The 70,664-nt window shown below is 41.3% G+C and overlaps 1 protein-coding gene and 2 pseudogenes across 2 annotated transcripts; 1 reads left to right on the top strand and 2 right to left on the bottom strand.

The window, feature by feature from the left end:
• Window positions 1-36,622: 36,622 nt before the first annotated feature.
• Window positions 36,623-41,898, top strand: CIMAP3 (ciliary microtubule associated protein 3). 2 transcript variants are annotated; one of them, XM_004420681.3, is made up of 6 exons: window positions 36,623-36,775; window positions 37,021-37,163; window positions 37,810-37,908; window positions 38,657-38,787; window positions 40,475-40,592; window positions 41,416-41,898. In XM_004420681.3, the coding sequence occupies exons 1-6, from the start codon at window positions 36,757-36,759 to the stop codon at window positions 41,482-41,484; spliced, it is 579 nt and encodes a 192-aa protein (XP_004420738.1). In that variant the 5' UTR covers window positions 36,623-36,756; the 3' UTR covers window positions 41,485-41,898. The 2 variants fall into 2 exon arrangements, with proteins under 2 accessions (XP_004420738.1, XP_087275923.1); XM_087419797.1 differs by lacking the exon at window positions 37,810-37,908.
• A 1,916-nt stretch (window positions 41,899-43,814) lies between these two features.
• On the bottom strand, window positions 43,815-53,325 carry LOC101405992 (acidic mammalian chitinase-like; annotated as a pseudogene).
• On the bottom strand, window positions 55,344-69,141 carry PGBP (pepsinogen B, pseudogene; annotated as a pseudogene).

The following is a 70,664-nucleotide window of genomic DNA, read 5'->3' as shown; positions in this document are numbered from 1 at the left end:
TTTGTATTACTCCTTTTTTTGTCAGACATTGCATATTGAGCTAGTTCTTTCCTCATGGCTTTTTCATTTACTTTTTGTTATTGTTATTGTTAGCTGACTGCAGTTGAATAGTTTTTTTCAAGGAGTGCTGTGGCTGCTAGAGTCCATTCATATTTGAGAACATCTGCCTCTTCCCTTTATACTTGAAAAATTCCTTGGCAGAGTACAATATGACAGGCTAATACTCTTTTTTCTTCAGAACTCTGTAGGTGTAGAGGAAACCTCTTAGTGCTATTTCAGATCATCTCTGCCTTACCCTTGGATTTCAGCCACAACTGCAGCAACCAGCTCTGCATAAGCTTCAACCATCTTCATGGAGTCATAGTACCTTGCCTCAGACCTGTGCCATGCACTTCTTGCTTCCCATTCTGGAGCTTCTCAGACACAGGCTTCCACTAAAGCAGGGGAGAACATAGACATACGGAGGAGTTAATGTTAGCTCATCCTTGGGAGTCAGGAGACCATGGTGTTTGCACTTTTCTTCCCTAGATGGTCTAGAAACACATTTGTAAAACTTCTAAGACAGTCTCAAGGGATTGAGCATCCAGTTGCCCCTAGCAGCGGCCAACTTGATAATGTATTTTTGTATTGGCCCTCCCTTCTTCCCTGTTTCATTCCTCCATCTTTTACTCTTGCTCCCTGAATTCCTCTCCCAAATAAATTACTCTTATACGAGCTACTTCCAGGTAAACTTAGCCTTAGGTAGCAGGAATTTCTCCATTGTGTTCTTGCACTGAATAATGTTGTGGTGATGTTTGAGGCCAGTGTGTACTCACTACCCCTTCATCAACCCATATTTTTTAAGTTATATGATATTTTTTTCCATCTGGTGCCTGAAGAATTCATTAGTTATTCTTGAAGTTCAATAACTTAACCAGAATTTGCCTTGGTTATGATGGTTCTTTATCAATTTCTCCTGGAAGGCAGTTGAGAGGTAAGGGTTAACTTAAATGATGCCTTGCAGGATGGCTTCCTGGAGAGGAAGTTTGCCTGCTGCCTCTGGAAACCAACTATAGCCTATAGTCTAGGGTTTAATGCAATCCATCCTCGCAGAGAGCTGACATGGTGGATCAGGACCTCAGCCAACTTTCCACCAAGTAGTGATGCTGTAATCACAAAGGTTGGATCACACCAGGGGAAGGCCGAGTGTTGTCTCAATCTATGAATGCTGAGATAGTGGACAGAGCTGAAAGCCAAGATTCTGCTACACCATACTGCTGTTAGATCCTATTCCCTAATCTACTAGGAGGAGTTTGGTTCTTTAATAATTAAGAAGTGTAAAAACCCCGACATCCATGGCCCAGGGTCTCTCTCTCAGACCTAGATTTGCACTCTGCTAGATTGTTGTGTGCTACCTGAGAATAAGATGGTTGTGGGCAGATCGTTCACCTGGTATTGCTTCAATCTCTGTATTTTCCTCCAACAAACATAGTTCCAGAAAGCCTAGTTTGCATGCTGTTTGACCAGTCACCCTTAATTGCTTGACAGTTGGTGCAGAGAGCTTGATGTCAGACTTGGGGCATCCACCGTGGCCTTCTAAGTGACTTGGGATTAGAAAAGTCTGCCTGGAGTATTGTGACCCATTACCTTTGAAGATTGTTGTGGCAGTCACAGAAACTAGTCCTCCAAATTCCTGAAGATCCAGTGTGATGAACAGAGAATGGATGGTTAAGATCACCCAGCCCAATATTCCAGAGTTTTTATTAATGACCTTGAAGGAAGTTGCTCAAAGGATAATTGAGAGGAGCCTGAATCAGCATCTTTGATGAAATTACAATTCGAAAACTTCAACTGGTTGAATGTGAAGTGATTTTTTTATACAGCCTTGTGCAAGCAGGATCAAAAAAATAAGCCACTTCTCTGACTCTCTTCCTTTGACTGGTAAGGTCAGTTCAAAATGGCATGGGTTATTGGGACATTAGTGTGCTACATGGCCCAGTTAAATGGGGGCAGAAAAGGGGAAAGATGATGTACGTGACTTATGTGATTAGTTCCCCACAACAGGTGAAGAAGATGATCCCAAGATCTTCTGGGCTTGGGCTGATTGAAGCAACAGAACTGCTGGGTAGACTACTACTGATGTTCCATCTCAGAAGTCTATGTAATTATGGCTTTTAGATAAAGAGTTCAAAGACAACAAAATTGATGATGGTTCCTATCCTCATTTATGGAAAAAAAAAAAATACCAGCTTGTAGGTACCCTCTTAGTGACTGCCAAAGGGATGGGTGCAACTAGACTGATCACTTAGTGAGTTAGACAGAGGGAAGATTAGGGGACAGCATATCCAAAACACATGATGGCGAGGAACTCAAAATCATACCCTATTTCTACAAGATTGATGGTAAAGCAGTTGGCCAAATGGGGTGGCACTGGGGGGTTGTCATAGTCAACCATTCCCTGGCACCTCCTGACTTGACGAGTTGGAGGCACTAACTTTCTAACTGGAGATAACCTCCACACATTGTCAAGCATTGAAGAGATAATTCTATTTACTATTGTAATGTCTGCTATGGACAGAATTGTGTCCCCAAAAATTCATATGTTGACGCCCTTACCCCCCATGTGACTGTATTGGAGATTGGGCCTTTAAGGAGGTAATTAAGGTTAAATGAGGTGGAGCCCTGATCCTATAGAACTGGTGCCCTTATAAAAGAGGAAAAGACACAGAGATCTCTCTTTCTCTGCCATGTGAGAATATAGCTAGAAGGCAGCTGTCTATGAGCCAAGAAGAGAGCTCTCACCAGAAACTGAACCCTGTCAGAACCTTGGTCTTGGACTTTCCAGCCTCCAGAACTGTGAAAAAATAAAGTTGTGTTGTTTAAGTCACTCAGTCTATGGTATTTTTCTTATGGCACCCTGAACAGACTAAGACAATGTCCAAACATAATCTGATGGCTATTTCATGTCTCTTTTTACCCACAGAAGATTGAGCAAGAGAACGTGAAGTCAACTCAAAGACAAATTGCTTAAGCCTTGTGTTCACTTCCAACTGGTAGACTAACTGGATTTCTTGCCAAATGCTATAAATGTCCTAAATAGAGCCGTTCCCAGCAACAGTCCATCTGTTCTCAGCCATATGTTAGGAACCTAGGAATCTGAGGACAGGAAGCTTCCTGGTGCTGAAAACTGTGATTCAGGGACCCAATCCAAGTATTCCTTCCCATACTTTTCTCTTTTTATTCCCGCAACCCTGACTCTCTTGGCAACAGTGAAATCAGGACTGCACCCTGTGCTAAGGGATGGGTGGAGACTAACCTGGGTCACTGCTATCTCTACCTAGCTATTGATGTTCTACCCAACTGCAGCTGTGCCCATTAACTTTGCCCTGATCTGGGCCCCAAACTCTGCCATGTGGGCACTGAGCAGCCATTCTTACCCTGGTGCTGGTGCAAATGAAGTGCTCCAACTATCACCACGACCGTGGGAATGGGAAAGTGTTGGTGCAGGATTCCCACCAAAGTGATGGCCCCAGGTATGGACAAAATGCTGTGGATATTTATGGAAGAAGAAAAATTCCCTTGCTGGGTAGGAAGGAAACATCTGAAACCATGTGAGGTCGGTTGGTGATGCATTCTTACCATCTTACACTAGATCTTCCCAAGAGAATTATTACTCAGTTTGCCCCAAGTTCTTAGATGCAACTCTCACAGGTGGTGGACTCCTCTGCTAATCTTCATGATACTGAATCTACCATCCAGAATTGGGTGCAGTCAGGGAGAGCCGGTGACCATTCTGGTGTCTCTTAATGTCACTATCCTTTTAGAATATTCTACCGAGTTACACCACCTAGTGTCTGCCAATGTAACTGACTGTCAGTGAAGGATCCTAGGTTCTAGGCCTAGTAGGCCACGCAGGAGAAATTGTCTTCCCTCTGGGATGGTACTGGCTCCATGGTCATTGGAGCTGACTTGGGACCAATGTTGTAGTCATTAGTCAGTTATTTCTTGACCTTTGTACTGCATCTCCCGATGAATGCCTTGTTCAACTCCATATAATGCTTATGCCCATTAGTAAGGAGAAGATCCAATGACTGGTTGACCCTGGCTATACATGACACTTTCTGGTCTGTATAATGTGCCCATCAGGGGTTCTTCCTTGTGAATGAGCATCATCCTTGGTTGGCCTCAGGTGAATGAGACCTGCACCCTGCAGAAGTTTCATCCAACCATTCTTAGCTTTCCAGGATTCTGTGGTCATTATTCTGAATACAAAGAAGTCACTGTTTTGTGGGGTAGAAGTCAAAGTACTTCTCAACTTCACTTACGGTCTCATCTTTGGATGATAGAAAGCAGATGAGTTTACTTAATGTGATGGATGACAGTAGCAATTCTAAAAGATATTGAGATGGAACAATAGTCCAAGAGAGAAGACAAAATTAAATAGATAATCATCAGCTCCTGTATTTCATTTAAATTAAATTTAAATCATTACACATTACACATTTGTTGATCAATTTCTTGAAACGCCAAGAACTGTGCTAGTCACTGGAGATATGAAGATGAATAAAAAATAATACCTGCGGAGAGAAGTGAAGATGACAGCGTAGGCAGACTCTGAACTCACCTCCTCCCGCAGACACAGCCAATTTACAACTACTCGTGGAAAAATTACCCCTGAGACAGAACTGAAAACTGGATAAGAGGAACTCCTGCAACAAAGGACAATCCTAATTGAGGTGGAAGAGACAGAAACTCTCTTCTGGAGAGAAAAAACACCACCTTCACAAGCCGCCAGCTTCACGGCCGCCGGGGAGCAGCCCAAAGCTACGCAGCCTCCCTAGAGGTGTGGGGCCCAGAGCGGGGAGCGCCCCCGCTGTAGGCATTTTGTGGACCCAGCACAATCGAGACCAGTGGCATACTATCTGACTTTGCCTGCTACTAAAATATTGGGGAGTATCCCCAGAAAACCTAGTTCACAAAGAAATTAAAACCGGCTCTTAAAGGGCCCACGCACAAACTCACCCATTTCAGAAAGCATCCTAAAATCACCAGAAAGAAAGGTGTATAGTGCTTTGGTGAAGAGACTCACCTGATAGGCCCTGAGTGCATCTCGGTGAGAGGTGAGACCTCTCCAGGGACTGGGACGTTGGTGGCAGCCATTGTTGTGGCCTCATGTGGGCGTGCTGACTCAGACGCCATTGGAGTTCTCCCTGAGGCCTGCTAGCCCAGGTCTGCCCCACCCACTAGAGCACTGATTTAATCCAGCTCAGCCAGGGCAGGCAGCCCACCCTAGAGACTGGCCCTACCCAACAACAAGCCCTCAAGCAACTTGTGGGCCTGCATAGATTGGTGACTGGATTCTCTGCAGCATGGCAACTGAGCCAACTTCAGTGGGGCAGGGCGTGCACAAGGAGCAGGTGGAGAGTGTGGGGCAGTGGTGGAGTGTGTGGGGCTTCTGCCGTGGGGAGACTGGGTCCACTTCAGGAGGTCGGGGCGCACACACGGGGCAGGACTGTGTTGACTGTGGGTGTGGACCTGTGGGCGGCAGGGCTTGTCAGCTGCAGAAGACTTGTGCTTCTCAAAGACCCACATAGGGGGTTTGCCCCACCTTCCAAAGTCTGAAACAATTGGGTGCTCCTGTGCCTGAGGCCAGCCCCACCCAGCTGCAATCCTCAGAGAGCTGACAAGAGACCTAAAGGCTGGAGACTTATAGCAATTGTAAGCCCCTGAGCCGAACAACCTACCACGCTGGGGGCCTACTCACTTAAAAGAAATACTGCAACACAAATATGTTATTAGAACTTGCAGCCAACTGAGCTGGGGCTCCCCACACCTGATAAAGAGACTGAAGGGCCCACAACAACTACAAACAGCTGAGCATTACAGCAGCTGACCAGGAGCATAACTCAGCCTACCTGGACACATACAGGGAGAGCAAACAGGCCACAACAGAAGGACACACGTAGCCCACATAGGGGTCACCCCTGGAACACTGAGAACTGAGGGAAGCACACTGCAGGACTCCTAAGGCATCACTTGTATAAGGTCACCTACCCAAGAGCAGGAGACGTAGCTGACCTACCTAATATGTAGACACAAGCACAGGGAAAGAGGCAAAATGAGGAGGCAAAGGAATACATTCCAAGTAAAGGAACAGGACAAAACTCCAGAAAAGGAACTAAGTGAAACAGAAATGAGCAACCTACCCGACAGGGAGTTCAAACTAAGAGTGTTAAGGATGCTCACTGATGTGGCGAGAAGAATAGATGAACTCAGTGAGAATGTCAACAAAGAAATGGAAGATATAAAAAAGAACCAATCAGAAATGAAGAATACAATACTGGAAATGAAAAATTCACTAGAGGGACTCAAAAGCAGAGTAGAGGATACAGAAGAACAGATCTGCGAGCTGGAGGAAAGACTAGAAGAAATTACCCAAGCTGAACAGGTAAAAGAGAAAAGAATTAAAAAGAGTGAGGACAGTCTAAGGGACCTCTGGGACAACATCAAGTGCACTAACATCCATGTTATAGGTGTCCCGGAAGAAGAAGAGCGAGACAAAGGGGCAGAGAATCTATTTCAAGAAATAATAGATGAAAACTTCCCTAACCTAAGGAAGGAAGCAGAAATCCAGGTACAGGAAGCACAGAGAGCCCCAAACAAGATAAACCCAAAGAGGCCCACACCAAGACACATCATAATCAAAATGTCTAGAATTAAAGATAAAGAGAGAATCCTAAAAGCTGCCAGAGAAAGACAAGTTACATACAAAGGAAACCCCATAAGGCTATCAGCAGACTTCTCAGCAGAAACCTTACAAGCTAGAAGAGAGTGGCACGATATATTTAAGTGCTAAAAGGAAAAAACTTACAGCCAAGAATACTCTACCCAGCAAGATTATCATTCAAAATGGAAGGAGAGATCAAAAATTTCCCAGACAAGAAAAAATTAAAGGAGTTTGTCACCAAGAAACCAGTGCTACAAGAAATGTGAAAGGGACTCATTTAAGGGGAGAAGAGAAGACCACAAATAGGAAAAATTATCTATTTCCATGATAAGAGGGTAATGGATACAAATGCACAAAAAAGAGGTTAGATATGATATCAAAAACATAAAATGAGGAAGGAGGGGAGTTAAAGAGTAGAGCTTTCAGACAGAGGTCAAACTAAAGAGACCATCAATTCTGTACAGAAGGAGAAAGGAACAGAGAAGGACTACTAAAACACTGAGAAAAAAAGTTAAAAAATGGCAGTAAGTACAAACTTATCAATAGCTACTTTAAACGTCAATGGACTAAATGCCCCAATTAAAAGGCATAGGGTGGCTGATTGGATAAAACACCAAGACCCATATATATGCTGCATACAAGAGACACACTTCAGACCTAAAGACACTCACAAACTGAAAGTGAAGGGATGGAAAAAGATACTCCATGCAAATGGCAATGAAAAGAAAGCTGGGGTAGCAGTACTCGTATCAGACAAAATAGACTTTAAAACAAAAACGGTAAAAAGAGACAAAGAAGGGCATTACACAATGATCCAGGGAACAATCCAACAAGAGGTTATAACACTTGTAAATATCTACACACCCAATGTAGGGGCACCTAAATATATAAAGCAATTATTAACAGACATAAAAAGAGAAATAGATAGTAACACAGTAATAGTAGGGGACTTTAACACTCCACTTACACCAATGGATAAATCATCCAAACAGAAGATCAATGAGGAAACATTGGCCTTAAATGACACACTAGAACAGATGGACCTAGTAGATATATACAGAGCAATCCATCCAAAAACCAAAGAATACACGTTCTTTTCAAATGCACATGGAACATTCTCCAGGGTTGATCACATATTAGGCCACAAAACAAGTCTCCATAAATTTAAGAAGATTGCAATAACACCAAGCATCTTTTCTGACCACAACAGTATGAAACTAGAAATCAACTAGAGGAAGAAAATCAGAAAAGCCACAAATACGTGGAGATTAAACAAAATGCTACTAAACAATGACTGGGTCAACGAAGAAATCAAAGAAGAAATCAAAAAAATACCTGGAGACAAATGAAAATGAAAATACAACATGCCAGAATTTATGGGATACAGCAAAAGCGATTCTAAGAGGGAAGTTTATAGCAATACTGGCCTATCTCTACAAACAAGAAAAATCTCAAATAAACATTCTAACAATGCACCTAAAGGAACTGGAAAAAGAAGAGCAAACAAAGCCCCAAATCAGTAGAAGAAGGGAAATAATAAAAATCAAAGCAGAAATAAATGAAATAGAGACTAAAAAAACAATAGAAAAAATTAATAAAACCAAGAGCTCGTTCTTTGAAAAGATCAACAAAATTGACAAACCTTTAGCTAGACTCACCAAGAAAAAAAGAGAGAAGGCACAAATAAGTAAAATCAGAAATGAAAGAGGAGAAATTACAACAGACACCTCAGAAATACAAAAGATTATAAGAGACTACTATGAAAAGCTATATGCCAACCAATTCGACAATCTGGAAGAAATGGATAAATTCTTAGAATCATACAACCTTCCAAAACTGGATCAAGAAGAAGTAGAGAATTTGAATAGACCAATCACCAGTAAGGAGATCGAAACTGTAATCACAAACCTCCCCCAAAATAAAAGTCCAGGCCCAGACGGCTTCCCTGGTGAATTCTACCAAACATTCAAAGAAGACTTAATACCTATCCTTCTCAAACTCTTCCAAAAAATTGAGGAGAGGGGGAAGCTCCCTAACTCATTCTACGAAGCCGACATTACCCTGATACCAAAACCAGACAAGGACAACACAAAAAAAGAAAATTATAGGCCAATATCACTGATGAACATCGATGCAAAAATCCTCAACAAAATACTAGCAAATCGCATACAACAATACGTTAAAAAGATTATACACCATGATCAAGTGAGATTTATTCCAGGTATGCAAGGATGGGTCAACATTCGCAAATCAATCAACGTAATACACCACATTAATAAAATGAAGAATAAAAATCACATCATTATCTCAATAGATGGAGAGAAAGCATTTGACAAGATACAGCATCCATTTATGATAAAAACTCTGAATAAAATGGGGATAGAAGGAAAGTACTTCAACATAATAAAGGCCATATATGAGAAACCTACAGCTAATATCATCCTCAATGGCGAAAAACTGAAAGCTATCCCTCTAAGAACAGGAACCAGACAAGGATGTCCACTGTCACCACTCCTATTTAACATAGTACTGGAAGTCCTAGCCAGAGCAATCAAGCAAGAGAAAGAAATAAAAGGGATCCAAATCGGAAAGGAAGAAGTGAAACTGTCACTATTTGCAGATGACATGATTTTATATATAGAAAACCCTAAAGAATCCACCAGAAAACTTTTAGAAGTAATAAACGAATATGGTAAAGTTGCAGGATACAAAATCAACATACAAAAATCAGTTGCATTTCTATACACTAACAACGAAGTAGCAGAAAGAGAAATTAAGAATACAATCCCATTTACAATTGCAACAAAAAGAATAAAATACCTAGGAACAAACTTAACCAAAGAGGTGAAAGATCTGTACACCGAAAACTATAAAACATTGCTGAAAGAAATTGAAGAAGACACAAAGAAGTGGAAAGATATTCCGTGCTCTTGGATTGGAAGAATTAACATAGTTAAGATGTCCATACTTCCTAAAGCAATCTATAGATTCAATGCAATCCCTATGAAAGTTCCAACAACATTTTTCACAGAAATAGAACAAAGAATCCTAAAATTTATATGGAACAACAAAAGACCCCAAATAGCTAAAGGAATCCTGAGAAAAAAGAACAAAGCTGGAGGTATCACACTCCCTGATTTCAAAATATACTACAAAGCTATAGTAACCAAAACAGCATGGTACTGGCACAAAAACAGACACACAGATCAATGGAATAGAATCGAAAGCCCAGAAATAAACCCACACATCTATGGACAGCTAATCTTTGGCAAAGGAGCCAAGAACATACAATGGAGAAAAGAAAGTCTCTTCAACAAATGGTGTTGGGAAAACTGGATAGCCATATGCAAAAAAATGAAAGTAGACCCTTACCTTACACCATACACAAAAATTAACTCCAAATGGATTAAAGACTTGAATGTAAGACCTGAAACTATGAAACTTCTAGAAGAAAACATAGGCAGTACGCTCTTCGACATCAGTCTTAGCAACATATTTTCAAGCACCATGTCTGACCGGGCAAGAGAAACAATAGAAAAAATAAACAAATGGGACTACATCAAACTAAAAACCTTCTGCACAGCAAAGGAAACCATCAACAAAATGAAAAGACAACCTAAGAACTGGGAGAAGATATTTTCAAACCATACATCTGATAAGGGGTTAATCTCTAAAATATATAAAGAACTCATGCATCTCAACAACAAAAAAACTAACAACCCAATTAAAAAATGGGCAAAAGACCTGAACAGATATTTCTCCAAAGAAGATATACAGATGACCAACAGGCACATGAAAAGATGTTCAAAATCATTAACTATCAGGGAAATGCAAATCAAAACTACTATGAGATATCACCTCACGCCCGTCAGAATGGCTATAATTAACAAGACAGGAAACAACATGTGTTGGAGATGATGTGGAGAGAAGGGAACTCTCATACACTGCTGGTGGGAGTGCAAACTGGTGCAGCCACTATGGAAAACAGTATGGAGATTCCTCAAAAAATCAAGGATAGAACTACCATATGATCCAGCTATTCCATGGCTGGGTATTTATCCAAAGAACTTGAAAACACCAATGCGTAAAGATACATGCACCCCTGTGTTCATTGCAGCGTTATTCACAATAGCCAAAACTTGGAAGCAACCTAAGTGCCCATCAAGGGAAGAATGGATAAAGAAGCTGTGGTATATATACACAATGGAATACTACTCAGCCATAAGAAACGATGAAATCCAGCCATTTGTGACAACATGGATGGACATTGAGGGTATTATGCAAAGTGAAATAAGTCAGAGGGAGAAGGTCAAATACCGTATGATTTCCTTTATTAAGTAGTAGATAATAACAACAATAAACAAACATATAGAGACAGAGATTGGATTGGTGGTTACCAGAGGGGAAGGGGGGAGGGAGGAGAGTGAAAGGGATAATTCGGTACGTGTGTGGTGATGGGTTGTAATTAGTATTTGGGTGGTGAACATGATGTAATCTATGCAGAAATAGAAGTGTAATGATGTACACCTGAAATTTACACAATGTTATAAACCAATGTTACTACAATAAACAAAAAATTAAAAAAAATAATAATAATACCTGGTTCCAAGGAGCTTACCTATTAGTAGGAGACATAGACTGTAAACAAATGACCCAAACACAATGCTGTGTATAATAAAACTATGCTAGGTTATAAAAAATTAATTTCCTAAGCACACATGAGTGAGTTTTGACTTGAATCTATTTCGTGTGAGAGGCTCCATATGAAACAACAACGTGATAAAGTGGCTGCAAGAGATGATACTGTCTTAGGCTGCATTAGTATAAATATAGAATTCAGCAAAAAGAAAGCTAAATAAATAAATAGATAAACTACTGGACTAAAGTCAGAAGCTCTGAGCTTGAGTTCAGGCTACACATCCTACTGTGTAACTTTGTCAAACTCGCATTCTCAGCTTCCTAATCTGTATATGGGAACAACAGAGGGGCAACAAAGTCTACACTCCCGGTTGGGGGTGTAGTAAGAAATCAAATGGGTTAGAAGAGGCTTTAACAGTCAGCAAGTCTGTCATCTGTTGACCATCGAAGTCCTTTTCAAGGTGATCTCAGATATCTTTCAGCCTATGCTAGAACATCTCCAGGGCAGGAAATACACCACTTCCGAAAAATCTGTTCCTTCTCTGCCAAATTCTAATTGTAGATTATTTCAAGTATGAGCATTTTTCTAAAATAAAAAAAATAATAATTTATAGACTCCTCACTACAAACACACAGAGGATAGTGGTGATAATTTTCCTTCTCTGCCAACTAAGGAAATATATAGCAAAAAACAACTAGAGTTTTCAAATGAATTCATATTTTATTTAAAAATCTGTATTTAAAAATTACTGTAGTAAACTCATATTTGAAACATGTCAGTCATTTAATCCATACACAAAGTTTAGTATGCAAACTACCCCTGCACTCACATTTGCTCCTCAGCTACTCAAGGATTTGAGATCCTTGGTTTGGGAATACAGTCATGCATCGCTTAACGATGGGGATAAGTTCTGGAAAAATGCCTCGTTAGGCACTTTCATCATTGTGTGAACATCATAGAATGAATTTACACAAACCTAGGTGATATAGCCTACTACACACCTAGGCTATATGGTACTCATCTTATGGGACCACTGTCATACCTGTGGTCTATCGTTGACTGAAATGTCATTATGCGGTGCATGACTGTAATAATAATAGCTACATTTTATTAAATACCTAATATGTGCTAGGTGTCTTACATAGATTATCTCATTTAATCCTCACAACAACCCTATGAGATAAGAACTATTATTATCCGAAGGTTATAAGCGAGGAAATTGAGGCTAACAGGTGGAATAACTTGTCTAATGTACCTATCTGGTAAGGAGGTGAACCAGAATTGGAATCTAAATCTGTGATTCTAGAGTTCATTCTGATACTCTGTTCTGTTACATGGGAACCATTATGTCAGGCAGGTATGGGAGAATGCTCTATGCAATTGACTGGTATTGACTATTCTGCCAGTGGTGCCCCTCTTTGTATGTGAATAAACTGGCATTCTTACTTAGATTGACTGCATGGGTCAGTCTCTCATTGTCCTTTTATGTGGTGGTCCTTTAGCTATCCACGTTAGAAATGAAGAAATAAAAATGCCATTATTCTCAGATGATATGATTAACTACACAGGAAACCAAATACGTGAGCAGAAAATTATTTAAACTAATAAGCATGTTTAATAATGTTACTAGAATTAAGTTTTTATATAAAATTAGTTGCATTTATATAGAACAGCAATAAACAGAAAATGCAGTTTAAATGATACCTTTTATAATAGACACAAAATATGTCATACCTTGGAATACTTTTTTTCAAAAGATGTGAAAGACCATTATGGAGAAATTTATATAACTTTAATAACAGACATTTTAAAAGATGTAAATAATTTGAGATGCAACCCATATTCATGGATAGAAAGACTTACTTTCACAAAGATCTCAATTTTCTCCAATTTTATTCCATATAATTCCAATCAAAATTTCAAGAGGGTTTCTTATGAAATTTAACAAGTAAATCATAAAATTAAAATGAAAGCATACAGGGCCACAATGACTAAGACATTCCTGAGGATGAAGAGCAGTGTGTGTGTTGGGGGCTGGGGATGGTGGGGTGAGATTTGACCAGATACCAATACGTGTGACAGGTGTGAGATATGACAGGAGTGGTATTTCAGATTAGCATAGAAAAGATGGATTACTCATAAATGATGTTGGGATAACTAGTTACTTATATGGAAAAAAAATGAAATTATTCTGTACACTATACGCAAAAACAAATTTGATGGATTAAGGATTTGAATTTAAAGGCAACATTTAGAAGTTTAGGGGAAAATATAAAAGAATATTCATGTTCTCAGGGTAGGAAGGGATTTTTTTTCAATTAGGATACAAAAAAAAGCAAACTATAAGTAAAAAGTTGTATATATTTGACTACATTAAAATTAAGAACTTCTTTTCATCATAAGACACCAGAAAGAAAGTGAAAAGACAAGCTGTAGCACAGGAGAAGATATCATTACAATTCAGAATATATAAAGTACTCCTCTAAAGGATTAATAAATTTGTGGACAACCCAATAGAAAAATGGGCAAAAGAATGAGCAGATATTTCACAGAAAAGGAAACAAAAGTGGCCAATAAATGTTTAAAAATGTTCAACCCTATCAGTAACCTGAGAGATATAAACTAAAACTACCCACCACAATGACACAAATTTTGAAGTCTGATGATACCAAGTTTTGGTAAGGATGTGGAGTTGTAGGAATTCTCATACATTGCTGCTGGTAATACAAAATGGTACAAATGGATGGATCTCAAAAACTTAATGCCGAGGGCCGGCCCCGTGGCTTAGCGGTTAAGTGCATGCACTCTGCTGCTGGTGGCCCAGGTTTGGATCCCGGGCGCGCACCGACGCACCACTTCTCCTGCCATACTGAGGCCGCGTCCCACATACAGCAACTAGAAGGATGTGCAGCTATGACATACAACTATCTACTGGGGCTTTGGGGGAAAATAAATAAATAAGTCCTGTTAAAAAAAAAGAAAAGTATTAAAAACAAAAAAACAATGCTGAGCTACAAAAGCAAGAAATAGGAGTATTATGGTATGATTTCACTTATATATATATGAAGTAAAAACTAATGAGTATATTAAAACTAATATTATAAACTAATTATAATAAACTATTATAAAACTAATGAATGTATTATTTAGGGATACAGACATATGTGATAAAATTATAAATAAAGCAAGGAAATGGTTAGCACAAAATTCAGGATAGTTGCTTACTCCAGGGGAGTAAGGGGCATGTAAGTGGGGAAGGACACATAGGGTAATATCCAAAGATAATATTATCTTATTTAAGCTGCGTGGTGGGACAGAGGTTTTCATTTTAATATTTTTCTTTAAATGTATATCTAAACTCACGTGGATGGTACATTGTACCATAGAATTGAGAGAGACTAAAAATAATACAGGCTTACTGAAAAAAATTAAACAAAATGAAAGGATACTCAATGCCAACACTTTTAAACCTTTATGCATTCTACAAATCTTAAGATGATGGTAATTCTTTTCAAAAATCAAGTGCTCAGATAGGAGGCAAGTTTGATGGGGATTCAAGTGGAGCTCTTAAGGAGCTATTAAGAAGGGCCGTTTTATCTGCAGATCATTTATATAGGATCAAGGGCGCCAAATTCAATAGAAAATATCTCACTAAATCTAAACAGCAGCCAGAACTGATGGTGCCGAATAGGATAAACCTGGGCTACTGGCTGTGCTGCTTGGTTTTGCAAACCCTTGCCTTGACCTTGATTTGACACAGTTCTGGCTCTTTGTCCCAATCACATTCCTCTGGGTACCTCAGGGAAATGCCTTGCCCAGTCCAACCTGGACCACCAAGTAGTCTACTGAATATAAGGAGGCAGTGCAGTGGGAATATTAGGAGATTTCCATTCTGGAGGCAGCTAGTCTTGGCGCGGAATCCTGGATCTGGTGCTTATGATTTGTTTGATCAATTTTCTCAACTTCAAAATTGTGGGAGATAGTAATGAAGTAGAGCACCCGGATGAACAGTCACTGTTTTTCAATCACTCAGTATTCATCCTTGTTTCTTTTAGAATTTCATTTCGTGACCAGTCTTGATGGAAATTTAAGGCCACATGACCCATCCTTTCCCTAATCAGGGGTCTGGTGCAAGCTTAATCAGACTATTTCTCCCAGGACTATGATTCTTGTGTGGAATGATGCATGGATGAAAAATAAAATTGGAATTTGTTCATCCTAAGCCCTCCCCCGACTCCACTCCCCCAAGAAATGCTTGATTTCTGTCTTCTCGGAGGCAGGTCCTAAATTTTTATCTTTGATTCTGTGAGCTTCCTCATATTTTCCCAAAATACTGATTTGTACTTGTTAGAGTTGGTTTTAGTCACTTACAAAAATAAATTCTTAGTGATAGACAATCTCTGGCACATAGTAGGTGCTTGTAGTATTTGTACATATTGTTATTTTCACAATTGAAATCCTCCCTGGCACCACTTCTACCAGAATTTCTCTGGTCCTGTGAGTGGGAACCAAACACTCAGCACCCAATTGTCGTCAGATGAATGGGTACAGTTTAATTTCTAAATGTGATAAATAGAGAAATCCGTATGGATTCACAATAAGTCTGCTAAGGTGCCAACATCCCACGATGAGCACCCATATGCCCACCAACTGCATTCCAGGTTTTGTCACAAGAGAGTGCCATATAAGCAGTACAGACAATGTGTACTAGAGTACATGAAGTATTTCAGAGGAAGGAGAGATCACTGAGCTTCAAAAAGAGGATCTGAGTTGGGCTTTGAAGAATTGTAAGAATGGAGCAGGCAGTGAGGGGAAGGAGAAGATGTTACAGGCAAAGGATGGAGAGAGAGTATGAGCAAAGACCTGCAAGACATGTTTGGGGACAATGAATGGACAATTATGGCTGAAGCAGAAATTTGCTATAGGATAGTGGTAATAGATAATGTTTGGAAAGGTGGGTTGGAATTAATTTTAAACATAAAATTTTGGAAATGGTCAAATTGCCAATATTTCTATTAAAAGAGACTCTTTTAAATATCATTACAATCATCTCTATTTATCAGCAACACGAAATATCTTTTAACATCTTCTGGATGTAATTTGGAACTATGCGACACTAGAGAATTCTTGTTGACCTTCAGAGGGGACATTTTGGGAACCATACAATCTTAAATAAAATTATCATATAATCATGACTTAAGGTCATTCCAAAGAACAGGTGCAGGTAGAATGTTCAGAAAGTAACACCTAAAGACGAAAAGTTCCTTACGCACTGACTGTACAAATTATATATGAATAAGTCCACGAAGAAAAAAAGGTTTAAGAACAACTAAAAACTTCCAAGGGTTTTTATTATTTACTTTCCAAGAAAGATGTGCTCTAATGCCAGGCACAAAATGTCCACAACATAAAAACCTAACTACAATGTTTAAACAGATGCTTATCAGCCCTGGGAACTGCCAAAAAAGCTATTAAGCTGGTGCTTTCCATGGTGATGGTCTCCACCACCCTGTTGGGAGACATGGCATTGTTTTGTCCTTACTGAGCAGAGAAGGCAGTGGTGGTGGGAGAGTGTAGGTTGGAGGTCCACAGAATGCTGTTTGCAGGGGAGAAGATCTGTTGAGTTAACTGATTAGCTACATACACATCTGGGTTAAACACTCTCCACTTGGAAGGCCTTGTGATAACCTGGGACTCAGATGGTATAAGAAGCAAATCCAGGCTCTGTTTGACCAGTACTGACAGCAACCACGGCAAAGCTTGTTCTCCTCACAGGTGAGTTTGTAGTCAGAGACAGAACCTTCCTCTTACCTGAGTTCTTTTTCTCTGAACCTGACAGCCGTGAAATAGTCTTCAAGTTATACCTCTATGCTTTTCCATTCTTCTTTCATCATTTCAAATTTCCAAGAGAATCCTGACAAATACAAACCAGTCTACCTCTTATTCTCTTAATCTCAATTGACTCTGGTAACATTTCTACCTTCATTGTTCCCATGGCATGGCCCTAAAGGAAAGGCTTGTTTTCTTCCAATGCTTGTCTTCCTCTCTCATCTCTTGCTAAGTTGTTGCTTTTTCTCCATTCATTTTCCTGCACCACCTCATTTTAATTGGCATTATTTTTATTTACATGCTTGTGTCCTTGGTCTAGCTTTTTCAGGGATGAAAATCAGTAGGAACTGAGGTAGAGTTATGCAAACTGTCTTTGTTCTACTGTTTTCAGAATTATTTCTCTTTTATCCCCTACTGTCCTCCTGAGTTGCTGATGTATCACAAAAATGTCAGTTAGAAATTCAATCATTTAAAGAAGAAATTCAATCGTTCAGTAAATTGTTTACAGCCAAGTTGCATCCACAGTTTATTAGTTGCTCTAGAGCTATGATTTACAAAGTTTTTACAGCTTTAGAACCTTTTCCAAATGAAACCTCTAGCTCTTTTTGTAAAACATTTTGTAAAACAATCAGATCAGAAGTGCTCTGGTAGAAGCCAGGGAGAGGCATCTAGAGTCTGGCCTCACAGTTCCTAGTTCTTCTCTTCTACTGTAAGGGCTTCTAAAAGGTGGTTCCAAAACAAAAATTCCAAGGCTCTAGGAGATGCTGAATTCACTGCTTTAGAGGATGCCTTGTCTGTGGAATGCTGTACTCATCCCAGTTCAGGAAGGTGAAGCATGGATGGATGTGTAGTCATTGAGTAGAGTAAATTTTAGGTAACTTCAGTATGTAGATCTTCCATAGATAGTAGACTTTGAACTCTGCATTCAGTAACATTTATTACTGACATGGAAGGTGGAAGAAAAGAGAGCCATGGCCATTTTTGACTAAGAGAAGAGAAGTGTAAATCTATTTGTGCCTTCACTGAAAAGCCTATTCTTTGGTATAACCTCTAAGTGCCCCTTGGGCTGTAACAACCCATGACAAATAGGATGGCACCCAAGGCCTTAGAATTATATTCTATAGGATATAGACAATTGATTCAGAGCACATGTTTTTTCTTTCTCTCTAGCATTCATACCTGCTGAAGCTAGGTAAGTCATGGACTTTGTGTTTTATCTTTGACATAATCTTTTTCTACCATAAATCTCAAATGTCTACAAATTATTCATAATGCAATTGTCTGCTTAATGTATTACATGTGAGTTTTTAATATTCTAATATGACTTTTTTTAAGAAGTATATCAAGAGATAAGCCATACTAGGGAAAGAGAGCTACCTTCTACTTCACAGACAGAGAGTTTTGACATTGGGAGAATCTATTGTTTTGGATTGGCTGTCACTGCCATCCTCTCTAGCATGACTACCTGAGACTTATAAATTGGTATTCCTTGGGCTTCTTAGGACTGGGCATCTTTTCTTAAATGGTTCCTAGGTTTCTCCAAGATCCCAAAATGAATCTGCCAAAGTTAAAAATAACCAGCCTCAAGTCAGTGGATAGTCCCCAAGTTAGAATCTTTGAACTTGTCTTCAAGAGTGTTCAAGGAGGACTGGCATGGATGTTAGCTCAGGGCTGATCTTCCTCACACACACACACAAACACACACAAAAAAGAGTGTTCATATTAACCATCCCCACACAGAAATCAGGCATCTGAGGCAAAGGGAGGGAAATGCTGTTCAGTAGCACCTAAATCAGGCCATTGTTCATACTTCTAAATACCCTCAGTTTCTGCCTACCATCTGACATGCTACTTCACCAGCTGGGCCCAGTACTGGCCAGGCCTGGGACACTTCAAGCCTGACAACATCAACCCCTGCGTCTATACTCTCCAGATCTATTCCTTTGCTGGAATGCAGAAGAATGAGATCACTACCGTCGAATGGAATGATGTGACTCTACCAACATTTCAATGGCCTGGAAGACAAGTAAGAGAAGGGGGAAATACCTAATTTGGTATATCTTAGGTCAATACTTTCCAAACATTAATGTGCAAACAAATAAACTGGGCTCTTCTTAAAATGCAGTACAGATTCAGCGAGTCTGAGGTGGAGACCAAGACCCTGCATTTCTAACAAGCTCCCAGATGATGATGATGCTTCTGGTCCAGGAGCTACACTTTAAGAAGCAAGGATATAAATAACAGAGCACATTGCTTGCTGTAGCAGGTATTCAAAAAATATTAGTTCTGTTTCTTCTTTTCTCTGTCAGTATCTTTTTTTATGACCCAGGAAACTGCAAGCCATCTTAGCTACTTGCATCAGAGAGCAGGAGACAGAGGATACCGAAGATTAGACATAACTGAGCCCAAGAAATCAAAAGAGTTTACTGTATTTTTAAAAAGCTGTACTTTGTGCAAAAATGAAACAAAATAAACAAAAATTCTGCTATCTTTTAATTTCTGATTTGTTCACTTTAGTTACATCTAGAAAATGTGAGACTACAGGCCATTGCTACCATCAGTAGTGGCACCATCTTGAATGCAACTACTAGACTTTAAGTTCTGATACCTAGGAGAAAATAAACCCCTTTAGAGTGGTATTTCTTAAAGTGTGATCCATTGACTACACATCAAAATTACACGAGGCACTTGATAAAAATGTCAATCTCTACCCCAGTCCAACTGAATCAGAATCCCTGAGAGAGGGGTTTATAAACCTGGAATTTTAATGTTGTTCTCCTACTCCAACCCTTGCACTTCATTCTTGTATAAACTGATGTTTTAGAACCACTATTCCAGAAAATATGCATAATTCTAAGCCATTGATTTATATTCATTATCATAGAGGCTGAGAAAGTAATTATGCTCAAGCAACATTTACCATTTCATCTCATGGAATAGAATATAAGATAATTATGCTTTTAAGTTTTATATATATAAAAAATATTGCCAGTACATTCCTATTTTTTAAAAACCCATAATTTAGATTTGGGTTTTTAAACCCAAGTCCCATAATTTAGATTTCCCTAAAGAACTCTGAGTAAGTTTATGATGATAACAGCACAAATAATTTTCATAAAGAAAGTTTTCAGTAGTGAAGGAAAATTCTCCTACAGAATACCTTATCAAGACAACATTAAAATATATGACCAGGCTTTATACCAAAGCAACATTATTTTAAATAGAGTGACTCATGGATTTTGAAGTTTCTCGTTTCTGTCCTTTGCTTTACAGAAACAGCTAGCTGAAAACTCTCCTGGCCATGGGAGGCTGGAACTTTGGAACTGCCCTGTAAGTCCTCTGTGGGAGACCCTGGTGTTTATTTGCTATTGAAGACAAGTTAGCAGAATGTGACCTATGTCCTTTTAGACTTCACAATCTAAGACAGTGTATTAAGGATGAAAATTAAACAAATATGCTGTTTAAATAAATTACTACACCAGAACCTCAATATTAAGTAGAACACAATTATTTTACACACTTACAATTAAATCAATATTCTGGGACCCCCTTCATAGAGGTTTAGGTTAAATTAGATTAGAGATTTCAAAACCTCCTCTAAAGTATCTCAAAAGCACCCCCTGAGGAGAGTGTTACAGCACTTATCTCTATTTCCCTTCTGGGAGAAGGGATGAGAAAGTCTCCCAAATAAACAGGAAGACTTCTTGGAGGGTAGATGAACTTGGGGGCTGTTTGGAGAGAGAACACAGTGAGCAGAGGGAGCCAGGTGTTCAAAGCAACAAGTGCAGCTTGGGAGGAAGGTCAGAGGTGGGTGGATAACAAAATAAATGGAACATTGAGGTACCTGGCTGGGCAGAATAGTGATTACCGAGCAAGGACAGGAAAAAACTAGGAACATACTCTTAGCTGGGCTGTAGGTCCTGGTGAAGAGCTCTGAGGTAGAAATATGGGAGTTTGATTTTACTGCAAGTTGTTGGGACCACTGAGGCATTCCCTCACCCTGCCTTCTTTGGGTCTCCCTTAGCTTCACTGCTGTGGTTTCCGCTCCTGAGAACCGCCAGACTTTCATTGCCTCAGTCATCAAATTCCTACACCAGTATGAGTTTGACGGCTGGACTTAGATTGGGAGTACCCTCGCTCTTGTGGGAGCCCTCCTCAGGGCAAGCATCTCCTCACTGTCCTGGTGCAGGTGAGGAGGGAAGTAGTAGGCTTTAGCCCAAGAAAATTCAACGCCTATACTTTCCAAGGAAAATCTGGCAGTTCCAGAGTGAAAGTAAATTGGAAACTAGAATTATGGAATCTTTGCATTGCGAAAATTCTCAGATATCATGCTTTCATTCAACAGCATTTAATAATAACAAGAACAACACGTGTGCTATGTGCCAAACACTATTCTATATGCTGTTTTAAAAATCATAGCTTATTTCATCTTCACATCTACTCTATGATATAGGTACTATAAGTATTATACTCTTTATTCTACAGATGAGGAAACTAAGGTATAGAGGGTTTAAGTAACTTATGTAATATCACACAACTAGTAGGTGTCATAACTACCCATGCAGTCTGGCTACAGAACCCACTGCTTCTAACCATTACCATAGACTGCCTATTAGTACTGAGCACTTACTCTGACCCAGACACTGAGATAGGTGTCAGGCTAGAGATAAGAATAAGACACAATCCTTGACTTTAAGGAACACACATTCTGAGGTGGAAGACTGAAAAATAACCAACAATTATAGTACACTTTGATAAATCCATGATAGAGGTATGCAGAGTGCAAAAGCAACCCAGAGAGAGTCCTAAGCCTGCTCTGGGGCAAAATCAGGAAGAGCTTCCTATAGAAAGTGACACTTTAGCTCAGTCTTGAAAGAAACTGGTGTTAACCAATTGAGGATGGGAACTACACACAAATAGAGACGTGTAGATATGTGTGAGCAAGTGGGTGAGTGATGAATTGTGAGGCTGCACAGGTGGCAAGAATCAGATCATGTGGGACTTGAATATTATGTTAAGCAATTTGGATTTTACTCTCAAGGCCACGGGGCAGCTTTGAAGGATTTTTAATAGTGGAGAGATATGACAAAACTTGTGTTTTAGAAAGATCACTCTGGCTTTAACCATGGAGAGTGAATTAGAAGGAGGTAGGGAGGCATGGATAGAGTTAGGAGACTACTACAATAAATCAGGCAAGAGATGCTGAGGGCCCAAAAACAAGCTCTAACAGTAAGGACAGAAAGGGGAAGTATACAAGGGATACTTGAAGGGTGGAATCGATAGGATTTGGAGACCAATAGGAAGTGGAAAAGAGAGAGGACTTCTAGTTTTCTGACTTTGAGGACTGGTTTGATTGCAATCCTATTAACTAGGATGGTAAATACAGAAAGAGGAGTAGATTTGCATCAAGAATGACTCATTAATTTGCTTTTGAACGTGATGAGTGAGAGGAATCTGTTAGACATCCTATAGGAATGCCCAGTAGACATTGGATGAATATGAATCTGGAGTTGAGGACAAAAAATTTGACTTGATATACTGTATTGAAGTCATCAGCAAGGGTAGATGATTAAGAAATCACCAAGGAAAAGTGAATGGAGTGAGAAAAGCCAAGGATGGTTTTCAGATTTACCCTCTCCCAAGACAGAGATTCTTTCTATACCATCCCATATGCCAGATTGTCAGCCAGCCTCCAAATAGTTTCAATACTAAGTAACTCACTAGTTGAAAACTCAATCTACTTATTTGTTGAACAGCTCCAATGATCAGCTCCATTCTTAGCCAGAACATGCCCCCAGTCAGAATTTATAACTTCCAGTCATTGGTTCTGGCTCTGCCCACTGAAGTAACAAAGAACAAAACTGCACCTTTTGCAACGTATCAATATTTGAAGACAGCTATAATATCCTGCTTCTTCTTCCAGTTAAATATCCTAATTCCTTTAACAAGTACCCTAATGACAATTTTCAGACCCACTCGTCACTGGAACACACTCTGGCACACCCTAATAATGCGATTATAAAAACTGAACCCAGTGCTCCAAATGAGATCAGAGTCACACAAAATAAAGCTGGATTAACCTCTAGCACTGAATGGAAACATATGACCTGGCTGTTAGCACCTTCCTTATTGGCCAATTCAGAATTTCATTTGATGGGATGTCAGTCCTATAAAGGAGTTCATTTATTGGCAAAGGGAAGAAAATTTCTATATTGTTAAAATCTGGACATAGGTTACTGCAGCAACTAAAACTTCAGGGTGCAGTGATGTAAGTGGAGCCCTGACTGGTCCTCTGGGACCCGGGTTCTGGTCGTGACGTGGCTACTAACTTGCTGTTAGACTTTGGCAAAATTGTCTAACTTCTATGCATATTAGATAGCTATAAAACTGATGAATATCATCAATCCTATCTACTTTATAGGGATATTGAGAGACTAAAGGTAAAATATGTGAAAGCACTTTGCAAAAGAAAAGCACTATACAAACATATATTTATTATTATTTAAGGGCCTGAAATCAGATTCATAGATGCCTACTATACTCGATTATTCTATAAGAAATACGTGAAGCTTTTGAGCAAGAGGACAAGCAGATCAACAAGCCCAGGTTGAAGGTCACCGCTGCAGTAGCTGCTGGCATCTCCCACATCCAGTCTGGCTATGAGATCCCCCAGCTGTCCTAGTGAGTGATTCACCTTATCTTCGAACTCCTATAGGTGTCACTTTTGCCTATAGACTTGTCTTTAGCCTGCTTGCTATTCAGGGACCTTATTTGGGAGGCTTAGGACAAGGTATCTTTTGCTTGCATAGGTGTAGAAATGATCATCAGAAATGTTTTTAAATCCTTTACCCCACCTCAGGTATCTGGATTATATTCATGTCATGACCTATGACCTCCACAGCTCCTGGAAGGGCTACACTGGAGAGAACAGCCCCCTCTACAAACACCCAACTGACACTGGCAGCAACATCTACCTCAATGTGGTGAGTCCCTGCACAGATGCAGATGCCAACCAGAGATCATGTTGTAAATTACACAGAGATTTAGGGACAAAACAAACATAAATTCTGCAAATGTCTCACTTGGACAACTGTTCTCTTAAGTAGCTGATCATATCTCATTAACTATAATTTCACCAAAATATTTTGAAAAAATACTAACTAATCCATCTGTCATTCACACTGTACAATTTTACCTGCTAGAACAGTGGACTAACATAACTAAGCATTGGGTCATCAGCTGGGTGGGGCCTCTAGCTAACCTACTGCCATTGCAAGATTAAGTCATGAAGGACTGGACAGACAATGGGGCCCCAGCCGAGAAGCTCATCATTGGATTCCCAGCCTATGGACATACCTTCATCCTGAGCAACCCCTCCAACACTGGCATTGGCGTCCCCACCCCTGGCGCTGGTCCTGCTGGGCCCTACACCAGGCAGGCTGGGTTCTGGGCCTACTATGAGGTAGGTAGGTTGGGCTGTACAATTGAAATTCTGTGAATTTCAGGCCCTGCACTGAGCCGTAGCTTTAGGGCTAGAATCTGCAGAAAGCTTGAATGTTCATTCTGTTCACTACTTACCTACTTTAAACACAGATATCACTCCAAATGCTTCAAGTGTTTAAATAACCTATTCATTTACCCAATCCAGTATAAAGAGTCCTTATAATGTGCAACATCCCTTCAAGCAACAGACTTAAATACTTAATTAAGGTCATTTATATTAGCACACAAGGGAATAAAATATCTATCTCTCTCCTATTAACGTGGGCTCCCAAAATCAAGCATGAAGAATAGGGACAACATAAGAGTATTTCAAAAGCAACTTGGTCTTATTTACTGGAAATAAAAAAATAAAAACCCAATATTAGAAAACTGACGAATACCCCAATTGGAGACATGAAAAAAAAATCGAAGAGACAAGTATATGCTTTTTCTTTCATGGGAGTCATATTTAAAAGATTTGAATCTCTTGACTTTCTAAAGCTCTGCACCTTCCTGAAAAACTGAGCCACTCAGGCATGGGATGCCCCTCAGGCTGCGCCCTATGCCTATCAGAGTAACTAGTGGGTTGGAGCTTCAGTATCAAGGTAAAGTCAGGTCCTCCGAAGAGCTGCGGGCCCAGGTCTGAGTTCTGGGAAATAAAATGACTCCTGGTGTCCTCTATCCTTAAACAGGCTTAATAGCTTAAGCAGAACAGTTTCGGAGGTGCCATGGTCTGGGCCATTAACCTGGATGACTTCACCGGCACTTTCTGCAACCAGAGCAGGTTCCCCCTCGTCACTGCCCTGAAGGATGCCCTTGGCCTGCAGCATGCAAGCAAGTGACAGCAGGAGGATGCCCAGAGTATATGCAGCATGCAAGCAAGTGACAGCAGGAGGATGCCCAGAGTATATGCAGCATGCAAGCAAGTGACAGCAGGAGGATGCCCAGAGTATATAAATGCTCCTTCTCCATCTCAAAAGACAGCTCTAACATCTGCCCACCCCCACTGCCCAGGGAGCCTCTTCGCATTTCAGCTCACTGCTCTTGCCCTGCTAAGAGACAGGTGTTGCATTCTTTCCCTACCCTTGAACTTCCATGTCAGGATTTTTATGCTCTCATGGGAAACCAGGCCCACCTGGGTGGGTTTTCCAGGCCTGCTAATTCTTAAAGGTGGGGAAAAGCCTCAAGAAATTAGGCTGACATTCAATATAAGCATTTACTTCTCTACAAACCCTTTATTAAAAGTGTCTTTCAGTTCACCAGGGGAGATTTAACAAGAAACCCTCAGCAGTGCTTACATATTTCTAATCTGTAATTCAGGGGACGTACCAACTCCGTAAAATTTTTTCCAGGTTTTTCTCTTAGAGCTTATTTGCTCCCCACTTACACCAGATCCTAGAAAAGTATTTTGCTCATACGGGGTGCTCAGTAAACATATTTTTTAATGATTTTGACATCGTAAGGGAGGAGAGAACTTTTTAAATTTAAAATCAGGCTGGTTTGAAATTATAGCTCTTCCTAATTCCTGAGTATAGAGTTACCTTGTGATCTCCTCAGCTGTAGGAGACCACCCCATCTCCAGACCTCTCCTCCAGGTCCACTAGTCTGCTCTTTGTGCTGTTTCAGGTTGCACCACACTCGCTCAGCCTACTGAGCCAGTAACTCCTCCTCCCAGCAGTAGGAGCAGAAGTGGGAGACAGACTGGCAGCAGCAGCCCTGGAGGCAGCTCTGGGGGCAGTGGATTCTGTGCCAGCAAAGCCCATGGTCTCTGTCCTGTGGTGAATAACAGAAATGCCTTCTGGCACTGCCTGAATGGAATCATATACCGCAGAACTGCCAGGCCAGGCTTGTCTTGGATAGCAGCCATGATTGTTGCAACTGGGCATAAACCTGACATGTGTCTCCATCCCCATGGGTTCTGAACAGTCTCCTTTGCTTAGCACATCTTGCTCCCACCTAGAGTTCTGTAATAAAATCCATCAGTCAAAACATCAGTGTCCTTCGTTTTCAGTGATTTGGGTGGAAACCTTTCTAGATGCGAAAATACAGGCTGTATGCAGGGGTGGAGTGGCGGACGAGAATGTAAGGAAGTGGTGGAGCCAACAACCCCACAGTCCTCTCTCTGCCTGCGTCGATCTGCATGAAGTTTGGAGGCTGTCAGGAGGAAGTGTGTGAATGTTTGGTGGTGGGATGGGATGAGGACATGAAGAAGACAGGTCTGTAGCCTGATGACCGTCTTCAGGAAGGAGCCAAAGTGATTCCATGAGACTTGGGGGCACCAGCTTCCTCAAGGAGCAGAGGGCCAGGGCATTCTCTTCACGTCACTGAGGTCCCAGATCTGGTCCAGCGCCTCCTGGATTGGCAGCTTTGGGAAGATCTGTGCAGTGGACTCCTTTTGGGGGGTCTGCCCAGCCCATGGGCCAGCAGTATCCCTTTCTCAAGAGATTGCCGCCATTCTTGAAACCATAGCAGTGGTCACCAGCTGCTGTTCTTGTACTGCATCATCTCTTCCCCTGGCTGGGCTGATTGACTGGGGTGGACATTAGACTCAAGAGGGCCAATCAGATTATCACCACTTGGAATCTGCAACTGAGAACGAGGAATGGCTGTCAGTCCCTGAGAGTGGCTTGACCTGTAATATGTAAGCTCAAGAGCTGTAGTGAGAGACTGAGGAGAGAGAAAGTTGCCCTGGATGCAGAGCAAGACTAAAGGGCAGCTACAGAGAAAAGCCATGATGCAAGATGGAGAGAGAACACTTACTAATGGCTTTCCAACTCTTGATTCTAGCTCCTTCCTGAGGCCCAGATGCATTTCTGCCTTTGGGTTCTGTGAAACACCCCTATAACTGTACAATAAATTCCTCTGTGCTGTTTAAGCTGGCTTAAGTTTGTTTCTTTTATCTGCAACCAAAAGAATCCTAACTAATATAATAAGAATATAATTGCTCCTATTTTTTCTGACATGCTTACTGTATGTCAGACTCTAAGTGTTTTACTTGTATTTTCTTATTTAATTCTCCCAGCAACCTTGTGAGGAAGATAATATTAATTCTAGGAAACGGAAGCACAGAGGAGTTAGATAACCTGCCCAACATCACACAGCTAATAAGTTGCAGAGCCAGATCCAAAGCCAGGCAGGCTGGCTCCAGAGCTCACAATCCTAACTACCATGTTTTACTGCCTCCCTTGACATAGACCTCAGTGTGCTCATGGTAGATGGCAGCACTGGTGGTGGTGATGAGGCACACGCAGCTTTCTGTGTAATGACTACTCATTCATAAGCTGACACACTTATTGATTACTTATTATGTGCCAGGTAATGTTCTAAGTACTAAAGACGTAGTGGTAAATAGGATAAAGACTCCACCCTTACGAGGATTATATTTTGCTAGTGGGAATGTTAGGCAATAAATAAGCAAACAAATAAATGTGGAAAGTGAAGCAGTGATAGACAGTGACCAGGGGAAGAGCTTACCTTAGTCTGGGCGGTCCAGGAAACCCTCTCTGGGGAGGTCCCCTGTGAGATGAGCTTTGATATTCAAGAAGAGCCAGTCATTTTGAGATCTGGGAAAAGTCCGTTTCAGGCCATGGTGCAGTAAGTAGAAAGTCCTTAAGGTGGAAATGAGCATGCATGTTAGAAAAAAGAAGACCAGTGTTGCCATGAGGTAGTGGGCACAGGGAATATAGGCCGGGGTCAGATCACACAAGGTCTTGAAACATGGTTAGAAGTTTTGATTTTATTATAAGTGAGCTGTGAAGCCATTGCAAGGTTATAGCAGGGTCGGACAGGTGGTGACATGATCTAAATTCAACATTATGAGATGGGGCTGGAATCAGGTTACAGAACACAAAAAATAGCACTTATGGTGACTGTAGCTGATGTATTGACTTCTGAGCACTTACATGACATGCCTTGGAGATCAAAGACATAGATATGGAGACTAGTGTCATCAATGAGCAGCTGAAGGCAAGAGTCAGTAAAATTTCATATTGTTATTAATGTAATTACATCTCTAGCCAAAGAATGATAAAATCTGGAATAAAATAGAGCATAGGAATTTGGGGGAATCTTTTTAGAAAGAGTTTCCTATTTAGGTCACTACTAAGGCAAATAACGCTGAGGAAGAGACATGAGGATGTGGGGCACTGGACCCAGTGAAGGACATGAAAGAGGCTGTCGACTATGAGGAAAAGCATCTTTGAATAATATAGTGGCCAGTGGCTAGATCAAAGTGGTTTCCCAGACTAATGCCTTTCCAATGTCACTATTTTCCCACAAAGACAAATTCTGTCACCATTTCCAGAATGCAGAAATTACCGCAGCCTAAAAAAAATGGTGCCCCCCCATTTTTTCCGCTGTGTTTACATATTTATTAGTCATACAAATGAATGTTTACTGTGTACCTACTATGTGGAAAAAGAGGACAGGCATGATCCAGTCCCCATGATGGCTCTAACCTCACCTCCTACGACTCTTCTCACTCCTTCCGCTTAACGATGTTGATCTCTTTGCTGCTTCTCCAACAGTCCAGGCTTGTTACTGCCTCAGGGCCTTTGTACAAGCTAGAATACTCTTTCCCCAGATTTCCATTTGACTTTCTACCTCCCTTCCTTCAGAGCCTCAAAGCCACATTCTCAATAAGGCCATTCCTGGCCATGCAATCTAAAATTGAAGCCCACTTTCAGTGCTTCCTTTGTTTTTCCTTGGCGCCTCTCAATGCCTCATATACCATACATTTTATGTATTTACCTCTTTTATTGTCTGCCTCCCCCACTAGAATTAACCTCTATGAGGACAAGGATTTCTGTTCACTGCCATATTCCCATTGCCTAGAGCAGTACCTGGCATATTATAAAAGTTTAATAATTACTTTTTGAATGAATAAATCAGTGAAGGCAGGAAGGGGGAACAGGAACTAACAAGTTGAGTATCACAAACATTGGACTAGATACTTTGTATAGGTTATCTCCTGCATGGTAAACATTGTCTCCATGTTATAGGTAAGGAAATTGAGATCTTGTGAGGAAAACTTGCCTAAGATCAGGTAGCTAACAATTAGCGTAGCTGATTTTCAAAGTTAGGCCTTTCTGGCTTCCTTTACACCACAATGTTGTCCTCACAGAAAGCAATGTCATAATGACTTGAAGGGTGACTTCAAGGGTGGGGCTGTTGCTTAGCAGCCAGTCTTAGTTCCACCCTTCATTTTCTTGGTTAAAGTCCACTCGTGAGAGTGGCGACTCACGGAGATATAATATGAGAGAATCAGGCTTATTCAAAGTCCGTCTGAAGGAGAGCTCTGGTCCAGAGCTTCTTGGAGATCTTCAAAAGTCCATGCTATCTGATCTACTTTGGAGCATGAAGGGCACCACAATAATGCCATCCATCCACAGGACATTCCTTTGGGACTTTGCTAATGGTAATCATGTTCTTGGACTGCAGTATATGTATGAAAACTCATTCCTTCAGTATTGGAGTCTAAGGGGAAAGAGGCAGGGTAGGCACAGGATTCCATAAGGGCCCTGATGCAGGCAGGGGTGGAGGCAGTGCTTCTCTCACCTGGTTGTGAGCCTTGACAAGGGGTAGCACTCATCCAGATAAAGAGGCACCATTTTTTTTATTTGCACAAGGATATCCTTGGAGTGGGCTCTAGCCCTGGGCGTGGAGGTGGTAGATGGGAAGTGCATTAACATTTGTTAAATACCAATTACAGGTTAGTCACTTGCTGTGCAAGATTTGTCCTGTGTTATCTCCTAAATTCTCATGGCAGCGCCAAGAGGCAAGAGATGATTAGTGCCATTTTATAGATGAATCAAGGCTTAGGTAGTTTAAGTAACTTCCACAAGGTCGTGTAGCTAGTAAACAACAGACCAGTGCCTACCGGAAACCAGTTCTGAGGGGCTTCAAAGCATGTGTTCATTCCTCTACCACCAGATGAGAGAGGCTGGTATTTAAGAAAGTCTGGAAAGTGGGATTTAGAAAGTCTGTTTTCCTCTCCTCTTTCCCTTCTCAAAACACATCCATCCTCCAGCAGAATCTCTATTCTCTGGATCAGGGTTCTCAATCCTATTCAGACCCAAGTCCTGCTTTGAGTAACAAATTCTTTTGTAACGCACCCTTTATTATCCTAAAATTAAATTCATGGATAACATAACCTACCACACATAATTTCACAAACAATATAATGCCACAACTATAATGTAAAGGAGAAAAAATAATTCCTAATAAAATTACATGTATTTCAATATATAAATGCTATATGTAATATATATTATTATAAATGCTATATGTAATATATAAAATTATATATATAAATGCAAAATATAAAGGTAAATACCTTTATTTAAAATAGGGGTAATATTTGACAAATTACAAACCATTGAAGTAAAAAAAGGGAAAGGTATGTGATTATGTTATCCTTGAAAAGAAGTAAGTAAATAATGTTAATGTGCTTTCTCTAGAGTTGCTGGAGTTTTAAAAATAAACTCTTTATTTGTCTATCATGCATACCAAAAAAGGCCCAAATCATAACTGAACAGATCAATGAAAGATGCAAGGTGAATTCACCAGTGTAAGCAGTATCCAGTTCAAGGAATAGAACATCACCATAACCCCAAAAGCCCTCCTCATGGCCCCTGTCAGTTACTACTTCCACTCTCCTTTACAAAGGTACCCCCATTCTGACTTCTAACACATAGATTAGTTTTTCCTATTTTTTTTTTTTTTGTGTGTGCGGAAGATCAGCCCTGAGCTAACATCTGCCAATCCTCCTCTTTTTTTTTTACTGAGGAAGACTGGCCCTGGGCTAACATCCATGCCCATCTTCCTCTCCTTTATATGGGACGCCGCCACAGCATGGCCTGACAAGCGATGCATTGGTGCGAGCCCAGGATCCGAATCAGCGAACACCGGGCCGCCGCAGCAGAGCGCCCACACTTAACTGCTTGCGCCACCGGGCCCGCCCCAAGTTTTTCCTATTTTTGAACTTTATGTAAATTTACACATACAGCGTGTAAATGTACCTGTCTAAATTATTTCATTCAACATTGTGTGAGATTAATCTATTTTATTACATGCGTGGGATTTTGTTCATTTTCACTGCTGTGTAGTATTCCTTTGTATGACTATTCCACAACTTACTTTTCCATTCTACTGTTAATGGACATTTGGTTGTTCTAGTTTGAGGCTATACTGTTGCTTTTAACGTTCTTGTACAAGTCTTTTGGAACACAATTGTATGCATTCCTGCTGAGTAAATACCAAGGAGTGAAAATTATCAGGTCATAGGGATGTCCTAAACTCAGCTTCAATAAATCCTGCCAAACATTTTTCTAAATTGAATGTATCAATTCACACTTACACTGAAAGTGTACTCAAGATTTCCAGTTGTTTCACATCTTAGCAGCACTAAATATTATCTGTCTTTATAATTTTAGCCATCTGGTGGGTATCTCGTTGCATTTTTAATTTGCATTTCCTCTATGACTACTGAAGTTGAGCTCTTTTTATATGTTTATAAAACATTTAGATATTCTTTTTTTCTGAAGTGCCCATTCTAACCTTTTACTCATTTTTTTATTAGGTTGTTTTTTCTTATTGATCTGTAATAGTGCTTTATATGTTCTAGATCAGCACTCTCCAGTGTCAATATAATGTGAGCAATGGGTTTAATTTTAGATTTCCTAAAAGGCACATTAAAAAAAAGTATAAAAAAAGTGAAGTTAATTTTAATACTGTTTTATTTAACCCAATATATCTAAAGTATTATCATTTCAACATGTAACCAATATAAAATTTATTAATGAGATATTTTGCACTCTTGTTTTCATTCTAAGTCTTTAAAATCTGGTGTGTATTTTACACTTACACACATCTCATTTTGGACTAACCACATTTTAAGTGCTCAATAGTCACACATGAGTAGTGGCTACTGTATTGCATATTGCAGGTCTAGATGCTTTTTTGCTTCTATCTATCTTCTCCCATATTTTGGCTTACTATCTCACTCTCCTAATGGTGTCTCTTTTTTAATTATTATTTTGAAACAGTTTCAAACCTGAAGAAAAGTTGCAAAAACAGTGGAATTCCCCTATCCCCTTCACCCAAATTCTTTAATTGTTAAATGTTACTTTTCTCCCTCTCTCCCTCTCTCTGACTCCATATATATACATACACTTTTTCTGACATGATGCCCCACCCTCCCTAAAAGCTCTGGTGTAACTCTCCCAGAGATTCTATCCTACATTATGACCACACAACCCTACCAATCTGAAAATCAACATTGATACAACACTACCATTAAATTCACAGACCCTATTCAAATTTTCCAACTGTTCCAACAGAATATCTTTCCTATCTTATCCAGGATCCTATCCAGGAGTACTTGTTGCATTGGATTGTCATGTTTCATAATGTTATGTTATTTCTTTGGCACTTAAAGATACTATTCCATGGTCTCCTGGCTTCTATTGTTTCTGTAGAAAAGTCAGCCATCAGGCTTATTGTTGCTTCTTTAAAAGTAACATGCCTTTTTCATCTGGCTGATTTCAAGATTTTTCTCTTTTTGGTTTTTATCAGTTCTACTATACTATGACCAAATGAGGTTTTCTTTTTATTTGTCTTGCTTGAGATTGTAGCATTTGTGAATCTCTGGTTCAGTGTTTTTCATCAGTTCTGAAATATTCTCAGCCATTATCTCTTCAACTCTTGCATCTGCCATGTTCTCTCTCTCTCCGTTCCTTGTGGAACTCCAAATACACATGTGTTAGAACTTTTCATTGTTTCTCATCTGTCTCTTGCATTTTTTTTCTGTATTTTCTGTCCTTTTGCTCTCCAAGCTTCAGTGCAGTTACTTTCTTCTGATTTATTTTCCATTTCATTCATTCTTTTTTTCAGCTTTTATAATCTGTGTTAAACTCATGTGTTGAGTTCTTACTTTCAGTAATAGAACTTTTTATTTCTACAATTTTTATTTGATTCTTTCTTATTGCTTCTAAAAATCTCCATCCTGTCATTTAATGTCTTGAATATAATTATCAGCTTTATCCCCTTTCCTGAACTCATTTATTATTATTTAATCCAATAAATTTTTAAATGAGACAAAAATCTATTTAAAACATTATGCCAAAAATTGAATCTCCTTATCCCCATTCAATTAGACCATTGCAACAGGGCAGGTGGTTTCCTGGAATAATTATTCTTCTAATTGCATCATACACAGTCAAACTAAAAAAGCAGATAACTGTCTCATAAAGCTATAACAGATAGTCTCCACAAGCATCAGGCATCCTCTTGATGTTATAACTACGGTTAGAAATGTACATGATGGGAACTGCTGAATTCTTTACTTAAAGTCTTCATCAAAAGTAGCCACAATATAAAACTTTGTCTAAGTATTCTTCTATAGTAAACAGTCCTTGCACAGGTTCCTTTGTGCATGATCATCATTCAAACATTGGATCCTTGACAATTCTTCGAGCTACATGAAATCTGCCTTAACTTCTCAATTTTACCATTACACAATTGGTTATATCAGAGAAACATGCAGCATATGGACAGCCCATCTTTGACTGTACTATGTTTGGATTGGCTTTAATGAAAAGTTGATAAACTTGCATCAATCAGGCTATAGGTGGGCCCAGTCGTATGTTAAATTAGTAACATAAACAGGAAGATTGATGGGAAAATTTCTCTTTTCTTGAGTACACTGGGATCTTTATTGACTGTGTTTATAGGGTCTGATCTATCTTCTTCCTTTAACCTCTGACCTCAGAAGCCAAGAATTTGCTTCATGGTCACATATTTCCTCGCTTCCTATGTTCACCCTGCAGTCTTGAGGCATCCTCCAAAATCTCAAGCCAAGTAGAGTTATTTTAAAGTCCACGTTTGAGAATTTCAATCTCTGGATTTCCTTTGGGTTTATTTCTGCTCTTTTTATGCATGAGTGGTTATTTTATATTGAATGCCAAACATTCTGCCTGAAAAAATTATAAAAATTAGTTGAGATTCTGGATGATGTTATATTCAGAGACGATTCACTTTTGTTTCTGATGCAGTAAGGTTAAAAGCAGATTACCTTAATGCATTTGGGGACTGAATTGATACAAAGCTGGACTTCAGGGTTTTTTCAGAGCTGGTCTATTTCTTATTTACCGTTATTCCTAGGGTTTATCTTTTTAGGGTCCCAACTAAAAGCCCAGGATGTTTTCCAGTCTCCCCTCCTCCAAGGCCAGCCTAATTTTTCTTCCCCAGCTTTCAGAAACTGTCCAAAGTTCTACTCAAATCCTCTTCTTCTCAGCCAGCTTTTTAATTAGCGCATATTCAAAGGGAACAGCGGCACCAACTGTTGGGCTTACCACATCGGGCATCCCCTCTCTCTGGGATCTTGGCCCTGCATGTTCTTTCTTCCTTAGTATATCTCTGACATCTTCAAACATATATATTTTATTTAGCCCAGCTTTTCTATCTTTTCTCAGCTGGAAGATTAGTCTGAAGCAAACAAGTCTACCAGCAAGGGAACGGGTTGCCATATTTTCAAAGTGCTTTGTAAGGCATGTTTCACGTCACTAATAATGTAAACACTAATTTCAAAAAACACTGTGAGTACCTAAAATATTAATGAAAGTGAAAATTATCAAATCAATACCAATATTTCTTTACATTTTATTTACCATCAGTATTACTGCAATTATATTTTGAGTAGACAGAATGCTTGGAGTAAATTACACAATAATTTTGAGACCATAGCTTTATTCCATTTAAGCTTGTTTCTCATACAAGCTTATCCTATATTACGGGGCTTTCTGCATTATTTCTTGTAAAAAAAAAAAAACTTTTTCAATGTTATTATGTAAGTCAAGTACAGCCAATTATTTTTGTAGTGTCCAGTAGGACATTTGAATGTTATGCAGGATATGAGACAATTCACTGTGTGACTGGGCAATGCACTGCAGGGCGTCCAGCCTCCTTGGCCCATTGACCAGGAGCATATCCTCAATAATTTTTCACAAGCAAAATGCTTCCACAAGTTTCCAAAATATCCTTTAGGACTCAGTATCACCTTTCTGGAAAACTTCCATTAGATTTAGAAAACCATCCCTGCAGACAGTGCTAGCCCAGGATATGTGTGGATCCCAGGGTCGTCCTTGGAGGCCAAAGGGTAGTATGGACCAGTCACACTGTGTTCTTGCCTCCCACACATGACAACTCCTAAAGCCATCCTAAAATCAAGTGAAAACAAGTTAGTGTTAATACTCAGGACAAAGGTAAAGAAGTCAACACACACCCTGACGTTTCTTCTTGGGTTAGGATAGGAGCGCCTCGTCAGCGGGCTGGATATTATCTTCAGTAGTAATAACCTCCTGTATTGTCACCAAGTACCAGGAACTGAATTGCTTTAATCCCGTTATCTTTATCCTCTCAACAACCCTATAAAGAGCTTATTATTCCCAATTTAGAGATGAGGAAACTATGACTTCAAGATTTAAGTGACTGGAAGATTTTAAAACTATTCAGCACTTCTGTGATCCCACTGCACTCCTACTGCTCCACTCAAGGCTTCCAGCCGTTTTAAAGCCTCGTGCTCCGCTTAGGGGTAGAAGGGGGCAACCTGATGGGAAGCGCTTGAGGAAAAGGAAAAATGGGTCTAAAAGGGGCCTAATATGGAACTATCTAGGCTCCATTCTGTTCCCAATTCCCCTGCTCTGGGTGCTGCCCTGGGACCCCACTCCCACAAGCCATCACTGCAACCACTGCGTTCTCCTATTTCCCTGACCCCAGATATCCCGGCATTCTAAACCCCAGTGTCCCTCCCTCAGCAGCGCATTCCCGGTGGCCCAGGTTCCAAAACCCTTCTCCCCACTCCTTCAGCCCCGCGGGTCCAGCAAATCCTCTTTATCCCAGCTGCCGGGTTCATACTCTCCTAGTCGCCTGGCCAGGAGGTGCCGGTTCGGGCCGCAATAGTGGCTCCTGAGGCGCCCCCCACTTGCTGCGCAGGCGCGCGCGGAGCCACTCCGGTTCGGGAGCTCCTCAGTTGCGGCTCGCGGGGCTCGCCTCCGTTCCCTTGGCAGCGCAGTACACAAAGGCTAGCCTGGCGGCGCGCGCGATGTGCTTCAACAGAGCAGGTGAGGGGGGCTGCAGCAGTGGAGTCGAGTAGAGGGGAGGAGGAAGAGTGCGGAGTCTGGGAAAGCGGAAGGAGTGGGGAGGATTTAGTTCGCTCGCCTCCATGGAATTCTGTCTGATTTTGTTAAGAGCTGGGTCGGACCCGGTCCTTGCTCCGCCTCCCTACAATCCCACCTGCCCCCAGTATGCTCCCTTAGACCGAGGAGCCTTCCCTCATGTGGAGTTTCTTCTCTCTCTCGATCTTCAGAGTCTCTGGTTAACAACTCCTTTGGAACATGTCAACAGAGGAGGATCTTTCCTCATTTCCATCCCCCAAACTCTTTGGGGAACAGGTTTCTCCCTCTTAGGGGAGCGCCCCACAGAGGGCCTGGATGTTACATGGCAGAAGATGTGAGTATTCACCTTCCCTTGGGTGGGTCTCCGTTCCCTGGCTCTCTAAGGATCCCCAAGTTTCATGGAAGAAAAGCTCTATGGGATTTGTGATCTTCAGGGTCCGAACATGAGAAAGTGCCCTGAATCTGTGCAACCAGACATCAGGGCCAATGTTAGAAATTAAAAGACCTTTGCTCCCCACTTTGAACCCCCACCAAACGCAAGCCTTTGCTTCATATAGCCCCCAGTATAGTCCCCACTCCGTTCCCCACTCCAAAGACCTGTGAACAAACCCGCTTACCCTCCCATTAGTCCAAACCTGGACTGTTGAAGTGCTGGTAGGTCAGTTTATGAAATAATATGATCAGACTGACAGTTGCGTTAGAGCAAATGCAGCTCTGCAGGGCTCAGAGGACTGGATTCACTGGAAGGCAGAGAAATGTCAATTACTCTACCTATCCAGGATCATTCCTTTGCAGAGTAACCTGTGTTATATGTACTTATGTAATTGTTTGTATGGTCTTGGCTCAGGGGAGTCAAGAAAGAGCAACTTTTGCAGAGAAGATTCAGATAAGAACATTCTAAGTTCACTCTGTTTTAATGACTATAATGATCTCTATGTGTTTTTTTCTTTATTTATTTTTTTAATTCTACCCACCCAAAGACATATGGCTTGGCATACAACCTCTCTAAGATCCCGACCAGTAAAAAAGGATATACTCTTGGAGCCAGAACAGCCGTGAGGTTTAAGCCAATCAACAAGGTTAGAAGTGACTGAAAGTACTTAAATTTTAGCGTGATCCATGTTGTTGCATGTATTTGCATTGGGGAGCAAAGGGCAGAGAGCAGGAGGTTACCTAAAGAATATGCCCTGAAATTCAAGATAAATAGACATTTAGGCAAAAGCTATTAGAAAGCCTGTGTAAAAAGCTTGGGCATTAGCATTGCACATGTGTGTGTGAGTGTCCTGGGAGAATGGAAAACAATTCTCCGAAAAAATTGTACTAAGACAGGGCTTCAGTGCTGAGACACCTGATGCTAAAATCCTGGAAGCTTTGTTTATATGCGTCACATTATCTTGTCAGTTAAAAGAACAAATTCCAACTTTTCCACTCTTTTGTGTGATTGGATTTCAAGACTAAAAGTCTTCAGTATAGGATCCTAATCTCTTGTTGGACATTTTCCTGATGCTTAAGCTGAAGGAGTGGGATACTGGCTCTAAAAATATCTCTGAGTGGGATGGTGGGGGTAGTAGCCACAACAAGTTACCTTGGTTCTCTGCCCACCCTAGGCTTATTTCTTCAACCTGAGCATTATGTAACTGTAGGTAGTTGAACCACACACTTACCTTGGTTTTCTACCTACTGTAGATCTATTTTTAAGCTTTAGGTGGTTAAACCATAGCTGATACATGACCAGGAAGAGGATGATTCTGTTTTTTTCTACTTAGAAGCCTTATATGTATGTATCTGCATCACCCTCTAACATATTGATCTTTTTCTTGGAAACAGGATATGACGCCTCACCCAGGCAGGTACCAGACAGTAAATCCTCGGGAGCAGAAACACAAACAAAATTTTGCTCCATTTAATGCCTTGTTGCCTCGCTTTAGGACATACTCAAAGGACACTTATGATCCTGGGTATGTCTGTCTCCTCTCTTCTGGTGCACTTCAACAAACAGCAAAAGGAAAGAAAGTACCAAGAAAGGGGTTACATCCAAACAATGCCAGCTAAATAAGAAACTACCCTTCTGTAAAGATTCAGCCTCTTGCCCTCCAGATCTCTGGCATTATAGAATTGTAAATCATAGTGATTCATTCAATAAATATTTATAAATGTTCCAGAGATTTTTTTTTTGTAAGGAAGATCAGCCCTGAGCTAACATCTGCCAATCTTCCTCTTTTTTTTGCTGAGGAAGACTGGCCCTGTGCTAACATCCATGCCCATCTTCCTCCACTTTATATGGGACGCCGCCACAGCATGTCTTGCCCAGCGGTGTGTTGGTGCGCACCCGGGATCCGAACCAGCGAATCCCGGGCCGCCGCAGCAGAGCGCACGCACTTATGCGCCACCGGGCCAGCCCCCAGAGATTTTGCATTAAACCCATCACACAAGGCTCCCAGTTTCTTGGAGCTTACATTCTAGAGTCCAGACAGATGAGAAGCAAGTAAACAAGAAGATATCAATGGTAGTAAGGAAAGGGATGATATAATTTAGTAGTCAGACCAGGACACTTCTGAGAGTGAAAGGGGGCCTGATTACTAATTATACCAAGACAGTAGCCAAAAGCTAGGACTTTCCTGGGAAAAGCAGGAGGTATGGTGACCTGGTGATGTGCTATGGAGAAAATCAAACAGGATGATGATATGATACAGAGTGATGGACTGGAGGCTACTTTAGCAAGGATTGTCAAGAAAGGTTTTTCTGGGGAAATGACACTTGATCTGAAATCAGAATGACAAGACTGAGCCAGCCTTGTGAAGATCTGGGCCCAGAGCTTCCCAAGCAGAAGGAACAGCAAGTGCAAAGACTGTAAATTGGGAAGGAGTTTGGTGTGAGGAAAAAAAGAAGATTTTCATGGGTATAGTGTGGTAAGCAAGAAGGAAAGGAGAACAAAAAGGGGGGATGGGGCTAGAGTATGTAGGCCTTGTAGACCAAGGGGCTTGTTAGAAAGCCATTCAGAATGTACAGAATAGTAGGGCAAAGGATCAAGGTCTGTCTTTTACTGATGAGAAATCCAAGGATCAGAGATGATCCCTTCTCAAGGTTGCAGTAAGGAAGTGAAAGTGTTGAATCTTGACCCCCATGTCCACTCTAAGTGTTATCTCCACCACAGCAAAGAGTCTACACCAAAAGACAAAGTGTTGCAAAAAAAGGCGATTATAAAATAATCCTATTGTCAAGAAAATTTAACTGGTTCTACTTTGCTGTCCCTAGATTGCTGATGGATTAAATTATCACTACAATTTTATCCCCAGTTTCAAATCATGGGCAGTACTAACACATCACTGTGGTAGATTTCTTTTATTACCCACCGCTTCTAGGATCTTTTGGTCTCTCAGCTAAGGATATTGAGTTGGCAGAAATATTTTTTTAAACTAGAGTCAATTTTTACCGTAACTGGATGTCAAGACTAGATATCTTTAACACTGACACCTGATTAGAAATACACTGACAGGCAAAGGAACTTCACACTTGCCCAGCACCATCAGTCTGTTGCCTTTTCCCAAGGAGTTAGGACTAGTTCAGGGTTAGCTGTAGTATTGATGGAGTTTGTATGTGGTCACTAACTCATTAGACATGATGTTCTATATTTTTTATTTCTAGCCCTGGCACATACAACCTACAGATAAAGCCACCCAAAAAAATCACCTGGCCGATGAAATTTGGATCTCCAGACTGGGCTCAGATTCCATGTCTACAGAAAAGAACCCTAAAAACTGAGGTAATAAAATTGGATTCTGTAGAGCACTCCATCTAGTACTTTCATATGTATCAAGGATTTTTAACCAGGAGTCTGTGAATGAGCTTCAGGAAGTCCTTGTCCCCCTGATATTATATGCACAATTTTGTATGTATATGCATATGGGGATCTTTTCAGAGAGTTACACAATTTCATCAGATTTTTAAAGGTGTGTATGACAGAGCAAAAGTCACGTTTTCTTATTTAATCCTCAAATCCTTAATTTAACTAGCTCCACTATTTACCTCCTGTGTGATTTTGGGCATGTCCCCTAATTTTTCTAAGCCTCAGTTTTCTTATCTTTAAAATGGGTATAATAATAGAATCAATCTGATAAGGTTGTAAAGATTGAGATAATGTGGAAAGCATTTAACACAGTACCTATAACATAGTAATGCACATTAGCTATCATAATTCTAGAGGTGCCTTTTTTTTCCTAGTGAAACTTTGGATTAATTCTACAAGTATTTATTAAATGCCTAATGTATTAACATCATTGTGCTAGCCTATGGGTAATATTCAAGAATTAGACATATAATCTTTGTTTTTGAGAAGTTTACCAGCTATACTTGGAGATTTACCAAGTAGAAAATAATTCCTAGCATGATGTACAACAGAGTAAGAAGACAAAGAGTAGATGTACATACATATATTGAGAGAATCACTATGGCTAGATTACTATGGGGTTGAGGTTTAGCGAGGTCACAACAGCTATAATGTGCAGTTCTATTTTGCACAGCCAGGAAGACCAGAGGCAAAGGGTTCTCATGAGAACGTTGATCTACACAATATTCTTTCATTGCAGCTGTCCACAGACAAAGACTTTAGAAAGCATCGGAACCGTGTGGCCTACCTGAGCCTGTTTTACAATTGAGAAGCTGTGACTGCCTTCACGTGCTCCTCCTGACCACAGCACCTCCAGGATTGAGGGCAGAGCTGCTCGTCTCCCTCCGCGTTGCTGTGGCTCCCTTATCTGCCAGCCTGGGGCCCCGGGAGGGATAAGAGTCTCATAACTACTAGATGAGAACATAAAGACTAGTTCAGAGTGTTCCGTCTCCAGGTGCTGGTTTGTTGTGTACGTTCGTAGATGGGTCTGGGGGTTCCTCTTGAGTGTTCTATGAGGTGGCTCTATTTTACTGAAATACTCGTGGGTCCCTGCCCTCTAGCTCTCATTCCCAGGCACCAGCTTTTTATATTCTACCACTAACCCTGGTAATAGGAGGCTATACCCTATACATATAAAGGATTTGGATGGCATTTGGCTTGCTTGGGCTTGTATTTGGGCTTGCTAGACATAGCAAGGGTAAAGACAGGGTAAAGCACATTTAAGGAGCTCTTCCAAGTTTCTGAGTTTGCTGGCGTGGAGTGGGAAGGTCCTGATTTTGTTGCCTTTTCCAGATTGATGTAAAAACTCACAGAACCCCAAATCCCGCCTTTCCCATTACATCTATTTACATCTATTTCCTGTTACTATCAATGTCAGTCAGTTATCATATATTTTGAGTACCTATCATGTGTCAGGCAGAGTGGCAGGCACTGCGGATGTAACAGAAATCCAGATAAACTCACCCACTGGCTCCTCCAGCCTGGCTTGAAGTATGAGGAGGACGCCCGAGGGCAGCTAGTGGATTGGGTCTGCCCCCCAATCTAAATGACCCCCTGAAGCCTTAAAGATAGTCTAGGGGTATCAAGTTCAGAGCTCACAGCAGCCACATTCAAAGTACTTATCTAGACACTCTGGCCTGGGAGGTGGGCCCCTCTTCTTCCAACACTAACTGAAATAACTCAAGTATAGTTCCTTCAGGATGGACACTAAGTGTGGTCCACCTTATCTTTTAATAAGAGGGTCCTCTGGTGCCCACTTAGGCTTCTTAGTCATTACCAGAAAGGTGGCAAGTCTGCGTGTGTCTGGATATGAGTGAGAAGCTTCCAGTGGCTGCAGAAAAGCTTTAGCCTGCTGTCACCTTCAGGGCCACCCCGTGGTAAGTGTTAGTCAGTGAAAGAGGCAGTAAGAGGTGAAACTCCTGGGCTTATGATGCTGAGAGGCCTGATTCCTTAATGGCCAAGGTCTTCTAAAGAAATAATGGTAAAGGAAAAGTCTCTATTGGAAATCAAATTAAAATATTAAGATACTGATAAAGAGACTCAGTCTGATAACTTTTACCCAATATAGAGGGTTCTTTTAGTTGGATGATTTAATGATTCCTTTTATTTTGTCAAGAAGAGTTCATGACTTGCCGTGAGTCAGGATTAACTCTTTTCACCTCTCTCACACCTCCCTCCCTTTTCTCCTTTGGATCCACACACGTGCAGGTGTTTTCAGAGGTGATCATTTAGCAGTCATTATTTGTTCTGACTCAGGGTCTTAGCCCCCCTCTTTGAAGGATGTTGACAGGGTGATAAAACGTCTTTCATACTGTTGTCTGGTACAGCGCTAAAAGGCTTCTCCCCAGGAGGGGAACCCCCCTTTCTAAAATGGTAATCTGATTTGCTAAAAAATAATTTTTTTATTGAGGTATAATTGATATACATTATGTTATTTTCAAGTGTACAACATAATTATTTGATATTTGTATATATTGCAAGATGATCAGCACAGTAAGTCTAGTTAACATCCATCACCATACCTAGTTACCGGATTTTGTTTTCCTTGTGTTGAGAACTTTTAAGATTTACTCTTTTAGCAACTTTCAAATGTGCAATACAGTATTATTCACTATAGTCACCATGCTGTACGTTACATCCCCATGACTTATTTATTTTTATAACTGGAAGTTTGTACCTTTTGACCCCCTCACCCATTTCACCCACCCCCACCCCCTACCTCTGGCAACTACCAGTCTATTCTCTGTATCTATGAGCTTGTCTTTTTTTTTTTTAAATATAGCTTCAATTAACCTTCAGGATCCCTCATAATGCTAAATTGTATACACCAGTACTTAAGAAAGAGTACAAATGAATACAAAGAATAAAACATGCAGAGCCATAGTTATTCTACATCTGGATTTGGTTCAAGGGGTTTACAGGTTTTTTTAGGGTTTAATAGAGTAAAACCTTATCATAATACTGTTTTGTAGGCTAGGGCTTCCAATGTGACAGATTGATTGATATAATGTATAGACTACATGGAATATTGGAAGATGTAGTTTGACATGTGGCACAAGTAAATTTGTAACAAAGAAGAATTTTATCAACACTTTTAATTTAAGGCCAATTGCAGCACTTGCAGGTCTGGTCAAAAACCAGACCCCAGACTCACTGGAAGTGGAAGGTATTGCCCCACACACACACACTGGTAGAACTTGGTGTTGTCTCCAGGAGCACTGTAGATGCCACTAGTACAGAAACCTCCATCTCCTCACTGTCCCCATCACCGCCACCTCCTCCAGCACTTCTTCCATCACCACAGCCTCCTCCACCACTGCCACTGCCTCCACCAAGATTGGCGCAGAAAACTTCACTTCTGGTGAGGGTCACCGGTCGGTGATACCAGGTGTTGGTGGCTGGTGGGGTACATTCTAAAAGAATAAAAAGAGCATTCAGAGCATCATCCTTAGCTGTTTTTGAACATAGAAGCAACAAGCTATAGACCTTCTCCTGTATCAGTTTTGTTCTCAAAGAACTTGAGCCCTGTGAGGGTTCCAAGCTGTAGTTGGGAAGAATGTTACAAGGGGACAAATGTCCAAAGCAGGGAGGAAGGGGGAACAAGGGCCCTGAAGTCCCAGCAGGATATCAGCCATGGGCTTCCATTCTAGTTCCACTCAAGGGGAAATGAACCCAACCCTGCAGTGATTGGGCCAAGGATTTTATTTGGGGGACTAATTAATATTTGGGTTTTAGTAGGGGTTTATCTGTCAATATTTCTATCTAAGTAATATTTGGGTTTTTGTCATCTTGTTAACCTTGAGTGTTATACTTGTATTTCTGTCATCTTGTTATGCTTTATTTTTACTTGTTTCCTTTCAACATTGTTTTTTTTTCCTTTTTATCTCCATCTGGTGATTCAGACTTTTTTATTTCATTTTACTCTACTAGTAGCATGCTCTCAACCACTACAATTTGCTGCCTCTTACTCCCTCACTGTTCATTTGAGCAAATCATTTTATAATCATCTCTTACAGGTTTTTACAATTCTAAAACTCAATGATTCTGTGAATTTCCTCAGAGTAGAGACATAAGGAACCTCTTCTATCTTCCGCTTCTCCACCTCCATCCTTCAGTCTTCCTGCAGGGATGCTTACCAAAGAATCATGCAAAACCACATGAAGAGCAGAGGTTTCTCTCTTCATACTGCTGAGTCATTAGCCAATCAGCAACATGAGTCTTTGTCCCTGCTTTTCTTCAAGACCTGCCTCCAACCCTCCCCACTAGCACCCAAACAACAAAATCTGTGCATCCAAGGCAGGTGGGGAAGTGGCTAAGCCGCCTGATTATTTCTAAGATAAGCTGTGGTGCACTGCAGTGAGAGGGAGGTAGTCCAGTTTAGAGATTAAATCAGCGTATATATCAGACTCTGTTTCAGGATATCAGCTTCTTCTTTCCAGCTGAAATTTTCCTGAACAGCGAGGCCCACCTCTAGGCTATCAGGTATATTCAAATCCTTGCTCATGATAACTACTGAACTTTTACTGGCCCCTTGATTGAAAAATGGATTTCTAAAAAGGTGCTTTCTGTAACTCTGCCCTTTTTGTCAAATGTGAGTGCCTAGAAGTTCTGTGGCTGCCTCCATGCACCCTGGCCTCTCTGCGTTTGCCATTCTTTGCAGCTTGACCTGTATCTTCTTTAGAACAACGTGGTAAACTCAATAGTGACGCACCTGAGGACAGGTCCAGGAGTGACTTCAGTTTGCTTATGAGTGGGTATTTGCCCTCATTGCAGAAGGAGCCTGAGAAGTCATCCAGATCAATGACCCAAACCATGGCCCTGCCAAAATTGTTTTCCTTTAGAAAGTTGACCTGTGGACAAAAAGAGCACTTGGCAACCAGAATCAAATGGCATCTATGCAACAAACAGTGGAGTATGGGGTGACAAGGTGACGTTAGGAATACAAAGCAGGTGGGGGCCCCCTGTCAGTTGTTCTTTTATGAAAGGATATGTTTCTTGTGGATGCAAGACATATGATTGGCTGACTCAGTTCTATACTTGTTTTCTTGCCTCGGTTAATAAACTCTTGAGTAGTGATATAAATAAAGCTAATATTTATTTAATACTAGTATTCCAGGCTAAGCTATGTTTTTACATTCATTATTCACTTAATCTTCACAGGAACTACTAGGTAAATCTTATTATTATTACTCTTTCACGGATTTGAGGGAACTCACCCAGTCTCAGATCAGGGATTTAGAACCAGGTATATCTGACTCCAAATCCTAAATGCTTAACCACTGTACCATGCGGCCCCTTTCCTCCTCCTGGTTGACCACCTTTCTCCTGACCAGGATTCTGTGAAGCTGAACTGACAGAGCAGTGCAGTGGAAAGAACCTAGACTCTGAGCCGGACAACATGTTCAATTACTGCCTTTGCCATTTTCCAGCCGTGTAAGCTTGGACTAGTTACAGCATCCATGATCCTCAGCTTATACATCTGTAAAGTGGAGAGACTATTTCTTACTTCACTGGGTTGTGTAGAATCAAATAAGATAATGGTTGTAAAGCATTTAGGTAAAAATGTAAAGGATTATTTCCATTATAGTCGTTGAAGATGATGTTCTTAGGCCAGGCTTATAACCAGTCACATGAACTAGCAGAGATTCATACTACACAAAAATTGGGAAATAAATTTTAACCATATTACAATATTCTAGTATATAGGAGTGTATTGTACTATATATTGTACATTGTATTATTAAATCTATATGTAATCATATTGTTTTCCCTGTCTTGGGGGAAAGCTAAGTAGTAATGAGGTTGGTCTACCCTTCCTTTGAGCATATTTAAAACTTTGAAGCCACAGGTCTTAGTAAAATGGCCTCCTGATGAACTTAGGATTCGAAGCTAGAATGGCAAGTTTTTTTTACAGGTTCACAGGTCCCCCCCGCAGGGACCCCATTGTCTCTCCAGTACTTCATGGCGTATTCCTGAGGAAGGAAACACAGACATTATTTCCTCACCAGTGTTTGTACTATTTGATTAATTAACTCTCCATCCATAGCTCTCAATGTTGTCATAGCCAACCCAGTCATTGTTTTCACAAGCATATGGGACATTTTTGTCTTTAATCCAAGCACTTGTGACACTTAGGAATATGGAGATCTATGAGAGGAATGAAGAAGGCAACGTCGAGCACATCTCAGACCTGTCATGTACTGAAGCAGAAAGGACTCAGGAGAAAAATAGAAATGGGAGGGAGGTGGAAAAGGGGACATTGCGAAATCTACGTTAATCTCACATATTTCTCTAGAAAGTGATTTTGTTTCATAAAATGAAGACACAAATTTCTATGAAATCAGGCTACAAACAAGAATAATTCTAATTCTGTACCCGGAGTTTATTTGAGAAGTGATAAGGACGAACATATGTGCCGTGGTCACTCTTCCACAAACACTTGAGTCTTTGGCAAATACTGTTAATCAGTCACCTATCAGTCTCTGAATTTTCAGCACAGGATTTGAGTAAATGTGATTAATTCAAGTTGGAAGAGATCAAATTATTTGCATCCCTGGGCTAGACTATTGAAATCCTTCTCCAGCTATTTACACGGATGTAATAGAATTCAGTATTGCTTTGGGGCTGTGGGAAAGAGGCTGCCATACACTTCAAAACCCAAAAAGGAAATTCAGATTGATTTTTTTTTTTTTAATGAAAAGTGCTCCATAGCCATCAGCCTGCCTTCTCCCAGGCTGTTTGTGCTCAGAGCTATGAGAGGCCAGGGAATAGGATCTCAAGAGAAGAAGTGTAGCAAGACGACTTGGAGAGTGAAAGAATTTTCCCTAGTGCATTTTAAGCCTGAATTAGCCATGTCTGTTACCTTGTAGTAAGCCCAGAAGCCAGCCTCACATGTGTAAGGACCAGATGACCCTGCTCCAGAGACTGGGGCACAGACTGAGGTGTCAGAAGTGCTGAGCCAGAAGGTTCTCCCATAGGAGGGGAACCCCATGACGAGCTTCTCCACAGGGACCCCATTGTCTCTCCAGTACTTCATGGCTTATTCCTGAAGAAGGAAGCACAGACATTATTTCCTCGCCAGTGTTTGTACCATTTGATTAACAATGTCTAGCTAATTATCCCCCAAAGAGACAGCCTCTTTCCTGACAACAAAGGCTCTCCCAATCCCCTCCCCATCTCCCCTTTGCATATGATTTGAGGCTTTTCTTTCTTACACAGTTGAAATAATGCATGTCGCCTTGATCCTTGGGTCTTAGGTGCAGGGGACTGTTATGTCCTGTACACGTGTCCCAGCCACCATGGAAGTCATAGGTCATCACATTGATGAAATCAGGGAGTCTGGAATAAGAGATTTTGAGCCATCAGGATCCTAGGGGCATTTTCTTATAGACAGCTGAAGGGCAAGAAATGGCAGCAGTGGGAAGCCCATGCTGTCCAGTATGTATGACCCTACCAATGTGGCTTCCTGGGGGCCTCCGGGGAGCAGGTTATCTTCTGTGACCCCCATATGGCTAGACAGGAAGTCTCCTTTACCTCCTTGAAAGAAACAGGGCAGACCCAGAGCAGAAGGTTAGGAAATGTGGGTTGTTAGAGCATGTGTCTCAGAAATCCACATCTCTAGGGCCATGGGAATCACAGGTGAGTAGCTATCCTATTGCCTTGCCAATAATAGCTATCTTGATTTTACAGCCTTTTGCAAAAAAACTGCTAATGAGGATTGCTATTATAAGGATTTGCCATGATCTTAAATCTTAATTGTCTTCTTCCCAAAGCCCACCACAGTGACAATTTAAAGGGGCCACCACCCTATCCCAGAGCCACTAGGTCCCTCAACCTCTTTGGCAATTGAAGGTACCAACTTTCTCAACATTATATTTACATAACTACTTGAGATGCTCTCCACCAAAAAGTTTAGGAATTTCTGCTCTAGGATTTGGGGGCCCAGAGAGACCCAGTGCGCTCACTTCCCAATCTCTGCAATTTCATATCCTGAATCAATGGTCCCTTTGCTAGCTGATACGGCTGAAGCGATCAGCAGTCTGGGATATCCTGTTTCTTTAGCCTCTTCTACAAAAGCCTCTATCGTTTCCTAGAGAGAGAAAAGAGGGTGGATTTTAGTGGCTGTCTTCATTATCTACTTCCTATAAATACCTCTTGGGCTGGTTTCCAGCTCACAGCAATTCCCCTGTTTCTGGAAATAGCCCCTGAAATAGAGGGGTAAGTCCTGGTAAAATATAACTTGGAACAAAGAGATATAGAGACTAAGAGCCCTTGAATCCAAGTCATATTTAAGGACAATTCTAGAGAAAAAGCCCAGGAACTCCTGGCAGAGGGTCTAGGAGCTCTCTTGCCAACTGTGACTTCACCTTCCCTTTTAAAGCTCTAGCCTCGCATTTTTGTAGAGCCATGCTGAGCTCTTTCCTGCCTCCAGGCCTTTGTTAATGTTACCACTTCCTTAGAACACTCTTTTTTCTACTCTTTGTATGGCTGATTCTTTTTAATTCTTCATATCCAGCTCAAATGTCACTCCTCTGAGAAGACTCCCCTGACCATCCTGCTTGCTGCCATCATTGCTCTTATCACCATTTGTGATTATTTGATGCTCTTTTTTCTTTTTTCTTTCCCTCTGTATCCTCCACCTTGCTGTCACCCTCACAAGACTAGGGATCATGTTTGTCTGGTTCACTGCTCTATCTCCAGTATGAAGCACAGTGCCTGGACCACAGTAGATGCTCAATAAATACTTACAAAGTGAATGGCATAATGAATGGTTCCTCCTTCCCAATTCAAGAATTTCTTCCTTGGATTCCTTCAGCTACCTATATCCTTCCAATAAATTCTCTTTTGGCTTAAGCTAGCCAGACAGTCTGTTTCTGTCGCTTGCAACCCCTAAACACCTTAACCAGTGTACTGTGTGAGAGCGGTAGTACCCTTCGCTATCCCCAGGAAATGCAATTCTCATAGAAAATCCACTAAGGCACCCGCTTCTCTACAAGAAGACACAGAACTAGTGCTGTAATCCTACCTTAATCAAGATGGTAAATCGCTGTTTGTCGTCAGGTAGGCTTCCTTGGGGCCCTGGATATTCAATATCCAAGTCAATGCCATCAAATCCATGTTGATGAAGGAAGTCAATGAGAGGGCAGGTGAAGATTTTGCAGTTGGCAGCCATGGAGACCACGGTGGTGAATCTAGGCAGAGAGTTTGTCTGTATCAACATGAGCAGACCCTACACCGTCACTGATACCAATTTTTGTTATGCATTTCATAATAACCCCTGTTGGATTTTACAGTTAAGATAAAGGACTCAAAACTGTTCATGTTAAACAATGGATAAGTGTTTTTAATTTGAACTTCTTTTTTCCTTCGGTATGCCCATTGAAGAGTATTTTTCTATTTATTTATACCATTAAAGGTACATGTTCATTTTCTTTATTAGTGGGATCTTTCAGGGGCAGTGGTTCAGATACTACATTTCTTTGATTCTAAGATGTTCATTTTTTGTATTTGCTGTTTCCAAAATGAAGATGTGATTTACATGAACATATCTGTGTATACATTTAATAAAGCACTTCTGACCTCCAAAGAATTTACTATTAAATATATTATGAGTCCTATATTTGAAGGTGCCTTATTATCTAGAAAATTTAGTTCCTCTGCCATAGTCAGCAGGTTTATACCCTATGAACACATGTTTAAAGGTTTGTTCCTCTAGGTTTGTTCCTGATTATACCAAGGCTGTGATATACACTCTGTAAACCAGATCACAACCTTCCTAATTTATCTGGGTTTTTTTGGTTCAGATACTTAATAGCTAATAAGTTGTTTTTTTTTGTTTTGTTTTTTTTTTTTGTGGAAGTAAACTGACTGGTGCCAACTGGGTAACTTAAAAAGGAGGGGAAGATGTTGTTTGGAGTTTTGGGGGATTTACCTGCAAATATTTTATTATTTAGGTGATTTGCGAGGTAAGAAAAAGCTATATTGGTGGCGTAGACACTTCAGGCAGAAGAAATATTGGTCAAATACCATATGTGAGAATTAGCTTGTTACCTGATAGGAAACTGCCAGAAAGTTTACTTGGCTATTGGGGTGAGGAAAAAAACACTCATTGCAACTTGTTCCAACATTACACTTTCAGGATGGCTACCTCTGGAGAACTGAGGAGCGGGAGAAGAAAGGGGGCACATTACTTTTTATGTCAAATAATTTTGTGCTATCTGATTTTTAAAATAATTATTGGAATGCATTACTTTCATAATTTAAAAAGTAACTCACCACTAACTTGGACAACTTTTTACGTACAAGGCCAGTCTAATCGCACCATCTTCTTTTTCCAACTCAGAGTCTAAATACCCCTGAGCTCACCAATCCTTTCTCACTGCTTCCCAGAAGAAAAGCTTACAACCTAGCCAGGGATCTCGCATTCTTACTGGGCCTAAGTGTTTCTCCATCACCAAGCCCCTTCTCTCCTACCCTTACTTCTCTATGTTCTTTTGGGTGTCTGACCACCCACTCTCCATATACCACTGCTGTTTCTCCAGGTCTGCTGCAGCCAGCCCTTCCCACCTGCAGACATTAGTCTCTTCCCAGGCCCCAGCCTCTTTCCCCTCTGGAATACCCATTTTCACCTCTCCTCTGGCATCATTCTTTCCCTCCTCAGCCTGAGGGACTCTTTCTCTCATTTCCACCCTCATCCCCTGGCCATGGGAAGACTCTTACTTCTGAGTGCCAAAGTTCCAGCCACCAATGGCCAGCAAGTTGACCAGATCTCCGTTGCTGCAGAAAGAAACAAAGAGGCACATTTAAGTGAGATCTCTGTGAGCCTGCAGGATACAGACATTGCAGAAGAAGACTCTCCTCCCCCTCATTCTCAACTCTGGGAAATGGGCAACTGCCAATACAACCTCTAAATCTTATGATATTTGAGAATGAGCTGGAGACTGAACTTGGGCTCTCCATTATCCCTCTCTGTCTCTCACTCACTCTGGATTCAATTCCCACCCTCCATTCTTTAAGGGCTCAGAACTGAGGATACAGGACATCAATATCATTCCATTCACAGGGAGCAATCTTTTTGTCATTTATGGTGGTGAAGGCATATATCAGGTGTGTGCACAGACATGGGTCCACATTCTTGGGGAGGAACTTGGCTGGTTCTTCTCGATGCTGATCCCAGTTGGTAAAGTAGCCCACCAGCTTATAGGCTGCGCCTGCGAGAAAAAAGCAACAGTCATTGTGGCGCAAGTCTCCACTGTCTGTCTCACTTGCTGATGACCTCTTCAAGGGGAAGGGTTACCTACAAGTTAGCATGGCATGTACCTGGTAGCTACTGCTACATTCCTTTCCCATGCCTATGGAAGATCTTGCTAAACAGTCATGATACTTTTTTCAACAGAATCTGAGCAAGGCCTAAACGTCTTTCGTGACTCAGAAAACTTTAAAAATCAATTAGAGTCAACATAAAATAAAATAAATTTGCCATCACAGAAGAAAGTGGTAATTATGCCCCTTGGGTACTATGCGTAACTTTAAAGACTGTTCAAGTTCATTATCAATAAAACAGCTACCTTTTGTAGATGGCATATGATGTGACTGATGCTTTATTTAGAGGCTTTCCATGCATTGTTTGGCTTAAATTTGAATTCCCGTAATAGCCATATGAGGGAAACAGTATCTTCATTTTTACATTGAGACTCAGGAAAACTGCTCAGGACTGAAAGACTAAGATTAATACCAATTCATTCATTCATTTATCCCCCAAATATTTATTGTGCATGCACTATTTCCAGGCAATCTTACTCCAAATCTCGTGCTCTTTCCGCTCTCCTCTCCTCAGTCCCCCATCTGGGCTTTAGTCATGTCTCACATCCACAACCCAAAGCCTAGGTATTAGAAAATGTGAGGAAATTTGAGGGGACAAAAGACAACACAAAGAGAAGTATAGACTTATGGGTAAAAGAGACTGTACCAGTCTTGGATCAGAACATAGAGTTATGCCTTGATGCTGAATAATGAAGGATGAGTCACCTCCCCTCTCTGTGCCTTAGTTTTCTCATCTATGAAGTGAGGCATTTTGGATTCAGTAAGCTATATGTTCCCTCCCAGCTCTGACATTCTGGAATCCAGCAAAACAGGCTGGGATTCTAGTCCTGACATCATCAATGGAAGGAGAAGGAAATGCAGAGTTGGAAGAAAGGAGAGAAAGAAGAGTAACTATCAGAAAGATTGGAGTGTTGTATTATTCCTTACCTAGTTGTACCTGCAGCAGAACAGCCAAGCCTGAGACAGAAAAAAATACAAAAAAAATACAAAGACAGAAAAAAAACCAGTTAGGATCTGCTGCTACCCAGGAGACTTTCAGGGTGTCAAGTGCCCGAGGGCCTTTGGATTTATCAGTGGCCTTTCCCAGGGCCCCATGTCATCATTCACAGGCTTGGATCCCAAGTTCTTCTGCTCAGAGCCCAAGGCAAGAGGGCACGCCATGTAGAAGCCTCACTGAAACAGATGCCTGCCCTCCTACCCCATTCCCAGGGACACCCCATGACCTGTGGGAAGGAAGAGGGGCAAAAAGAGTAGGAGATTCACAGGCCCAGAGCAGTATCCTCCCCATCATGCCTCCACACTGGCCATGTTGGTCAGCCTCTTGGCTCAGCCTCATATAAGGAGGAGACCCCTTTTATCACTGTGAGAGAAGTACAGCTGCCACCTCATGACCACAGGTCCCCAAGGCTATCACACTCATATATCACCTATCCTAGCTTCATAAGGACGAACACCTCACCCCCAAAGGGAGAGAGAAACCCAGCAGAGACCGTCAGCCCAGGCCTGGCTACTCTGACAGAACTGCTTACATTTGGACGCCTTAACACAGCATTGGTGCCGAGTCTACCTGGTGAGGTACAAGCCAAGGAAGAGAATGGAGAGTACCGTGCTGGGAATCAGGGTCCCAACGTACAGGGCCCAGGGCCAGGAAAACACATGGAGAGTTGAACTGAGATATTGAAGCAGTCAGTAAGCATGTAATTTTCCTCCTACAGGACCAAGCCCTACGCTCAAGGCCAGCAGCAAGGGTCCCGGAAGGGATCCAGTTCAGGAAACGGGCATGATTAGTCCTGCTCATCATCTCCTCCTTGTTCCCTTGTGCATTTACTGCGACAGCTCTGGAGGGGAAGGACAGGGGCAGCCATAGGATGCTGCAGCTGCCAGCTCTCTTCCAGCCCAGGGCAGAGATGGGGAGACGGCAGCTGTTACCAGAGAAACATGGACATTGTACCTTTACCTCCTTCTCCTCATTCTGGGAGGCATAGTGGCAGTAGGGTATAAGGAACATTGTGACCTACTGTTGCTAGAGCCTGACTCCTTAGGAAAGGAGGGGAAGGGAGGGAGAGGTGTGGCTGGGAGAGTGGTCAGGTACACATACGTGGGAGGCAGTAGTTGAGGGTGTCAGGCCTGTTTTATCTCACCTTGATGCCCTCAAGGCCATAGATTTGCCACTGCCAACAGCTGTACTCCTCAGAACTGGGGCAAAGCCAGGCAGGCAGGCAGATAAGGTGGGCACAGGTACAGGGGCAGCTGCCAGCGTTGGCCTGAAAACAGATCCTCAGGCTGAGCCAAGAATTTCCTAGTGCATCTAGCCTCCCTTCAGCCTTCTCAGGGAAGGAGCTAACTCATATCCCCGAGTGACAATTTCGTCCTTGGATCTCTAGGACTTGACACAGACTAGGCACTTGATAAAAGTTGATTGAATAAATGACTGTCTCATCTTCAACAGTTCTAGTGTGGGGCAATCTTATGGCCAAATATCAACCACCAAACTATTCCTGACTCTATTAGTTATCTATTGCTGTATAACAATTACTCCAAAATTTAGCCACTTAAAACAATAAGAAATATTTATTATATCATATAGTTTCTGTAATTCAGGAGCAGCTTGGCTGAGTGGTTCTGGATCGGGTTCTCACATGAGGTGGCAATCAGGATGTTGGCTGAAGCAGTCATTGAAGGCTTAACTGGGTCTAAAGGATCCATTCCTAAGATGATGCACACACGTGGCTTGCAAGCTAGTGCTGGCTGTTGGCAGGAGGTCTCAGTGTCTACTTTGTGGACCTCTCTTTAGGGCCACTAGAGTGGCAGCTGGTTCTCCCAGAGCATGTGATCCAAGAAAGAGCATGATGGAAGTCCCACTCCATCATATCTGCAATGTCCTATTGGTCACATGGGTCAGTCTTAAGCGGTGTGGGAGGGGACTACACAAGGGCATGAATACCAGGAGGCAAGAATCATCGAAGGCTATTTTGGAAGCTGGCATCCACACTGACACAGCAGTTTTGAAAGCCCACTGTGTGAAGGTATTGTGCTAAATACTGAGGATTCAAAAATTTAGACACCATCCCTGCCCTCCAGGACCTCAGAGACTAGTGGGGGACATAGAGATATTGGGGGTTGCCATGGGAGCACAGAGCAGTGGCACTAGCCAAACTTGGGCTGCTTACCAATAGTCTCCCAAGTCTCTGACCCACCCAACTAGAGTTTTTAGTAGAGTTTTCACATTTTACCCATTGATTTCCATGGACATGTGCCTGGCACATGCAGATGTTCAATAAATCCTGAGTTTTATTATTATTCTTTTTACAGACATGATTCCTGCCTCAGGCCCACCCTGTTGTTGGCCATGTCGTAGACAGAGTAATATTCCTTGAGGAAGACATCTCCTAGAATCCATAGGGGCTGCCCATTGAAGGAGGGCAGGTAAGTGGCCTCAATTCCAGGTGAGCAGTAGTCATTGTTCTAAAGAGACAAAGGACATGAGGATATAAACAGTTGCACTGTAGAGACCTTTCCCCTCAGGAACATCCCCCACCCTCTATTCCATGACACCTGTGGGGTCTCTGAATTCTTTTCAGCCTCAACCCTGCCACTGAGGATTCCCGGTAGCTGCCGGGAATGAGCTTGGAGATGTGAGCTTGGACACAAAACAGCTGGTTGGGCCCATCTAATCACATATCCAGGGAGCCTGAGAGTGAATACATACTTGAAGACCCACACAAAGGGAAGCAAAGGGAACTGGGACGCACTGATGATAAAGGTGATGGTGCGCATGCTCTGTATGGAGTTGCAGTTGACCACAAACTGAGAGAGAGAAGAGGCAAATCGGCAGAGTGCCAGGGGACTAGGACCCCCAGACAGAAGTCCCAAGTCCCCCTTTTTTCCTGTGAGACTCTTCTTGACCTTCTAGCAGAGGCTGTTTCAGAGCCTGGAAGGCACGGCCTGAATTTGCAGGCACAATGCTGACCAGGTCCTCTTGCTTCTTGAGTTCTCCTTAAACACATGTCAGGTCTCAGATTTTGGTTGTATTTATACGGTCATAAAGAGCTAGGCTCATTCCAGAACACAATTTCTAACCTCAGAAAGTAAAAATTACAGAGAAAAAGCAGGGACACACTCTTGTAGAAGCATAGTCTCTCATACACTCATATCCACATATGTGTGCACCTGTCCATCTACTCATCACACACACACACACCCTGAGGAACTGGGATTTAGTCTGGCCCCACACTCTTGCATACAGGGAGAAGACAACTACAGATATGTGTATAAAGTGGAGCAGATGTGGGAACAGGAGGCTACTCAGAGTAAAATGCAAAAGTGTATTCCTAGTGAGGAAAGAAACCCAACTGGAATGGAGAAATGCATTGTGCCCTGACTCTAATATTTCAGTGCAGTCAAATGACAGTGGCCAGACCAAGCTGAAATGTGCTCCTAGGACCCGCAACAGATTAGCAGCACCTCCTGACAACCATTCCCCCATACTCACAGTCTGAACGGAGTTGGTATTACTCCCTCTCCTTATCCTTCCTTGCATTGAGGGTTCATGCCTGAAATACCATGCTGTGTCCCCACCTTATCTGTCCTGCCAGGGGCTCAGGTCCCCACCCAACCCTTTCTCCTCTCTCTCATGGACTCATTGCACTCAGAATCCTATGTTGAGGCTACCTGGATGTGCAGAGAAACCCTTAGCTTCTGGTTATTCACATCACCATTCTGCACCTGCTGGGCTCCTGTTGCCTGCAGGAAAGAGCCTATGTACAGCTGGAGAACTGCCAGCAGGAAGGTCCCCATACCCACGATGGCCTGGCAGCCCTGGGAGCACCAGCCAGTGGCCTGGTTACCAATGGCAAACCTGAGGGGGGCACCAGTAAAAGAGAGTCAGGTGCCTCTTCTACTGAGCCACGTCTACCCCTCATCCTTCTAACACAGAGCTCTAACATTCTGCCTCTACCAGGAAGCCAGGCCACCCCACGACACATCTGTCCATGTAATGCTTCTGTACCTTTGTGATTATTGGAGTAATATCCTCAGTCTTGGCCTGGTGACCTCTCCAGCTCTGACTGAAAGCTCTTGGAAGGCAGGGACTGTATCTTTTCTTCTTTAATCTACGTGTATGGGGCCCAGCACATACTGCCAATCACAGTCAGAGCTTGTGATCAATTAATCAATACTTTGAGCACCTACCATGTGCAAGACACTCTTACAGGGATTATGATGGTATATGGAGGGGGTAAACTGTACTTATTGTTTTTAAGGAGCTTATTCTAATAGAGATGAGACAAGACAATACATTAAGCCATGACTAACACCATAAGGCAGTAGCTGATAAACTCCACAATGTGATACATAAAGTCCTGTGTGATTCAGTCCCTGATTCCTTGTCCAGCTTTTTCTGATGCTCTGCCTTTCCTCATCATTCTACATATATTTGTTGGGTGCTGTCTATGAACCAAGGCACTTGGAGATAGAATGGTGAACAAGACAGACACCACAGTCTAGTGGAAGGGCCAGTCACTTAACAAAAACACACAAATGATGTTTAATTGTAGCCCTGATAAGTGCCATGAAGGAAATGCAATATGCCAGAGAAGAGGGGACTTGATCTAGTCTTGGGGGGCGGGGTTCGCAGTCAGGCAAGGATTTTTCTGAGGTAGTGATGCTTAAAGGGTGAGTGGAATTGGTCCATATGAAAAAGACACTTCTATTCTAAGCACATTAAGCTAGTCCTCAGACACGCTAAGCTCTTACCTCTTTCTCTACTCTTGCACATTGGGCTATTTTTCCAGTGCCTTACCCAATGACTAGGACATATAATTGTGGTAGAAGCACAGGTAAATACTATGAGATTAAGAAAGAGAGAGATATCCCTGTGGACTGGGTCCCCTGAGAGGAGTTTTTGGAGGAGATAGAAATTAATCCAGGCTCTGAAGTTTTCCTAAAATTCGAGTATGCACAGAGGGGCACTTCAAGTGATATAATCAAAAGAAAAAAAGCAAAAAAGTCATGGCAACCTGAAGGACTTGGTGAAGTCTGTGCTTCACCTCAGACAGTAGTGTGAAGCCTGTGTTAGGTAGTAGGGCCTAGCTTTTGTACAGTCTTCAATACAGGCCAAATATGGTTTGTCTGCAATGGAGAATCCTTGAGGGCTTTGAGTGTAGAAGTAACTGATTCATGATCATGAATCTGATCCACTTGTGATCTGATAAACTTGTGATCAAATTTTGAAATTTGTGAAGTGTGTGACTTGGATAATTAATCTCTGAGCCTTGATTTTCTGTGTGTGCCTGAGGAAGATTGGCCCTGAGCTAACATCTGTTGCCAATCCTCCTCTTTTTCCTTGAGGAAGATTGTCCTTGCACTAACACATATGCCAATCTTCCTCTATTTTTGATATGTGGGACACTGCGACAGCATGGCTTGATGAGCAGTGTGTAGGTCTATGCCCGGGATCCAAATCTGCGAACCCCAGGCTGCCAAAGTGGAGTGTGGAAACTTAACCACTACACCACCGGGCTCGCCCCTGAGCCTTGATCTTTTTATCTATAGAATAAAAGATACTGCTGACCTCCTTCTAGTGCCATTGTGGAATAATATATGTAAAATATTTAACAGTATCTGGCACATAGAAAACATCGATGACAGCTATTACTTTTACTGATGATGGAAGTGGTAAAGATTATGCTGATTGGGATAGTGAAGCTTCCAAGAACAAAGACACGGATTCACAGTGCCTAGGAATGACCAATCTGCTGGCATGACAAGGCCCAGTGACCAGTTCAAAAAGGTCAATCAAGGAGTGACATCAGCATCATGGCAGAGTGAGATCTTCCCTTAGTCTCTCCCTCCTAAGATAAAATGAAAAGGACTTTCATAAACCAAGAGAGGACATTCACACAACATAATAGATGTCTGAGAGATCCACACAGCCATACGTCTGAAGGTGGAGGTGCTGGACCCTGTGGAAGGCAGTGGAAGGAGGTAAGGGGATCTCCTCTCCCTCCTGAATGGCAGCAATCTAGAGTGTGGGACCACATGGCGGCTGGCGCATGACTCTGGGGGTGAGGAGGGCAGCCCTCTACAAGAATGCCTTCACTCTCAGAGGTGCCTCCCAGCCTATGGGAACGTTCCACACCAAGGAGGCTAGCAATCAGGGGGTCTTCACCAAGCTGAGCAGCCCAGGAGGGCAGACAGCAAGTGTAGAGCAGGAGCACCCCCTGGACCACGTGTGTGAAAGAAAGTGCCCTTCCTTCCCTCCTGCCTGGTGCACCAGCTCAGCCGATAGGCCGGAGCAGGAGACCCTTGCCAGAGTGCCTGGGTGCCTATGTGTGTAAAGCAGTGGCAGCCAGGGGAAAAATGCAGATGGGGCCTGGTTCACACAGCTTCCAAAGGACAGGCACAGCTGCCAGGGATTGTGGAGGGCTCAGAATATACAGCTCCTGCCCTCCCCACCCCTGGTGGTGGCAGGTGGAATCTGTGAGCAGATACTAACACTATGCAATGGCACAAGTCTACCCCTTCAAATAGCATGAAGAGGTATATTAACACTCCATACCAGAAGGAAAATGACAAGTAGCCAGAAGTCAATCCTGAAGTCACAGAAATTTACAATCTAAATGACAGAGAATTCAAAATAGTTATCATAAATAAACCCAGAGAGTTACAAGAAAACTCAGAAAGACAGTTGAATGAAATCAGGAATAAAATTAATGAACAGAGGGAATTCTTCACAAAAGAGATTGAAACTATAAAAAAAAATCAGAAATGTTCGAGATGAAAAATACAATGGATAAGTTAAAGAAAAATCTGGAATCCTTAAATAACAGAGCTGATATTGTGGAGGACAGAATTAGTAATTTAGAGGACAGAAATATAGAAATGCTTCAGATAGAGGAGGAGAGAGAACTAAGACTAAAAAGAAATGAATAAATTCTCTGGGAAATATTTGACTCAATTAGGAAATGCAACATAAGGATTATAGGTATTCCAGAGGGAGAAGAGAGGGAAAAAGGAACACAGAGCTTGCTCAAAGAAATAATAGCTGAGAACTTCCCAAACCTGAGGAAAGAGCTGGAATTACATGTAAATGAAGCTAGTAGAATACCTAATTGCATCAATGTAAAAAGACCTTCTCCAAGGCAAAACTGGCAAAAGTGAATGACAAAGAAAAACTATTAAGGGTAGCAAGCCAGAAGAAAATAACCTACAAAGGAACCCCTATCAGGCTTTCAGCAGATTTCTCAGCAGAAACCTTCCAGGCTAGGAGAGAGTGGAATGATATATTCAAAACTCTGAAAGACAAAACTTTCAGCCAAGAATACTCTACTCAGTGAAAATATCCTTCAGATATGATGGAGAAATAAAAACTTTCCCAGATAAACAAAAGCTGAGAGAGTTCATCGCCACAAGACCCCCCCCCCAAGAAATGATCACGAAGGTCCTCATACCTGAAAAAAATGAAATGGTTTACAAAGCCTTGAGCAAGGAGATAAACAGACTGACAAAATCAGAAAATTGTGGCTCTCTATCAGAACAGGTTAGCAAACACTTAATAATAACATTAAAAATAAAGGGAAGGAAAACATCAAAAATAACTATAATCACTTCATTTTAATCACAAAGTCACAACACAAAACAGAATAAGTTGTGACAACAATAACTTAAACAGGGAAGAGGAAAGGGATGGAACTTGCTTAGACTAAGGAAATAACAGGCTATCAGAATATGGACTGTCTCATCTACAAGATCTTTTATACAAACCTCATGGTAACCACTAAAAATAAAACTGGAACAGAGATACAAATGATAAATAATGAGAAAAACATTGTAGACAACCACCAAACTGAATTGGCAGGGGGACGAGAAACAAAGGAAATACTGAATAACCAGAAAATAAGTGATAAAATGGCAGTATTAGGTCCTCATATATCAATAATCACTCTAAATGTAAATGGATTGAATTCCCCAATCAAAAGACACAGAGTGACTAGATGGATTAAAAAACAAGACCCAACAATATGCTGCCTCCAAGAAACATGTCCCAGCTCTAAAGACAAACACAGGTTCAAAGTGAAGGGATGGAAGACAATACTCCAAGCTAACAGCAAACAAAGGAAAATAGGCATTGCCCTACCTATATCAGACAAAATAGACCTCAGATAAAAAAGGCAATGAGGGACAAAGAGGGGCACTATATAGTGATAAAAGGGGCACTCCACCAAGACGACATAACTCTTATAAATATAAACGTGCCCAACAAAGGAGCACCAAAGTACATAAAGCAACTATTAATAGACCTAAAAGGAGAAATTAACAGCAACACAATAACAGTAGGAGACCTCAATGCCCCACTTACATCAATGGATAAATCACCCAGATAGAAAGTCAACAAGGAAATAGTGGAATTAAACAAAAAACTAGACCAGATGAACTGAATAGATATAGGACACTCCATCACAAAACAGCAGAATACACATTCTTCTCAAGTGCACATGGAACAGTCTCAAAGATAGACCATATGTTGGGAAACAAGGCAAGCCTCAATAAGTTTAAGAAGATTGAAATCATATCAAGCATCTTTTCCAACCATAATACTATGAAACTAGAAATCAACTACAAGAAAAAAAAATCTGGGAAAGTCACAAATATGTGGAGACTAAACAACATACTACTAAACAACCAATGGATCAATGAAGAAATTAAAGGAGAAATCAAAGAATACCTGGAGACAAATGAAAATGAAAATACAGCATACCAACTCATATGGGATGCAGCAAAGCAGTCCTAAGAGGCAAATTCATAGCAATACAGGCCCACCTTGACAAACAAGAAAAATCTCAAATAAGCAACCTTAAAATACACCTAACAGAACTAGAAAAAGAAGAACAAACAAAACCCAAAGTCAGCAGAAGGAGGGAAATAATAAAAATCAGAGTAGAAATAAATGATATTAAAACCAAAACCCAGTAGAAATGATGAATGAAACTAAGAGCTGGTTCTTTGAGAAGATAAACAAAATTGACAAACCCTTAGCTTTAGACTAACTAAGAAAAAAAAAGAGAAGGCTCAAATAAATAAAATTAGAAATGAAAGAGGAGAAATTACAATGGATACCATAGAAATACAAAGATTATAAGACAATACTATGAAAAACTATATGTCATCAAATTGGACAATCTAGAAGAAATGGATAAATTCTTAGACTCATACAACCTCCCAAAACTGAATCAAGAAGAAATAGAAAATCTGAATAGACCAATCGCAAGTAAAGAGATTGAAACAGTAATCAAAAACCTCCCAAAAAATAACAGTCCAGTACCAGATGGCTTCTCTGGTGAACCTACCAAACATTCAAAGAAGATTTAATACCTATCCTTCTCAAACTATTCCAAAAAATTGAAGAAGATGGAACACTTCCCGATACATTTTATGAGGTCAACATCACCCTGATCCCAAAGCCAGACAAGGACAACACAAAGAAGGAAAATTACAGGTCAATATCACTGATGAACATAGATGCAAAAATCCTCAACAAAATATTGGCAAACTGAATACAGCAATGTATTAAAAGGATCATACACCATGATCAAGTGGGATTTATATCAGGGACGCAGGGATGGTTCAACATCTGCAAATCAATCAATGTGATACAACACATTAACAAAATGAGAAATAAAAACCACATGATCGTCTCAAGAGACACAAAGAAAGCATTTGACAAGATGCAACATCCATTTATGATAAAAATTCTGAATAAAATGGATATAGAAGGAAAGTATCTCAACATAATAAAGGCCATAAGTGACAAACCCAGATCCAACATCATACTCAATGGGGAAAAACTGAAAGTCATCCCTCTGAGAATAGGAACAAGACAAGGGCGCCCACTCTCACTACTATTATTCAACACAGTACTGGAGGTTTTGGCCAGAGCAATTAGGCAAGAAAAAGAAATACAAGGTATCCAAATTGGCAAGGAAGAAGTGAAATTCTCACTGTTTGCAGACAACATGATTTTATATATAGAAAAGCCTAAAGAATCCATCAGAAATAATAAACAACTACAGCAAATAATCTGTATTACTATAAATAATCTGATTATTGGAAATAACCAACAACTACAGCAAAGTTGCAGGGTACAAAATCAACTTACAAAAATCAGTTGCATTTCTATACTCTAATAAGGAACTAACAGAAAGAGAACTCAAGAATACAATCCCATTTACAATTGCAATTTAATTGCAATTTAATATTTACAATGAAATATCTAGGAATAAATTTAACCAATGAGGTGAAAGACTATACAATGAACACTATAAGATATTATTGAAAGAAATCAAAAATGACATAAAGAAATGGAAAGATATTCCATACACATGGATTGGAAGAATAAACATAGTTAAAATGTCTGTACTACCTAAAGCAATCTACAGATTCAATGCAATCACAATCAGAATTCCAATAACATTCTTCACAGAACTGGAACAAAGAATCCTAAAATTCATATTGGGCAACCAAAGATCCCAAATTGCTAAAGCAATCCTGAGAAAAAAGGACAAAGCTGGAGGCATCATAATCCCTGACTTCCAAATATACTACAAAGCTACAGTAGTCAAAACAGCATGGTACTGGTACAAAAACAGACACACAGATCAATGGAACAGAATTGAAAGCCCAGAAATAAAACCACACATCTATGGACAGCTAATCTTCGACAAAGGAGCCAAGAACATACAATGGAGAAGGGAAAGTCTCTTCAACAAATGGTGTTGGGAAAATTGGACAGCCTCATGCAAAAGAATGAAAGTAGACCATTATCTTTCTCCACACACAAAAATTAACTCAAAATTGATTAAAGACTTGAAGGTAAGATGTGAAACCATAAAACTCCTAGAAGAAAATATAGGCAGTACACTCTTTGACAATGACCTTAGAAGGATCTTTTTGAAAACCATGTCTACTTGGGCAAGGGAAACAAAAGAAAAAATAAACAAATGGGACTACGTCAGACTAAAGAGCTTCTGCAAGGCAAAGGAAACCATGAACAAAACTAAAAGACAACCCACCAACTGGGAGAAAATATTTGCAAATCATATATCTGACAAGAGGTTAATCTCCAAAATATATAAAGAACTAATACAACTTAACAAAAATCAAACGGCTCAATCAAAAAATGGGCAGAGCATATGAACAGACATTTTTACAAATAAAATGTACAGATGGCCAACAGGCACATGAAGATATTCAACATCACTAATCATTAGGGAAATGCAGATCAAAACTACAATGAGTTATCACCTTACACCTGTTAGAAGGACTATAATTACTAAGACAAAAACCAACAAATGTTGGAGAGGATGTGGAGAAAAGGGAACACTCACACACTGCTGGTGGGAATGCAAACTGGTACAGCCACTATGGAAAACAGTATGGAGACTTCTCAAAAAAATTAAAAACAGAAATACCAGACGATCCAGCTATCCCACTACTGGGTACTTATCCAAAGAACTTGACATCAACAATTCAAAGAGACTTACGCATCCCTATGTTCCTTGCAGCGTTATTCACAATAGCCAAGACATGGAAGCAACACAAATGCCCTTCTACGGGTGAATGGATAAAGAAGATGTGGTATATACATACAATGAAATACTACTTAGCCATAATAAAAGACAAAATCATCCCGTTTGCAACGACGTGGATGGACTTTAAGAGTATTATGCTAAGCGAAATAAGCTAGACAGAAAAAGGCAAACACTGTGTGATTTCACTTATATGTGGAAGATAAACACATGGACAAAGAGAACAGATTAGTGATTGCCAGAGGGGAAAGGGGTTAGGAGGTGGGCTTCAGGGGTAAAGGGGTGCATATTTATGGTGACTGACAAATAATAATGTACAACTGAAATTTCACAATGTTGTAAACTATTATGACCTCAGTTTAAAAAAAGGTTCAGTCAAGAGCTAGACACCAGAGTCTACTGAGCTTCAGACCATTTCAGCCTGAGAATATGGTGATTCTTCAAGAAATCTGTGCCATGACAGGAACAGGAAATACTGTCATGCTGGAGGAACACCCTAGGAGTATCCATAATCCATAATAACTTGCCTCTCTACTTACTCCTGGCTGGCAATCTGCCAATACAGTTCCCAGGGTCAGGGGTCGAGATGATCTGACCAGAATAAAGTTGGGTGTCCACACCTGCCAGGATGAGCTCTCCACCACACTGATAGGTTGGTTGGCTGGGGAGAAATGTGGAAGAGCATGAGTTCCCACAACACAAATGGGCCAGGCAGTTCCTCTCTCTCCTCTCGCCTTCCCTCCCTCCCTCAGACACAGAGGTACCACAGATCAAGGAGGTGCTGTCCTCTGAGCTGCTTTTCAGAATCCACCTGGCCCAAGGTACAAGGGAGAGAATTCTCAGAAAAACACCCAAAGTATCAGAGAATTGGAAACATAGATGGTGTCCATAAAGGAAAAGATGGTATTGGAAACCAGGCATCTGAAAACAAATTATAAAAGTTTCCCAAGAAACCCTCCCTGGGACAAAGTGAGAATAAGAACAAACTCTCTGAGGGCCTGATGAGCTCTCAAGTGTGCTATGAGGGGGACGTTCCCATCGTGGTCAGCTTAGTAACCAGATAATGTTAAGGGGATTTAGGCCTCTTGTGTTCACTACCCCAGGCTTGTCAGTCATAGAAGAAAGACATTTGGACTTCAGGTGCCCTGAGGATCATGTGTTTAGGAAAGAAGGATCAGAGAGTATAGTTTGCCATGAAAGTTCAAGGCCAGGTGGAGTAGGAAAAGCACCGGATTTCTGATCAAGATATTCGCGTTCGAGTCTTTGCTTCACACCTGCGGGTTGCTTGATATTGACAACCTGTTTAAGCCTCCATTTCCTCACTGGCAAAATGGGGCTAATAACAAGATTTTTGAGAAGTCATTTGAAGCAACTGCTGTAAGAATACTTTATAAAGCCAAAGGTGTTACTATAAGTATCATTTCATTGTTGTTCTCTTTATTAGTAAGTGCTCATGTGGCTTGTTCTATAGCTCTACATTGTGCAAATCTAGATCTCCAGATTAACTAAACAAATGTTGAAGGACTATTGCTCGTTTTAAAGAAAAGAGTCATCATATGGCTTATGGCCATAATTAAAAATTCTTCCAGTGCACTTAAAATAAAAATCCCCCAAAATGTAATTACAAATTTTCAGAAGTACATGGATTGTATATAGCAAGTTGTATTCATTGTGTCAGGAAACTTTATAATCTGGGCCCTGCCTGATGTTGAGATGTCCAAATCCCCCATAGAGACTTGTTTGCTGACCCCTTCCCGGGACAAGGGTTCTTACTGAGAGAAATAGGAGCTGAACATGGGTTGAATGAGCTGGTCCAGCTGCAGCAACCCCTGCATGACTGTGGGGCATGACACACCGCCAAGCTGAGGTAGGCCGTTCCCAGGATCCCATCAAAGTCTGAACAGTAAAGGGTTGCCTGGGCTCATTCTCACTCAGGCCAAACTCCTGGTTATTGAAGACAATGTTCTCAACCTTGGGCGACAGACAGAGGAGCTTAAAGGTTCAGGTGGGCAAATCCTTCCCAGACTTAGGTGCCCTCATTCTGGAATCTAGAACCTCTCCTAGGGAGAGGAAATTGGTTTCTTGCATGTTGAGCTCAATCATGGGAGTGGGTGTGGAAGGTGAAGAATGTAAGGGATAGATTGCCTCAAAAGAGCCAGTAATTCCAGCCCACAGGAGAGACCTGAGTGAAAAGAGCAATGTGGAAAGGAATGGAAGCCTCAGTCTATTTCTGAGGCCTTTCTCTAGAACTGTCAGCACTTCTGAAATGTAGACTGAGGGCAAGATTTCTCAATGTTCCTAATTTAAGGAGGATGAGATAATGGATACGTACCAAGAACTCCGGACTTCGGCATTATAAGCCTGTGTGCAGTCCTGACTCTGCCCCTCTCTCTGCTGCCATCCATGGGGTGGGTGGGGATGGTGGTATACTCACAGCAGGCCTGGCTCTGGCAGTAGGTGGAGGGCCCCCACAGTTTAGAGGAGCCTGTGTCAAAGAGGAACAGGAAATTTTGGGGTGGTGTCCCACTGCTGATCTCCCCAAAATAGAGAGACTGAAAACAAAGGTTTGTCAACCTCATTAAGCAGCCAACCCTTGACCTAACAATGGGGAAGACGTCGACCCACTGGAAGTCACATTTTGCCCAAACCATTTCCTTAGGGGAAGAAAAGGCTTCTCCCACAAGTTTTCCTTCCCATCTGAAGCCAACTGCTCTCAATGTTCCATTTTTTCATCTCTAATTGGAAGCCTTTGACTAGCAGAGACTTAGTCTGGCAAAACAATATCCTCATCTAAATGTGTTTTCTACTTTGCAGTAAGGTGACACCTCTGTGGATTCACCATGCTATGCCAGAACACCCAACACTGGAGAAGCAATCGCTTTTTTCTACTTTCCCAGTGTCCATCCATCCTCCCCACATCACACACATGCACGCACAGACACACCGTCACACAAACACACACACACATTTACACACATTGATCTCCCCTCCTCTTCCAGCATTAGATATTTCCACCACCATTCTCTTCCCTCCTGGTCACACACTAGCAAAGGGTACTAGGAAGTCTAAGATAAGAGGTAGCATGGAAAGCAAGAAAAGAACTTCACTGAGAATGGTTTAAGTTCTGAGTGAATTTGGGCCAGACATGTCACTTACCCATCTCTAGTTCCTCCATCAGAGCTCTGTTGCTCTATGTAACCTCTCACTAAGGACAGTCCATAGGACACCAGTATGTTGAGATGCCCTGATCAGACATTGTAGCCTCAAGAACATTCAGATATTTGCTCTGCGCACCAGTGTATCTTTCCAAAGGGGAGATACATAGGGTCTAGAGCCACTGGAGATTTGCCCGGCAGCCTTGATCATGTTTTCCTTCTTTCTCCAGCAGCTCATTGCTAGGACTTCCTCTGGATCTCCCCAATGACTTGAGCATCCCCACTGTGACTCTCTTAACCATATAAATGGGGCCTTATAGAGATGAGCCAGTAATGAGAAGAAAGAAGGAAGGAAAGGGAATGACCATACTATTAGATGGTACCAACTCATACTTTCCATAGGAAGGTGAGACTTAGGTGTAGTAACTAGTCCAAAATCAGAGCTAATGAGATGTATAAATGAGTGTCTAAGAATAGTTATTAGCCAAGAATTATGCACATCGCCTCCCCCTTCACTCACACGAGGTAGTTTGTGATGGGCTCATAAGCAACAGCATCATTATCGAAATGATACTTGGCAACTGGATCAACCTTTGGGCAGCTCTTTAGGAATGTCTCCAGTACACCCTGCTCCTCCATCACGGATAGACTTGCCTTTCCTTGGAATGATTCTGCAGAGAATAGGGTAAAAAAAGGAATGAGTTTCACCTCGTTCCATTAAAACAATCCCTTAAATGATCTGACCTGGAGTTTTCAAAGCTCTTCAGTACTCTACTCAAGAAGAGCTCCTTACAGGAAATCCTCCCAGATTTTGGCAAGTTCTGACCACTGCAGTCACTCCAGCTTTCCCAACCTAGAAATACACTACACCATATATTTGAGTTTTTGTGCTTATATATGGTTTACAGAGAATAAATGTCTGTTTCTTTCCAGTCCTTCCTGTAAGCTTGGAGCAGGGAGTATGCATTCTTCCTTCTTAGTCAACAAAACACTCAACTCACCCTTACACACACACACACACACACACACACACCATCCTTTTCAAGGCTTGGTCCCCAGTGAGTGTTCAATTCATCATACCAAGAGGCAATCTGACTGCCTTTCCAAGAGACTTGCAAAGGAAGGCCTTTGCTCTTCCCTTGTTTGTCATGCTCCCTTCAGGCTGGAATTCACAATGGAGACGAATCTCAATACACACCTTCCACACCCTCTGAGAGGTGTAGTCAAAACAAGACTAAGATCAGGATCTTCACGGTGCTAATTTTCAACTGCCCACTAACGTCCCACTAACACCCAGAACACAGTGGCAGATGCAACGGTTGAGGCACACAGAGGGAGATTGGGTCTCTCACATACCCTGATCTCCCTATACCTTTCAGCTCTAGGCATGTGGGCTTTCCTACCTTTGTACCAGCTAGTGCCCCTACACATCCATGGATTCTGTTTGTTTTTTCCTCTGGAAAGCATCAAGGACTTTAACGTCCACTTTGTAGTCAATTTAAAAAGCAATTAATAGCTTTGCCGATGGAACCTAAAGATTAGGATGTCATAACAAATGTAAAATTCACTGGGGACAAAGAGTCCTGGTGCCTATGTCTGCTGGGAAATGAGGGCTGGCATCTTCTGCCAGAACAATGGAACAATTTGCTCTTCAGCTCCAAAGGGCATAAGCTCTTTTGAGATTTACAGTCTACTCAGTCTACTCTCTCCTTCTTCTTTTTCTTTTCCTCCCTCTTCCTCTGATCAGTTTCATCTATAGCCTTTCATATGTGACTCTCATAGTCCATGACACTCTGCTCTTTATTTTCAATTTCTTAGCTCATAAATTAGCCAACATTTATTAAGCGCCTGCTCTGTGCTCCCCTCTGTACTGAGCTCTGGGAGTACAAAGATAATTAAGAAATGGTCCTTGAATGCAAATGCTTGCATTCCTGCTGGAATGACTGACACGTAATCGAATTATGAGATGATGTGATCACTCTAGGCTTTCAAGTGGGTGCTGAATGAATGAGAGCGGTGATAACAGCATTTATAAATCAAGCAGAGAGAGGGAGTGATAGCTCCTGGTGGGATGGAAAAGGCTTCACAGAAGAGGTAACGTTTGAGTAAGGATCTTGCAGGATGTTAGATGAGGAAGTAAGGGAAGTGGAAAAGCCATTGGAGGCAGAAGAAAAGTTTGAGCAATGGCACAAAAGAGTGAAGTCGTGTGATGAACTCAGAGACCATTGTGACCAATGTGGCCAGAAGAGCAATTCTCAACATGGTTCCTCACTAGCAAGACACATCCAAAGGACCTGCACCAGATCTGCACAATTCTCATCATGCTACTATAGCTCTGAAAATTATTTTTGACTCAAGAAACCATTTGAAATGGAAAGGACTGAAATGCTAAAATAGGAACACTCTTAAGTCTATGATATTATATTAAAGCATTATGTATTCAGTACCTTCAGTATTCTAGCTATTATTCTATCAAATTATTTATGACATGCCTCATGACTGATTACCACACTGGAGCACCAGGGATAGAACTACTGGACTACAGTACTGGGTGTCGATATGGGCATGACCAGATTGTAAGGCGGAACCTATGCCATGCTAAGCAATATTGACTTTATTCTGTAAGCAGTAAGGAGCCACTAAAGGTTTTTAAATCCAGCAAATGACACACTTAACACCTTCTATATATCATTTATACTAGTTCTGCAGATTGTAGCCTTTTAGAAGCATTTACTGAAAGAGGCCAGTTACCATAATGATTCCCTAAGTAAAGTTGTAGCTGGCATGAGAGAAGTCACTGGAAGTTTGTCATGAATCTACCCTTGAAGTCTTTGAGCTATGCACAAACCCAAAGAAGTTTCCAATTTCACATGTATGATTTGATGTTT

The sequence above is a fragment of the Ceratotherium simum genome, chromosome 2 (assembly GCF_057802395.1).
Source record: "Ceratotherium simum simum isolate JZ-2026a chromosome 2, ASM5780239v1, whole genome shotgun sequence".
In the NCBI taxonomy this organism is placed as follows: domain Eukaryota; kingdom Metazoa; phylum Chordata; class Mammalia; order Perissodactyla; family Rhinocerotidae; genus Ceratotherium; species Ceratotherium simum.
The sequence above is the reverse complement of the archived record's forward strand: the minus strand, read 5'-3'. Positions and strand labels throughout refer to the sequence as shown.

What these genes read in the sequence shown, in the direction of transcription:
- CIMAP3 (XM_004420681.3), top strand. An exon ending in GGTTTAAGCCAATCAACAAG is followed by an intron (nt 37,909 to 38,656) that starts GTTAGAAGTGAC and finishes TCTTGGAAACAG; the next exon opens with GATATGACGCCTCACCCAGG. An exon ending in AAGGACACTTATGATCCTGG is followed by an intron (nt 38,788 to 40,474) that starts GTATGTCTGTCT and finishes TTTTATTTCTAG; the next exon opens with CCCTGGCACATACAACCTAC.